Consider the following 72,089-nt stretch of genomic DNA (forward strand, 5'->3'; position numbering starts at 1 on the left):
GAAATGGGGATCAAAAACAATGTCGAATGATTAAAAATGATTGATTGCTCTCAAGTATTTTTATTTTATTTCTATCATAGGTTTTGGGTATCTGATCTCATAATAGATACCTGATAATGAATCAAATACTCGATTTAAGGGTTGGCCTAACCTTTTTGCCTTGGTATCAAGATGGGTAGAAAAAAGTCAGAATGGATTTTGAAATGCTTTTAGATGTTTTAAAATTCCACTTTTTTCACATCACTACTTTTTGGCACACCATGATCTTGCACATACCTTTATTGTACACAAAAGGAATATATAAATATTTTGACAATGCTAATATTTGCAATATCTAATATTTCCTTTTTAGCTCTCTATACAAAACTTCAGATATACTTATCTTTCTCTACTCTAGCACCAAGTTAAGATCATAATACAATCTCTTTTCAATCATAAAAGATTACACAGAATTGCACAACTTCACATATACAACTCTATCCTTTATACTAAGTATTTATGTCCCATCAACCTTCATGTCTTCATACATGTCCCAAAAATAAAAAATAGCTCTTTCCCACTTAGGATTAACATCTAGGTTATCCTCCCTAAATAGTAAAAACAATTATTTTGATAAACAAAATAATTCCTTACCAAAAATTACCACTTTCCTTAACTCAATCATGTTCTTCCTATAGAAGATTGTTACTCGCAAAACATTAATATTTGTGTTTGTACTACTCTAGAATATCTTGTAGTATCCTTATACCTTGTTATAACGTCCCTCAAGTACACACATGCTAAATCATTGTCTATAAACTTCAAAAATAAAAAATATGTATGTGTTGACACATAAATTCTGAAATGTCCCTTTACTGATTTTGTATGATATTTCCAACCTTTAATCAGATATTTAAGATCAAACAACTAATATCACAAAGATCCTCCAAATTTCTCAAGAAACCCCAAATTGGGTATGCCAGAAATGGTGCCAAAAGCTTCACAGCTTCACCTATTATTAATAAATCTGAAAATGGACATTTTTACAAAAATTTCAGCAGCATAATGGCCTAAAAAATGACATTTCCATATCTGTATAGCCTTTACATAACAGGTCACAAATGTAGGACAAAAACTATGCTCATCGGGCTCCCAAAATTAACACAAAAATGCCCAGAAACACCACAAAACACTAATAAACTATCTCAAAAGTTTAATCACATCCAAATAAATATATTCAGCTCTATTTTAACATCTTAAAGTCTGAAATACAGCAGCAAACCAAACTGATATGAAATACTCTACTGAAAACACCAAACTCATACCAAAAAACAACCCCGAAAACTCACAAATCGGCACTATTTAGCACAAAGGAAAACTCTGTATGAGCATGCACATGGAATGGATTCAAAATCCCATCCTTAGCCTTCCTAGAAACCTACAAACTCCCATTTTTGGGTCTCCTTGGAAACCTGCAAACTCCCGTTCTTGGGTCTCCTTCTCCATAGGTTTGGCAGCCTCTGAAGAATAACAAAGAAATGAGCAAAATCAAGTTTTGGAATGAGCCGAAAATGCCTCCAAAACCCCTTAAAAGAGGGCATAACCATAACTCACATCCAAGAGAGGTTAATGAAACATATTTTAATAATAATTTTCATTTATTAGTCCAACAGTTTCCAAAGATTAACCCCCTTTTTTCGAAACTTCACTTTCTTGGGCCTGCCTTCCTTAGCAAAGATTTTTTTTTAAAATTATTTGAAAAGGGGACATGACAAGTCCTCCCCTCCCAAAAATTTCTTGTCCTCAAGCAATGGCTGAAAAATAAACCAATCAATCCACCTAGATCCCAAATGTAGTCATGAACTATACTACTACCAATTAATACAGGCTCCTGCAATATCCTCTGCAATATGACCAAGAGGAATCCATAATCAAACTAACAATTATAGCTCAACCAAACTCCAAAATCACCACTACCATAGTCAAAAACCCATGAGACACAAACTCTTAGAACATCCGAACCCAAGTAAAGTGGACAAATCAAACTACCAACACAGTAAATACCATCAACGCATCCCACTGGCCTATACGGAATGTACAATCCAACTCTGCAACAATGGTGAATGCTCTTGAATGAAACTGTACCTAGTATGGAGAATCCACACACTGTACAACTCCTGCAGTCAACACAACTCTGCAAATCATTGACCACTATCTCATAACCATAACTCCCATGCACTGCTAATGGTGAAAAGACATTACAAGATAAAGAGTAAGAAATGGAATCCAAACCAAATTTGTCTGCCATCAACTCCTTAGCACAAGGATCAAATGCTAACTGATGTACATACCCTGCAATATAATGTTGATAAAAAAAATGAACCTTAGTCAATAGCTCACCATGAAGAAGTGATACAACCCACTGTGACTGATCACCAGCTAAGTCAGGAGATGTCATAGCCAAAGGAGTAGAATCAATAACAACACCTACTGAAGCATCACTCCAAAAATCCTACTCTAAGTCATGTATTATCAACCTGTCAACTGCAGGACCTATCGCCATTTCATGCCCATCACAACTCTCATCCCGAGGCATCAAACTATCCCATAACTGATGATAAGCACTAGGAACCAAAGTACATCTCTGTATCATCATCTCATCAACATGGCCATCAAAGGTAGATTGATGAGCATACCTCACAGTGTAATGCCGATAGAATGCACCAATCTCAGTCAGTGGCTCAGATTGCAATCCAGATGTAACTAACTACAATCGATCATTAACCAAGTTGGAACTGACTACTACCTCTGAAGACATTGCCAAGGGAGTAGTATTACTAGCAGGAACCATGCCAACTATCAGCTCACCAACATCACACATGGTCTTTGATACAACATCTCTAGTCTTTGTGCCATTAGTACTAGAGGTCACCACCATGTCAGGCACACCAAAAAAATCTACTACAACACCCAACTCAATTGAATCTGACTCTAGTGGGAATGAACCTAATATGCCAATGTTAGTATCAAGGATGGATGCATCCCCATCTCCACTGTCTATAACAATCTCGGCCATGGACATCCTCGGACCACCAAACACCATAGCTTGTGACTATATAGAATCAGGTAAAGACTGTAGTCACTCTAACTCCATGGTCACCTTAGCCAAATGAAACTATGACTCCTTGAAAGCCAATTGTGTACTCTCAAGAATCTCAGAAGTCACCTCAAGCTACTCAGTAAGCTCACTCACCTCATCTTCCTTGGCCAACAATGCATCATATGCTGTACTGCCCCACTCCATAAGATAATCTCTGTCGGCTACCAACTACATATAATTCTGTCTCAAAATCTGAATAGCCTCCCATAAAGAGTGGAACTCCATCAAGGAAAGATAACTACCTCCCTGCTCATCACTAGTAGGAGAACCCCATCCATAAATTGCTAACAACTGATGAGCAGTATCGAAATGCTAGCAAGTGATAGCAATTTCTCGATCACTAACTCTCAACTGATTAGACACATGATGGCACTAGCTTGACTATCTCCTACAAACCTCCTCTGATGCACTATCTAAAGGAGCATCCTCAAAGTTACTAGTCTCTAGAGTATTACCATCCATATCCTGTGAATCAAATCTAAAGCTCATATCAACATATGGAGTATCAAAAATATTAGCATTGCTGTCCAACTCCTCTATACCCAAGGAAACTAGGTCTTCAAAACTGCCCACTGCGTCCTCCTGGATGTCATCAATGCTAATATGATCCTGGGACTCATCTATACACACTGCCAAATATGAAATATCATCAACACATTCCAGCAAGTATGGTCGACTGGATATATGAATAAAGCCCAAAATTGGTGTATAAAAACTAATACCAACATCAGACAAGATACTGGCACAAGAAAAGACAACATTGTGTAATCTATTAATCAAATCCATGATAGCACCCAAACAAACACTGCTACCAAAAAGTGTTAAAGATCTCCAGTCAACTAAATCCCAAATGCTAATATAGCAATCTCAAGTCCATATCCGTAAATTAGAATCAACTGGTAACTCAAGCAAACTCCTCACTTGAGTAATATGACCAATACCAACTAACTCCACATACCTGTCATGATGAGATAATGAAGTCACAATACTATCTTTTTTCACCTTCAGTTGGCTGGAAAAATCATGTGAAGTACTACCAGCCTCAACCTCATGTGATGAAGCATCTAACTGTGCATGGTACTCTTTCTTAGCAAAGTCATGAATGCTCAATGTCTGCTCATCTCTACCACATATCTCACCATCCTACACAACAACATCCTCATAATCAACATCTGAACCCACTACACTATAGTCACTGCCTGTTGTAACTATACCATCCTGAATACCTGTGGCATCACCCTTTGATGACCTGTAAATAATTGTCTCAATTTGAGTATCAAGTTGACTGTTACTATCAATCTACGTAATATCCTTTCCCACCACCTCCTGTGAAAGAGTAGAATCTGAGACCTCTACCTGGCTATCAGCTAGTTTCTCAAACTCCTCATGCAAGTTCTTGGTAATTGTGTCATCTGCCCTATGAGAAAACCTGCCAAATAGAAATCTAGTCAACTTATCCACCTTAGCTGGGTTAGACAACATGTCATTCATTATATGATGGTGCTCAACCAACTATTCAGACATGTCATGGCTTATTTTTATAAGTTTATCTCGAATGTCTAAATAACCATCCTTTCTACTGTTTTGACTCTGGATATCAATTGTCCAAGATCGTGTCCTCTGAGACTCTATACTATACCTATCCATTTTGGATAAAGTAGAGTGTAACCCCAATAGGATATAACTTCTTCAAACACCAAGAACTAACATGCAAATGATTAGAAGTAGCATGCAACCTTATATTTTGACATGCAACTGATTAGAAGCAACATGTAACCACCAAATTCACCAAGAACTGATATGAAAATGATTAGAAGTAGCATGAAACCATAAATTTTGACATGCAACTGATTAGAAACAACATGCAATCATAAATTATGACATGCAAGATCTGGGTAGTTGTCAAAACTGACATGCAAGATCTGGGTAGTTGTCAAAACTTACATGCAAAATTCTACAACCACCAAATTCACCGAGAACTAACATGAAAATGATTAGAAGTAGCATGAAACCATAAATTTTGACATGTAGCTGATTAGAAGCAACATGCAACCATAAATTATGACATGCAAGATTTGGGTAGTTCTCAAAACTGAAATGCAAGATCTGGGTAGTTGTCAAAACTGACATGCAAACATCTACAAACCCTCAGGCTGGCAAGATCATGGCTCTGATACTACTGAAATGTCCCTTTTCTGATTTTTTATGATATTTACAACCTTTAATCAGATCTTTAAGATCAAACAACTAATATCACAAAGATCCTCCAAATTTCTCAAGAAACCCCAAATCGGGTATGCCAGAAATGGTGCCAAAAGCTTCACAGCTTCACCTATTATTAATAAATCTGAAAATGGAAATTTTTACAAAAAATTCAAAAGAATAAAGGCCTAAAAAATGAAATTTCTAGATCTGTATAGCCTTTACACAACAAATCACAAATGTAGGACAAAAACTATGCTCATCGGGCTCCCGAAATTAACACAAAAATGCCCGAAAACACCACAAAACACTAATAAACTATCTCAGAAGTTTAATTATTTCCCAATACATATATTCAGCTCTATTTTAACATCTTAAAGTCTGAAATATAGCAGCAACCCAAACTGATATGAAATACTCTACTGTAAACACCAAACTCATACCAAAAAACAACCCCGAAAACTCACAAATCTGCACTTTTCAGCACAAAGGCAAACTCTGTATGAGCATGCACATGGAATGGCTTCAAAATACCATCCTTATCCTTCTTGAAAACTTTCAAACTCCCATTCTTGGGTCTCCCTGGAAACCTGCAAACTCCCGTTCTTGGGTCTCCTTCTCCACAGGTTTGGCAGCCTCTGAAGAATAACAAAGAAATGAGCAAAATCAAGTTCTGGAATGAGCCCAAAATGCCTCCAAAACCCCATAAAAGAGGGCATAAACGTAACTCACATCCAAGATAGGTTAATGAAACATATTTTAATAATAATTTTCATTTATTAGTCCAACGATTTCCAAAGATTAACCCCCTTTTTCCAAAACTTCACTTTCTTGGGCCTGCCTGCCTTAGCAAAGATTTTTTTTTAAAATTATTTGAAAAGGGGACATGAAAAATTCTATAATACTTGGACAATTTTCTAAGTCTTAAAGGAAAAAAATTTGTCCTCATAACATGCTCACTTAATAGGGATTATATGTTTCCACAAATGATAACCTTGATGTAGTTCTATACTCACCTCTTGGCCAAATTGCCAACAATATCCCATTTTGGCATTGATGGCAACATATGGGAATATTGGCTAAGTTTGAAAATTGCAAAAATTCAAAATTGTGAAGTTCTTCACATGGCCATACAAAATTTTCATGAGGATCATTTCCATTATATACAATTATTACATATTGTACTCTCCCCTAGTCTATACTCTACCTTATATGTCCTCATTCTTTCATATACAATTATCCATACATTACACTCCCCCTTTGATATCAATGAAAAAAGTGAGTCAAAAGCTATTTATAAATCAAAAAATTTATTTTGTCTTCATTTTTAATGCTAGTGAACTATTTTGCAATGTAATCCAATCAGAAAAAGCTCTCTTTAGATTGATCATACCTTTTGTCTATACATAGTTGACTAAATCTGACATAGTGATGAGTGCACAAAATCCATAAGATGAAAATTCTATGGCTTGAAAGTTTGGATAGGAAAATTTCTCATAATATGTCTTTTCCTTCAAGTAATCATCAAGTTATTTTTGCACTAGGTCAATATTCAAAGATAAACGATCTTAACAAAGAGAACCTCTACAATGTCTACTACTTGCTGACCTCTAGTGTTCTTCTCTCATCATGGATCTTTCTTATCCTTTTCTCCAAGTCAATAACTTGAGCATCTATCCTTTTCAACTCATTGATCACACTCTTCAATTCATCTTCCCTACATTTGATCTAAGAGATGAAGGTGTGCATCTATACATGTGCTAGTGTACATTTCTCATATAATTCCTCTCCTTCATGAACACACTTCCTTAATACTTTTATGAATGTGTCCAAATTTTCTAAGTCATCTTTCACATTTTTATATACTTTCCATCATGTTCAATGTATCCCTTAGCTGTAGAAGCTCCAACCAAAGTCTCAAAATGACTATCAAATTCTTCTAGTACTTTGACCACCTTCTTTTAAGGATTATTCTCACTAATACCAACATGCACATCAAAATTTGTATTTTTCCTATCATCTTCTCAAGAATTTCTTGAGTACATTTGATACCTTTTATCTTCTCAATGATTTTTTTGGTAGAAAAAGATGACAACTGACTAAAAAGTTCAATTTTAGGTTCCTCTCCTACTAAAATTGTCTATTGTTCATTATGCTAGCTAGTTCAAATATTCCAATAGTGTCTTTGATGAACTCATTGCATCATTGCTTGTTTCCTTGGTTGGAGTAACCAATTATTCTTCCACTTTCTCACTATTGTATTTTTATTGTAGTGTCAACCCATTATCAATATTGTCCTTTTTCTACTTTGACTCATCCTACTATCAAGAAATGATTTCCTTATTTGTTTCAATATGTTTTAGCTAAGGTGTAAAAAGATAATTTTCTTGCACTATAGTCTTCCAATCAGTTTGTGACTTTAAATTTATATTTTTAAGGGTCTCAACCAATGTAGCTAGATCCTCTTCCTCACTCTTTCTTTTCTTCTCCTTCCTTATTCTCTACATCCTCCTCTGCTTTAGAGCTTAGATAGTTAACTAGGCTTCTTAGTAGCCAAATTGTCAACTATTTTCTCTTGATCCCTAAATGTATCCTCAATCTTATCAACAATAATGTGAGTATTGTAAATGTTTAGTGTGTCCTCACCAATAGTTATTTGTGGCTTCTTGCTGAATTCTTCCTTAACATTCCTCTCCCACTTTTTTGATTTTTTTGATATTTACTTCAATAACTTTCTCTATGTCTACCTATTTTGCAGTAGTAGGAGCTTCTCCCCCCTAACATTATGCTTGCTTCCTCTTTTCTAGGATTAGGTACATATAACATATTTTTTTCTTCTGAATTCTTTTCTATTCCAGTCAAATTATCCTTAAATTTTGTCATAACCTTTACAATACCTTCCTCTATTTCCTTGGTTGCACATAATTTCCTCCCATGATCAAAATTTCTCTTATCTTATTTCTCAGCAATGGCTTTAGATTTTTCATTATTATGTCAAAGTGCTCTCCATTTTTAATTTTATTTTGATAATTCTTTCCCTTATTTTTTGTCTTCTTCTTTAACTCTCTTTTTTATATTCTTTAGTCTCTTATACAAATCATTAGGTATTTGACCATGAATATTTATGAATTTTTGTTTGAATAAGATCATATATCTCATTATGAAAATTTTTAGCTATAAATTCTCAAAAATATCATACAAATTGTAAAATATATTCATCTTAGCTAGATTTCCTTCGTTGATGATCATGTTGTTCATATTTTCAAATTTAGGCTTGTATTTCTTTTCGGCATCATTGGTGTCGTCGAGTTTAACCATTTTTTCTTTAGCTTTCTCCGGTTCAATCTCTTGCTCATGTGGGTTCTTCTTACCAATATAACTAAGGTTTTTGCCTCTTTCAAAGACCAATAGCTATCTCTTTTACTCTTACTCCTCTTTTTCTTGTTTTATGTCAATTTAGACTGATATTGAGGTGCTTCTAGAAAATCTTCTCATAGATACTACTGTAGACATTTGTACTTTTATTATATTGACTTAATGTTATTGTGTGATAGGTGCCACTAATCCATTAGCTTCTATGGATGCTTTAGCTAATGGTTCTATAAGTGTAACCTCCATAGAAGGCCTACTTTCAATTGCTAGTGGTTTGGCAACCATATTTTCTGACTAACCACTAGATCTCATTTCCTTTTCTATTCCCATTGCTTCTCTAAAATCCTCTATGTTCATACTAGTTTCTCTAAGCAATTAATCAATTTTTTTATCAAATTTATTCTTAATATCCTTACTGTATAACTAACCTTGAAATTGTTTCAACTTCTCCTCATAAGTGTCGCATCTAGGACACTCTTTATGCCTTCTAACTCAAGAATTATTTTTTCATATCCTTTAATTAACTTTTCACTCATATCATATCATATAGGATTGATGAACTTAATTCTTCGCTCCACTACATCCATACATGTCACATTAGTTTCAACTATAAAATGTAATTCATCTTTGTATTTTTCTACAATAGTAGGTGTAATTCTAAACCTTTATTTCATATCGCACTAGAAACATTTCATCATCCTAGAAATATCTTATGTGGTTCTATTAGTAGGTTGTTTCCTATCATAATGAGTAGTTAATTATATTGAAGTTTTGTTTGTGTCTCACTTACAACTAGGTATACCAAGAAATCTTCATAATACTTGGACTATCCTTTCTGAAAATATTTGCTATTGATCTCCCAAAGCTATTAAGCTTATCCTTCAAGGACCTAGTGCTCTGATACCAATTGTTAGAATATATATAGTCCACTAATATAATTGAGAGGGGCAGGGGAGGGTGAATCAATTATTCAACTATTATCACAATTATCAATCTTAAGGTTAAAAGTACAAAGTTGTGTCACCTTTTAGGCTGACTTATCATAATTGTTAGTGTAAATAATTAATTATTACTAAACTTTACTTAAGTTTACTTAGGTTAATGCATTATTTTATTATCATTTAGTTAGATACCTAGGAGTATGCTTACTCATATGAGTTGTCTTGCTGACCAAAAAGGAGTTAGCAACTCTAATTTAGCACATGGTGTCTACAACATAGGAGTTTGCATATTTATCTGAGTTGTCATGGAGACAACATAGTTGTTCACACTCTAATTAAGCACATGGCATCTACAATATATTTTTATGTGAAACACCTATTTAAGCTTATCCTCTCATCATTGCACTAACTTCTATGCTCAATGGAGGATAATCCACTCTTGGTGGACATGTACTTAGTTAAGAGGCTTATCACTTTGCTCACTCCTAGTCATTCTAGAGGCCTTTATATACAAGAACTTCTAGTGTGTATGTACATCAATTCATTCTCATTACTTTGTTGGTCTATATTGTGCTAGTGCTCGAGCTTCTTGATCTTGGTGTGATTTTTCCCTAAGGCAAATTCTTACATAGTATCAAAGATGAGGGAGCTTCTCTTCACATAGCCATTGGAGACCATTTTTGTTGCACCTCTTAGAGGACCTCAATTTAGATCTAGAGTATCTATAGTCATTGGGAGTGTCTAGAGCCAAAGTGGACCTCACCATTACATTTAGAGCATTTATTTGGTGAATTTTGACTATAAATTTGCCTACCCTAGGCTATAGTGAAAATTGAGGCAAATTTTTTTTGTAAACCGCAACCTGAAGGCCCAATTTACGAAATTTGGTATTATCATTTCAGATCTTCAAATTTAATTTTTGAGATCTGTACATTTTATTATTTCAGTCTGCAATTATTATTTTTGGATCTACAATTATTTTTTGTTTCCAAATTTTTTTGGCCTATTAGGCCTATAAAGAAGGATTGTTATTGTAGGAACTAGGTGATCAAATTTTGGCACCCATGGATTCCACACAAATTGGTGAATCTCAACAGTTGACTGACTACGCAAATCAGTGAATCTCAACAACTGACCAACTACACATTTTGATGACATCACAAACTAGATTTCATAACTATCAGTAGCTTCATAGCCAATTTCCTTTCCATGGCTCTTTGCTTTTATACAAAAAAGTATCTTCAGATGTGGTGAATGTGGGATTAATATCCAATACCACCACACTAGTGTCTTTATTTTTTGATAGCTCCTATGCATTGTCGGTGCTTAATTCTCCCATCGCCAGCTATTGTAACCTCCTACTGGTGGCTGGCTCAACTCCCAATGACTACTGTTGTGGCCACCTCAGTTTTCATGTGGCCAATTTAGTCTTCATCAGCCACATTGCCTTTGATTGCCAACTTTTACTTTCTCACCATTGGCTCTCCATCTTCTAGTGACTTTAAACTCTCACTACCAAATAGAAATTCTAGTGCAGGTGACCTCTCTATTGGCCTTTCTCTTACCATGTGGTACATCTGCAGAATTCCCATTGACCTCTTTGATTATTGAATCCACATCAGTGCCATGTGGAGACACATCAGCTCCTTTATGATCCCAATCACTATGCCATGTTAGCTATATGACCTGAATAGTTAGCTACCATGCATACAATTTTTTACAATTCCATACTATATGAACTGCCATGTCAACCAAGTGGGCCCTTTTTTGTTGATGTTAGCATTTTGTGACCCTAAATTTGACTATTGTCCAACTATCACTAGTAGGCCATATTGCACCACTGTGATGGCCATTTGGACATCAAATTTAACCCAATGTTTTCCTATGCAAACCCTCCCCATATGTTGTTTTGATTTGATAGTCCAACTTTAGGAGGCCATATCTCAATCATCCAAACTCTAAATTAGGTACATTTTAAAATTATTTTGGCTAGAATTTCCTAAACATTTCAATGGTGCTATTTTTTTAAGTTTTGGTTCACAAATTTGTCAAAAATTTCAGTTTTTGGTGATTGTACCTATCTAATCCTACATTTTACAATTTCAAATGCTTTGTATGAGCTCATTTAGACACATATTTAGGTTCTATTTTTTTTTGAAAATGCATACCTTTTGGTCTACTTTCTAGATCTACAATTAGATTATAGGCTTGCGTGGATAGAAATACCACTTTTAGAAATAGGTCCTTTTTTACATTGTATTTCTTTAATTGAACTTCAAAATTGTTGAATATCTGATCTACATTGCTTAATACTAGATTTGAACTCCAAAAGGAGGTTGTAAATAGAAAAATCAAAAGCCCACTTTTGTGCATTTTGACAAGTGGCCTATTGTAAATGCACTACATATAAAGTGCCAAAAGTATCATTTTTGGGGGGTTCTTTGATTGAGTGAATAGGGGGGGTGTGTCTTGTGTTCTTGTGTCTCTCTTTCTCTCGCGTGCTCTTTTAATTTTTTGCATCATGGGTTCATCGAAAAGTCCACTTTTAACTTCACACAATTATACTACATGGAAAGATATTGTATAGAGTAGACTAATGGAAAAAGGTTTAAATCTATATATTGATGGTACAAGTGTAAAACCCACTGATGCTAATGCATAAGTTGATTGGTAAGTTAAAGACAACCAGGCTTTAGGAATTATTAGGAGTTGTGTCCTTAGAGATCTCTTCTTCCAAATTTCTATCTTTAAGGATGCCAAGGGTGCTTGGGAGAAACTTGAAGGTTTGTATGGTAAGGTTGATGAGGAAAAGGGGTTACAAATTGAGGATGGTCTACTTCTATTAGATCCTAAGAATTTTGACACAATTCAAGACTATGTCAACAAAGCCACTAAATTGAGAGCACTACTTAAGGATTGTGGTACTCCCATGAAGGATGATAGATTGATTTATCACATCTTGAAGAGGCTACCTTTAGAGTATGCATCTTTTGTTTTGAGTTACAACACTCATAGGTTGACCATGAGAAGTGCCTTCATTTAGCCTTCATTTGATGCATTTGCAAAAATGTTGATGTTGGAATAATCCAAGTTGATAGATATGGGAATTCTAAAGTCATCCAAGTCTATGACATTGGTGGCTAGTAATGAGAACCACAAGAGTCAAGGTGGAAAATGTTTACCAAAAACAAGAAAAAGCAGTGGAAGCCAAAATCACAATCAAAGACACAACAATCTTCCTCCTCACAACAAGGCAATTCTTCTTCTAACAAGAAGGGAAACAACAAAAAGAAGGATAAACTATTTTGTTCATATTGCAAGAAACCAAATCATGATGAGCATCATTGAAAGGCTAGGAGAATAGATGAGTTGGAAAACTTGGGAAGAAAAAAATTGATGTGCCAAATGCTTCCAAGGATTCAAATCCATCCACTTCAAAGGGAAAAGGACAAGCATTTATGGCAAGTTCAAGTTCTTTAGGGGAATTGATTCTTGACTCGGGTGCCTCACATCATATGAGTTCTTCAAAAGGACACTTTTCTTCATTTAAGCAATCTAAGGTACCTCACATCTTTGTGGGGAATGATAAACAAGTGGAAGTTGAAGGGAAATGACAAGTTGAGATGGAAAATGGAGAGTTCAAAGACGTTCTCTATGTTCCTAACCTTAGCACTAATCCTCTTTCAATTTACCAAATCACTCACTATGGAGGTGGCAATAAAGTTGAGTTCCTTCCGGACTTAGTAATGGTGCAAAATATTAAGGATGATTCATTGGTTACAGTGGGTAAAGTTAATCATGACACAAGGCTTTATTCTTTCTCCTACTTTGTGCCTAAGTCTCCTTCACATGCCTTTCTGACACATGCACAAGTACAAAGTAAATTATGGCATGAGTAGTATGGACATCTTACCTTCCGCTATCTTCATCAACTTAGCTCAAAATATATGGTCAAAGGTCTACCTACAATCAACTTTTCTATGGGTGAATGTTCAACTTGTTCAATAGATATGCATTTAGAAGAGAAGTATGATAAATGGAAGTCTCAGAGAGCATCAATTCTTCTTGAGTTGGTTCACACGGTTATAGTAGGTCCTTTTTCAGTGACATTAGTTAGCAAGGGTCATTATGTCCTCACTTTTATTGATGAATTTTCATGCTACACATGGGTCTACATTCTTAATCACAAGAATGAAGTGTTTGATAAGTTTCTAGCCTTCAAGAGTCATGTTGAGAAGCAATCAAGTAAAGCCATCAAGGTTCTTCATATGGACAATGAAAGTTGGCAATCCTTCTGATAGATGAAGAACAAGGTCATAGCATTAGCAAATTCCACATGTATACATTGCTATGATGATAGGTCTATGTAATTCAGTATAGTTGGGTACACCTTGTCTTCCAGTTCCATAATTAGGGGATGACTACATAAAAAATATTTCAAGGTTGTTTGTGGAGTCCTACATAGAAGATTTGGGAGACATTATTGATGAAATACATCTTCTCTTTGATGAAGAAGGTCCTTCTTTAGTTTTTGGAAGATAACACTTTGACCCTCTTGTCCATTCTCTACATGACCAGTCTTACAAGGTTGATATGATTGTGGATCCTTATGTACAATAGTTACAGGAGGTCTCTTTACCATTTAAGGAGACCATTTGTTCTTTAGGATATGTTCTACATCCATCCTTACTAGATCTGAACTTGTTCTTTTTAGCAGTGTTGAAAGGGGCAACTATCAGTATCAACATAGGGACAATTGAGTAGGTTTTAGAGATACCATTCATCTTCAGGATTCTTTCTACACATTGGGGAAGCATCTCATATCTACCTATGACATTGTTTCTTCCTAAAGGGAGGAATATTATTCAATAGTCATGGATCAACTTCTACATTCATCTTGGATCAGCTATCATTGATTGACATTCTACATTTGGGGGGGGACTACCTTGTCTCCTTTCTTCTTCTTCTTCCTCTCTCTTCTGGTGGGGACTCTTTTTTCTTACAAGGTTTTGTCGTTCTCATACTTCTCTATTGTATATACATGATGTATGTTGTAATGGGGAAGTCTTAATTACTCCATCCATCCATGCACCTTGTTTTTTAATCTCTCTTTTTGGGGGAGTGTTTTTCCCATGAGGTTTTCCCTCTTTCTCCATTTTTAGAGAGATTGCATTGCATTTGTACATGAGTACTAACATGGCCTAGTAGTTGGGACCCATCATGCATTTTCATTATAGATTTAATAAGATTAAGTGCATTACCCTAAGTTTCACTTAAGGGGGGGTGTTAGTGTAAATAGTTAATTATTATTACACTTTACTTAAGTTTACTTAGGTTAATGCATTATTTTATTATTTATTAGTTAGACACCTAGGAGTATGTGTACTTATATGAGTTGTCATATTGACAACATAGGAGTTAGCAACTCTAATTTAGCATATGATGTCTACAACATAGGAGTTTGCATATTAATATGAGTTATCATGTAAAAAACATAGTCATTCATACACTAATTAAGTACATGTTGTCTACAACATCTTTTTACATGAAACACCTATGTAAGCTTATCCTCTCATCATCACACTAACTTTTGTGCTCAATGGAGGATAATCAACTCTTGGTGGTCATGTGCTTAGTTATGAGGCTTATCACTTTGATGACTCCTAGTCATTCTAGAGGCCTTTATATACAGGCACTTCTAGTGTGTATGTACATCAATTCATTCTCATATTGTTATTCTAATCATACTTTATTGGTCCATATTGTGTTAGTGCTTGAGCTTCTTGATCTTGGTGTGATTTTTTCCTAAGAAAAATTCTTACAAGAATGACTGAATATAAGTATTTCTATCTAAAATTAAATTTTTTAAAACCATATGGTCTAAATAAATTTATTCTAGCTAATTTATATGCGGTCTCACACTTTTCCAATTGGAAATGTCTATTAAATGCATTTTTGATACTAGTCTATATCCAATTACTAAAGAAATAAAATTATTTCAGAAAAGTGGCATTTCAATGACTCTTACTAATTTTTAAGATTTTTTTTAATAACACATAAACTCCATTTTATAGAGCTCAAAGTCAAGAATATTCTCATGTAGAGTTTATAGTATTTTAATTAGATATAGTATAATAAAATTGAAAAATTTCACAACCACGTCTTTTAACACTCGAAAAGATATCGGTTTTGAGAAAGAAAAAAATATTAAACCATATCAAAAAAATATAAAAATTATATGACATTCTAGAGGAGAGAGTCCTCTTCTAGAATCTATAAATTTTCTCCTAGTTAGAATAGATTTGTTCTAAAAAATGTGGTGGGAGATGAAAACTATCAATTTTAGGTGAGTTTAAATTTCAATCATTATAAAATAGTAAATATAGTTCTAAAGCCATTTTTATTTCTGATTGTTCTAGATATATATGTTATCTATAGCATAGTTTGAGATCAAAGGGAAATAAGTTTATTTGCATATAGTTTTGTGGTGGGAACCAGACCTCTAATTTTCAACATTTTTCAGCACCTAAAAAATTATCTATAGAAATTAGGAAAACATATCAATTCTTATTCAAAATCACAATTAAAAAATATAATCCTAAAATTCATCCATTTCTACATATTTCATTAGTTTACTTCATTTCCAAATTCAAAATAACAATACCAATTTTATGCCATTGAAGGTGAATAGTTATACTTTTGTTAGCCTTTTTCTTTAAAAAAGGGTGACATAGGTTGGTGCTTTTACCCTTAAAAAAAATTAACCATATGAGTAATATAAGTTGAAACCACAACAAGATACTCATACACAATAACACCACATATGTTAACTAGGGAAACCCTTGATTAGGAGAAAAACCCTAGCGGGGATGCTACAAACAAGATGATGTACTAATATAAATATTTCTTGTTAGAGGATGGACCCTATTAGAATTTTATGAATACATTTAGTACATATGAGTCCCTATTAGGAGCTATGGAAGATAGCTAGACCCACTTCCCAAACAGCTTCAAGGGCAAGACCAATGAACCTATTATCCAAATGATCTCTGTATTATCCTTGCAGAATAATATAATTGTATTGTACTCTACCTTCCTCTTTATATGTTCTATCAACTATACTTCTAATTGTTTTGATCTTGTAACAATATCACAAATCTCACATCCAATAATCCCTTGGATCTCTTACACTCATCCAATAAGAACTCTTCTTCTTTTCATACTTCACACTTCTTGCAATAATCACCATACTTTACAAACAAGGAAAACATCTTTCCTTTATACCATATCTTCATAATAGTTCCTTGAGCTTACCTTGATGCTTTCTCAATTAATTATAAAAAGATAATTAATTAATTACAATTATAATAGAACTGTTGGCTCATAGTCTATACAAAACTTCACACATGTGATACTAAAGCTTGGGAACTTACTGATTGTTGGAAATACAAATGGGAAATGTATACTTCTGAGGGTGGGGGGAGGAGGGTGAATTAGAAATACTAATATTTAACCAATAAAAATTTTAACTTTTAAACTAATACATGCATAAACATATTGAAATAACATGTAAAGTAAATGCATTCACATAAAAACTTGACACCAGATATGATTACCCAAAAACCCTCGAATGAGAAGGTAAAACTTGGGTGGGGATGACACCCATAATTTTTCACTACTATAGCAATAAAGTTCACCTATTAAGGTTACATATTTTGACCATTCTCATGATCTACCCTATGAAAGACCTACCCTAGTAAAGGCTTATAATGGATTGTTAGATCCCACCCTGTTAAAGGATTTTAACACCTAGCTAAAAGTGTTCTTGGCTAAAGGACTTTAGAACACTCGCTTGGAATGTCACCTTGTTAAAAGATTTTACAATGACTGTTAAATCAACCTTAGCTCAAAGGATTTCACCCTTTTGATACAATTGTTAGAAAGTAATAGTAGAATGTTTGATCTGATATACCTCCAACTTTGCCTTGCTAATTTTAGATCACAAATTTGTCCATCTTGATCCTCTTGATATGTTGTAGAAATTTTGTATAGTTGTTGTCACTTAGGTTTGCACCATTGTCCAAAGCCTATGCATGAGGACAACCTAGTGAAACATGGAAACAACCTCCAAGATGTGGGACTTGAACTATTAGGTTGAGTCTCCAGAGAAGGCCGACTTCCTCTTACTATCAAGATGCACCTAACTACTCTTTGAGAGGAAAAGGGAGAAGGAGAGCATGAAAGAAAATCTACCTAATCTAATCTAAAGAGGTGATGCACCAAAATAGAGTGTTTAGACCAATCTCTACTCATATATTCACTTTTGAACTAGAATGAAACTAAGGATATACACATTCAGACTTACTTTAATCTAAAATCCACATGTAGATCAGAAGACTAAGATGAATGACACAAGGAAAGAGAGATTCACTTATATATCATTCATAGGCTGAAAGAGATATAGTCATGCAGGTCATAGATCTCTACAAAACACAAGTAAGAGGTAAAGAGTTCTTGCACTTTCATACCAATGGTTGAAGGAGATAAAGTAGAAAATCATGAAGTTTAGAGGCATAGGCGAATTTACACTAAAATTATAGAGCAATAGTAGGGAAAAATAGAGAAGGGTCTGACCCTAACAAAATCTACAAAATTTTCCTTTATAGTTCAGGCATAACTGAGATTTTCCCTCCAAAACTATCCTGCAACAACCGCCATCAAGTCCTACAGAGGACAATCATGGGGATATAAAGAAATTTGATTTTTTTGTGTCAAATAATACCTTGACAAGACATAAACAGTGCCATAACTGTGCTTTGACCAAGTAGATGGATCAATTGGGGGCGGAAGGGTGTTCTTCCTTGTCTCGCATTCACTTCTAGTGGTTGGAATCGATCATGAAGATTAGATTCACAAAAAAAATCTTGACTTTCTTCATTCTTAAGCACCTGAATTAGCAGAGTAAGCAAGTCAACCAAACTCTGCAAGCAAGATGAGCCATGTGGACCAATGAGCTTATTTCTTTATGCCACCTTGCGGGTCTTCACGAGTTGACCACCCCCTTTCATTATTAACTGCACCATCCTTGCAAATTCTAACTACAATAGTTACATTAACTATTAGCACCCCCTAACTGTCAATCTTGGTCGGGCCTGCAAAGACACGTGTCACCTAGGTGCTATGTCACTATGTGTAATGTTCTTGTAGCTTTCCGTAGTAGCACCCAACATTGATTTCTTTAGATCTGACGATCGTGAAGACTCGTCCTATACTGCACTATCTCCTTAGGACTTTTGGTCCCATGAAACACTGTTAGCACACCTAGCATCTAACTCGGCCTGAATTGGTACCATCCCTACAGCTTCATAACACTCGATCCCACCCTGCTATGTATCGCTAAGGCGCTATGTTGCTATGGTTAAAATTCTTGCAACTTTCCATAGCGAGATAGCACCTGCCGTGGATCTTCTTTAGATCTACGGTCGTGAAATATTTGTGCTTTTTCTTTCCCTAGGCTCATCACACCTAGCACCACCTCAGCAATCCATAATGCACTTGGCAACACATGGCGTCCAACTAGTGATCCACAAAGAAACTGGTCCCATAGAAATATGTGGCGACTACTCGCTTTCTCGCATCTTGATAATGTGGGAAGGCGCTAGCCCTTGATCTTCCTACATTAGACAGTGAACATAACTTGTACTTTCTAAACCTTTGAGAAAATATACTATGACATCACCTAGGACACGTGTTGCCAAACCGCTTCCCTTTAATATTTAATTTCTGCACATCTTGATAATGCAGGAAAGTGCCAGGCCTTAATCTTCTTAGATTTGATGATGATCAACAAAATGGTACAACTACACACTGAGTTGGCTAAATGGACCAATGGAAAATCACCATGTACTATGACCCACCTAATAACTGCCATCGAGAACGAGCCATACTATCACTTTCTATGTGGGTGCTATGTCGCTATCGGCAAGAAGCTGAGATTTTTTGATAGCACCATGGTGCCCACCATGGATGGAACAAAACCTGGTGCCAAAGAATAATGAGGATAGGGGAGGACACACCAAACACGAGGCAAAAGGGTACTATGTCACTAATGCAAAATAATGTACATCTTTGCATAGCAACAAAGCGCCAACTGTTGATCTGGGAAAGATTTGACGATCATGAACTTGTGCTCCTTGAACCTATATGACTACACTTCATGACACCACCTAGATGTGTGTTAACAACTTGCTTTCTCTCCTTATCAGAAGGTCTAATAGGGCTTAGAATGTGGGGAAGTGGCCACCAATAGAATTGCCAGCTTAGCCAGCCACCTTGTCTAACCTGTGGTCCATAGAAGGAACACAGACCCACCTACCATGTGTCGCAAAAAGGATTTCTTGCATTATTTAAAGATCATGCATTTGGAAAATGTGGGGAAGTAGGGAACCATAGATCATGGAAGATCTCATGGCACAAAAAGTTACAGGCTGATGGAAATAAAGCATAAGGTTTCATCATTCAAATTCTTCGATATTTCTTGGGCATTTAAAATAATATTAACTCTGGGAACTAGCCATTGGATAGGCTGGGAATACAAATTTGAATTTTTTGGTAGGAGGCAAAAAATGGCAACATTTCTGGGGACTCACAAGGGATGCTAGCCTACTATGCATAAGACCAGTGGCCTAAAGCATCCATTGGGCTACAGAGTCAAAAAGATGTGGATCCTGTGTATACTGTGAGACTCTAACCCTACCTCTCTGACAAAAAAAAAATATTGAAGAGACTCTATTTCTACAACTGAAACTAGAAATCAAACATCTCTGTAACCTTCAAAAAAATTCAAGACTTGTCTCATAGAGAGACAACCTGTGCTCATGCACTTCTTGGAAAGTAGGAAACCAACAGAAAGAAAAACTACTCTAATATGTACAAATATTTACAAAGAGAGGGGTCAAACAAACCCATTGACTAGTTTGCTAAAATAGCTTCCCTTACTTATCAACTGGTTTCTTGTTCCATACAAAAGGACAACCAAATGGATCAGCAGGTATGACAAGCACACTATTGCATGAAATATCTCTTTACCAATGTTGAAAATAGTGAAGCTTTCTAGCATTGGGGTGTTACGTTGTGGAGAAAAACATACCTACTCCTCCTCATGATAATCTTCCTCATGCTCTAGAGTGAACATGACTAGGGGAAACTTGCTGATTTGTTGTAGAGCTAGATACCTTATAGGGAAACCTCTTGATGGTGTAGGGCCAGAGGAATCATCCTTGACCATTTGATTATGCTCTACAATGATAGTCTTCAATTGGTTTGGAAGTGGCTCCTCCTTTTTATTTTTTTCCACATCTTGTTCATGCTGCCCATGAACCACTTCCTTTGGATCTACTGGTATAGTGTGATCTTCCACTTGTTGCTACTATGGAACATGATCCTCATATATAGGAGATAATTATTTGATATTCATGGAAGAGTAGAGAGCATCCAACTCATCCAAAAGATCATCCTCGTCATTGATCTTCTCCATTGCAGTTTCGAAGATATGCATAGGTTGGGGAAAAACCTCATGTAGGTTAGCATATTCCTCCTCAAGGACAAAGCTATCCTTGAGGCCTTCTTGTCCATCCTCCACATCATAGAGGGCTATCTACTACAGAAAATGATTCTGTTCCTTCCCTAGCAGCAGATCCTCATTCACTGGCAGGGGCTCAAAAGCCATGACTTGCTCCTCAAGAGGAGGAACAAACTTATTGTCTTCTTCTTCTTCCTTAACAAAAGAAGGAAGCTCTTCAGATAAGAGGGTTGAGTTCTCTCCCTTTGGCTCAATAGCCTCCTCTTCATTCTCCTCAGTAGATTGCAACTCCTCACATGGAATCCTTGTGGGTTTGGATTCACTCTTCCAAAACTCTGTATTTGAACCATCAAAAGTCCATACAACCAGCCCACCTGGAAATAATCTAATAGTAATAGGCTCGGGGGGTTCACGACTAGTCCAATTCTCTCTTATAGGGGATGGAGGGGCTACAATAGCAGGATCTTGTGAGGGAGGGGGCTTCCTAAAGCATGGGATGACATATTTTGGAGGGGAGGGGGTATCTACCTCCTTGGCTTGAAAATGAGATGATTGGAGCCTCATTTCCTACCCTCTTGCTACAACAACTTGCTTTACAAGGTTCTCCTCAAAATGTCTTTTTTTCTCCCTCTCTTCTTCTTCTTGTTGGAGATAGGCCATCTCCTCCTAGTGTCTCTCAAGTTCTTGTTGCCTTGCAACCTCATCAAGCCGCCTATCAAGGTCTAGCAATAGCTCACCTTGCTCAAGTTGTCTATCCTAGGCCAATAACTACTCATCTTGTTCATCTATCTTCCTATCCCATGAATCCATCCGTCTTTGAAATTCCAACAATATATCTTTAAGTTCTTCAACTAAGGATGTTGGGGCTAATGGAGTAGAGGCAGGTGGAAGGTCAAAGTTTTGAGTAGCTCGGCTATAAACAACTTGGGGTGGAGATTGAAATTGGAAATATGAGGGTTGAGGAATAAAAATTTCATGATATGGGGGGGAATAATGACTATTTCTATGAAATGAATCCATAAAAAAGTTTTCATAAAAGCTGCAATTTCATAGAAAACTTGAAAATCACAAAAAGATCAAAGGTGATCTTTGCATACTAGCACTATTTTTGCTTGAAACAAGTAGATTTGCACTAGAGTTGCCATGGTGTTTTATTGGATTCCTCCAAAGGCTAATGGAACTAAGAATAACACCGAAATTCTTAGTTTATCAGGATCAACTGGCTAACCAATAGACTTTAAATATTCTGACTAGCGTCCCACCAGGCATGTCAAAAACTATTGGTATGACCAGTGGAGTTTTTGGAAACTGATTTGAATCTGACTATTAGTGCAAATCTAGTGAAACATGGAAACAAGTAGTTTGGAGAGCATAAAAGAAAATCTACCTAATCTAATCTAAAGAGGTGATGCACCAAAATAGAGTGTTCAGACCAATCTCTGCCCATATATGCACTTTTGAACCAGAATGAAACTAAGGATATACACATTTAGACTTGCTTTAATCTAAAAACCATATGCAGATTAGAAGACTAAGATGAATGACACGAGGAAAGAGAGATTCACTTATATATCATTCATAGGCTGAAAGAGATAAAGTCATGCAGGTCATAGATCTCTACAAAACACTAGTAAGAGGTAAAGAGTTCTTGCACTTTCATACCAATGGCTAAAGGAGATAAAGTAGAAAATCATGAAGTTTAGAGGCATAGGGGAATTTACACTAAAATTATAGAGCAATAGTAGAGAAAAATAGAGAAGGGTTCGACCCTAACAAAATCTACAAAATTTGCCTTTATAGTTTAGGCATAACTGAGATTTTCCCTCCAAAACTATCCTACAACCACCGCCATCAAGTCCTGTAGAGAAAAATCATGGGGATCTAAAGAAATTTGATTTTTTTGTGTCAAATAATGCCTTGAGAAGATAGAAATAGTGCCATAACTATGCTTTGACCAAGTAGATGGATCAACTGGGGGTGGTGGAGTGTTGTGCCATAAATAAATGCATCAACCTAAATAAACTTAAGTAATAGAATAAATAATTAATAAATAATTATTTACTCTAACAACCCCCCTTAAGTGCAACTCAAGGGAATGCCTTAAGTTCACAAAAACTAAGATGAAATGCAGAATGGGTCCCGACAACAAGGCCATGTTAGGTACCCATGTACAATGCAAAGAAATGTAACCTCTAAAAATGAGGAAAGAGGGAAAACCTCATGGAAAAAACCCTTCCCGAAAAAGAGGTAAGTACAAACATGTTGAAAAAATGAAGGAAGGAAGGAAGGAAGGCTTCAATGAGATCCCCTAAGGACAACTTCCACCTGTAATGTTTCAAGAGACTATCTCAAAACCATAAGTACAACTGGCCCCCCCATGAGAGATAGAAAAGACACCAAAGCCTGCCTAGAATAATGGAGCCCCTGGAGAAAGAATTGAACCAATGAAACTCCAATGCAAAGGAAACAAGGAAGAAAAATAAGGGAAACCCTAAATGAGAGGGAAAACTAGAAGGCCTAGCTAATGCTCAAAGGAGAAAATATGAGGATCTTGAAAGGGAATCCCCAAGGCAAGTGTGATGATACTATCATAAATGTCCACTACAGAATCCACAATAGGTGCACCTAGAGGCTCAATGAATGGAGCTGGAGGATCAAATAGAGAAAAATAAGAATCATATTGAAGAGAAAAGACCTCAACTAGATGTGGTGTGGAAGTCAAAACAGGGATCTCAGCAACAATACAAAGGTTCACGTATCCTGACTGCACCACATGATGCTCTTGCGAAAGAGAAGAAGTGTGCTCCAAAAATGGAGATAGTGGACCAAAGTGCAAGAAGGTGTAGAGATGGGTGGAAGAATCAACTACCTCTATAGAAATAAGACCTCCTATTGCATTATCCGGAATGAAGACTGAATTTGTAGTGAACTCAACTATCTTCCCTTATCCACTACGTATAATCTAAGAAATCAAGAGAAGGTTTGTAGATAGAGATGGAACATATAATACATCATTGAATATACCATGCTAAATGCTAATTGAACCTTTCCCATAGACTAGTAGGGCAATTTTATTCCCCATCCAAATATGATGAATGGGAGAAGCCTCAAGAGTAGAGAAGACACCATGAGAAGATGCCATATGGCGAGAAGCACCTAAATCTAGTATCCAAGGGACTTGGGAAGAAGATGAAATGGAAGCCTATAATGCATGATCCTTTCCAAGATCTAATGTAGATGTTGAAGAGGTGGAAGAAGCCTAAAAAAATACCCTTGTGAGGTAGAAGAGGATGGAGAGGAAACAATGCTCTTTTAAAGGAGAGCTTGCATATTGGCAATTTGTTTCTCTTAGCCATCAAATTTTTTCTCGCTTCTAACAATAGGAATAGGAGAGAATCTCAGTCTTCTTTTTCTCCTTGTTCTTAGAAGAAGATGATGAACCAATAGAGTGCTGAGAGGAGGAATTAGATATCTACTTTGGCTTCTACTCCTATGTATCCTTGGCAAGTAATGTCTATGAATGTGAACTTGTAAGTGAATCGATTTGAGTGATCTTGGACTATTCCTGTATCAACTGACCACAAAATGTCTCAAAAGAAGGCATATAATTTATAGTACCTAAGGCATCCATAGTGGAGTAGAAAGTGGAAGAAAAGATCTGATATTGTCCTCAGAACTTTGAGAGTATCAAAAAGATACACTCATCATCTATTTATTTTTTCCCACATCCCTACAAAATTGTACACAGAGATTTGAACTTCATCAAGAAGTCCTCAATGGTGGGGAAGTTGGTAAGTGTCAAAAAAGTCAACTCTGCATCAAGCTGTACTACCCAAAACTCATTCACTATGCCAAACAAGTTGTGAAACTTGGTCCAAATAGCTTAAGGAGGGGTGAAACCATCCAAATGAAATAAGAGACTATCTAAGATGTTCAATGCAAGAAATCCCATGGCTTCATCCATTTTGTTTCTATGCTAAGGAACCTCAAAAGGTTTTTGTAGAATAGGTTGGTTCTCATCCAAACATGACCATAGACCTCATGACATGAGAAGCCTAATCATTTGTTCTTTCTAGGTGTGATAGTTGTGCTGCATTAGCTAGATCATAGAAGGATCTTACATTGAGAGAAGAAGATAGATGTAGAAGGGTCTATTTTGAAGTAAATTATAGAAAAGAAAATGCTCCCCCCCACAATGTATAAAGATATCCCTCAAATACCAAAGAAAAAACTATGGAAAGCACAAAAATTGAGAAAAGAACCTAGATTTTGAATGAACAGAGGGAGAAAATTGAAGCCTCTACTTCAACACCAAAAATAGGAGCTCAATATTACTCCAAACTAATTCTAGATCTGGAAAGTAGATAATAAATCATGCACTTTTAAAAAAAATAGCATTGAAATATGTCTCCATATGAGCCCGAATGAAGCCTTTGACGGTGCAAAAAATGAGATTTTTGAATTGTAGAAAAATTGAAAAATAGAGATGTCAAACTTCCTACACCAATGTGTAGATCATGAAATTCTACCCCAAAACAAAAAAAATTGCTCAAAAAAAAAAGTCCATATGAGGGAGATATCGTTGTTTGAAAATCACCTCAGTAGTTATTTTTTCTGAATCGCCACCGTCACACCTCCAAAAAATAAAGAAAAATGCCCAAAAAATGTCAAATCTATTATATCAAACCCTCTTTCTCTTATTTCTCCAAATACTGAAAAAAATCTCTTCCTCCCGATTGAAGAAAAAATCACAAACAAACTAGGCTTTATGTCTTCAAATCATGGCTTCAAAAATTCTTCAAACTAGGAAGCAGTAGGGAGGTTCTGAGACCATGTAGAAGTTGATGAAAGCCAACTTTACAATGTGCCAAGATCACCTGCATGCAAATAACCTGTCAAAGAGAAATTGAAGAGGAAGGAACAAGATCTTGGAGTAATTCAACAAAGGAAAAAAAGATATTTCACAATAAGAAAATGAAATTGCTATGTGAATGATATGAATTTACAATAAGAGAGCCCGAATATAAATGCCTCAAGGAAGTTTGTAGAACAAGTTGGAAAGTGCTAGAAGATAAGGTTGACAACTAAGCATATGTCCACAAAAGGTGGAATATCCTTGATTAAGGTGAGGAGATAAGTATGACTTAGATAGGAACAAGCTCCCATGTTGTCAACAACTCCTGGACTACAACTAATAAATAAATGCATTAACCTAAGTAAACCTAAGTAATAGAATAAATAATTATTTACTCTAACACATATCCCTTTAAAAATACTTTGGTGGGTTAGGGTTAGGTATGAATCTACGATTGAGATTCATTCATTTTTCCCATTCAATTCCTTCCATTTTTTTGATTGGTTGCATGTTGATTGCATAGGAAATCCAAATAGATTTGATATTATCTTTAGAGATTTGAGATCTATCCATTAGTTAGCTCAAAAAATGGCTTACATAGTTGTTTGCGCCATTACAAACAACTAGGTCTATTCTGTGTTACTCAACACTTGGTAATGCTAATGCTTGGTACTTACTATAATTCTATCTTGCTCAACAATTGAACTTTCTTGGCATCAACTATTCACTCGGCACTTGAACTTACTTGACACTGTCTATTTTCTTAGCACTTGATTGACTCGACACATGAGTGACTCAACACTCATTGTAACTCGACATCTATACATATTAACTTGGCATATATTACTTCTCGGCATGAACTTAGTAAATGTATTAAGTGTGTTGACACTCAATTGTCAAAACCAATCTGAGATCAACAATCTCCCCCTTTCATATGAGTGGAAAAAACACTTAAATACACATAAAAAATCTAATGTCCTTGAGTATAATATACATACAGTTTGGCATATGTACAAAACTTCAAAATTTTTAAAACTTCTATAACAGATTCATATACCTCAAATTTTTTAACTCCCTTTGACTTAATGTGCCTATTCAGTATCCAAAATTTCTTCTATTCTCTCTGAGTAGATTTTCTTTATGCTAATACTCTTTGTCTTCAAAATTTTTGAAACTCTATTTCTGTCTGATATACTTTGTGTTTTCTCTCCCCCTTTATTCTTTATTATATCCCCCTTTTAGGTTTGTCTCCCCCTTTGATGTTTCTCCCCCTTATTAATATTTCTCCCCCTTTTTGAAACTGATGTCAAAGAGTCTATACACTAATTGTGTATTTGTTCAAGAAGTTCTTGTGGATTTCCATTATGATCTTCAAAGCAGCATCCTAGTTATCTAATGCAACATCTAAAGATTTGATCTGGATGGTTGTCTCTGCTACAAGATGAACTAAACCATCCAATGTTGAAAGATTGGGATCTTTCTTTCACATTGATTCTACATAAGGTAGTACTTTCTGAAGTATTTCCATATAGGGGGTAAGGGAGGTTTGTATGTTAATCAACTTGGCTCTAATGTTAGCCTCTTCTACCGTTAACACAACTAGTTGATTTTGTGTGTGAAGCACTGAATGAAAGTGCTTCTCACCTTGAGTTGGATTTTGAGGTAGTTGCATACTTGAAATCTTCAAATTCCTTTCTAGACTCAAAATCCTATGGTTCATCTCTTGTGTGAAGAGTGTGGGGTCACACAATTTTGTGTACAATGAGAATATGTTCTCAAGTATTTTCTTCACTTTTTCAATCTTGTTAGCCAACTCAACTTGTGATAGTTCTGTTCCACTAGATATCTTCATATCAAACTTTCCTTGAAATTTCTTTTTAGACCATTCCATGAGTTTTACATTAGTTTCCTGGTCTTCATTTGTCACCTGTTCAACAATTTATGATAATTGTTCTAATATAAGGTTTGATTCATCAAGTGTTTGCAAGCTGAAAGCATCTAAAAATATATCTTTGATCTCCTAAAGTGTTTGCCTCTATTTATACTATTTCTTGAGTATCTCTTGATTCTTCTTTCTTTCCAATGCCTCTTGCATGATATAAATCTACTCTAAGTTCATGGTTGCAAAATCATATTTTGGTATCACTATTTCTTCACCTAATAGTGCATCAAAATAGTGCAATACCTTTGCAAATTTTTTTGATCTTGAGCTTGGTGCTAAAATTTGTAATGGTATTGCATCAGTGCTCTGATTTTGAAGGACTTTGATAGGAGTGCCAGTTGTTGGCAAATTAACCAATGTTTGTATGGATTCCTACTTCTTTTCCTTGGGTATGTCCTTCTCTTCATCATACTCGCCTTTATAAATTATGATCAATTGGGGTGCACCTTGTGTTTGTGTAGTAGGAACATAAACATCTGTTTGTCTTGGTTGTTCCTTTGTAGGCTCTTTTGCAGTCTGAGTCTATTGTTCAATCATAACAAGTTTTACTATGGTGTCAACCTTTGCTGATGTATCCTCTAATGTTTGGACTAGAGGTTGGCCACAAGTAGCTATAAGGATGATAGAAGGTGGTTCTTGTGTATTCACCTTATCCCTGGTTATGTTAGCTATGGCTTTCAGTAGTTCATCCACATTGAGAAATACTGGATTATCACACAATTTAGCTTGTAGTGTGGATTGGTCAAGGATCTTCTTCAAATCCTCTATAGTCAATGGATTAATTTTTTGAGGTGATTTATCAGGAACATATTTCACTTTTATTGCATTTGTAGGTGTGTTTGTGTCATGTGGGGGGCTTAATACTGGCAATTGTGTGTCTTGCACACTTTGTTCTATTTGCTGCTCCTCAACTGTTGCCATTTCATTCTTTTTCTATTGTGCCTCCTCCACTATGTTATCTCCCTTTTATTTTTCAATTTCTCCTTCTTTATCATCATCCTTATCTTCTCCATTATTCCTTCCCTCAAAGGGATCCTCTTCTCCTTCCTTGAAAGTAGTCAAGCTATATATCAACTTTCACATTTGAATGAATTTCTTTACAACATCTTCAATCTTATTTTGCAGAATGCTGAAGGCCCTATATTTGGGTGCAAATTTTCTATCATGTTTCTTAGTTGCCTTTGAAATTTTCCCTTTTGATAATTTTGGCATCACTTGTGCCAATGTAGATTCTCTTATTTCCTTTTCCATATTTAGGAAATAGTGCCATTTATTCTCAAAAATTGAATACAAATCTTTGGGCATTGTGTTATCAAATTCAAGAGGTGTGTTCTTGAATTTTACCATCATGGCATACACAGATTCTTCTAACATATTTTGGTCTTCTCTACCAAGTTTATTAAATTCAATATTTTTCAATCCTATTAAGTCTACATTATCCCTAACATTGTCACAAATGTTTTTAATATTAGACTTGGGAGCATGACTTAGCACTTTGAATTGGCTTGTGTCTTCTGACTCGGTCCTTCCATCGTCAGTCTCTGGTTGAACAATATATTTTATTCTTAGTTTCTTTTGCATAGGACCTTGTTGTTTGATAGCCTTTTTCTTTTCCTTTACTTTCTCCTTAGCCTTTTGAGTGGTGGCCCTTATGTTAGCTCTTGTAGCTAGAGTAGTAGGTTGTGTAGGGCTTGGTTTAGCTACTTTCTTTCCCTTTGGCTATGTTTTAGGCTATGTTTTAGCCTTCCTCTTCTTTGGTTCTTGTTTGGCTAGTTCTTCCTTGGCTTGTTCCTCCTTGGCACCTTCTTCTTCTACATCTTCACCCATGCATTGGGTCAATGCAAGAGGTTCTTGACCTTGTTCCTCTTCTTCCTCTTTTTCTTCTTCATCATCTTTTTCATCTTCAACACCTTCTCCAAATTTGGATTTCAGCTTCCTCACCATTTTGTCTTTCTTTTTCAAGGTTGAGGTAGTTTTCAACTCCATTTCAACCTTTGATTTGGCAATATCATAATTACAAAATTTTTTAGTAGTTTTATCAACTTCTTTAGCAAGTAGTACAATGATAGAGGCTGAAGCTTCATCAATGTTTATTTCATAACCTATAGGCCTTAACCATCTCACTCTTGGTACTGTAGCCTAGATGAAGATGTAGTCAATATCCACAGGAAAGAAAATATCATTGTAGTATTTCTCCACCAGGGAAAAAGGAATTCTCAACCTCTGTTTCATGGATTGCTTGAGTTCTTCAAAGTAACTAGTCATTATTGACTCAAAATTATCTCCCATTTGTTCAATGTACTAATTTATTTGCACAAAAACTAACCTATTGGTCTTCCATCCTACCTACCAAAAGATGGGAATTCATTTTGAACATAAAAAAATGCATATCAGTATGGAACCAAACTTACATTAAGCACTTTTAGATTTCCTTATTGCTCGTAGGTTCTCCATTATTTTCTCCAACCGTAGTTCTACAAGATCATAAGTTTGATCTTTCTTGACTATCTTGTAGCCTACATCAATTTATATACATGGAACCCTATTTAGTTGGCTTGACTAATAGAATTTGTGTGATATGACTCTCACTACAAAATCAAGAAGTGGATCTTTGATAGTGTCAATAGTTATTTCTCTCTTGTTCCACTTCCTATATTTCACTCTATCATCTATTTTGAATCGCTCATCAAAGTCTTAGGCCAATCTAGGGTTGGGTATCTAGTAACCATATGTACAATCCTCTTTAAAAGTTTGATGGGTCCACTTTCCAGCCATAGGCAACCATCATGTATTTTTCTTAGAACAATCTTGATCCACTTAGTTTTGAAGACAATTAGAAAATCTAGAGCATGGGTTAAGCCCTTCCTGTCTACAATCTTGAATTCCTCCTTCAACTCTCCATCTTCACATAACCTATCATATGGTTGTCTAATCTCCATATCTCTAATCCCTCCTACTTTGCACTTATAACACTTCCTCACATCTTGGACCATAACAACCTTTGGTGGAATAATTGATAATGCACTTGCTGGATCATTCTTGTATGAAACTTTTGGTATGGCTCTAAAATCTAGTTATTTTACCTCATTACTGACTAGTCAAACAAACTCAAGGCCATTATGAAAGCTAGGGTTTTACATATATAAAATTGCATAGCTCGGCAAATGAAGAATACCTTAAAAATTGATGAACAATGATTGATCTTCACTATGATTCGTGAAAATGCTTTTTTGTTTCTTTTCAATCACTTCTTCACTCTGCTCACTCTTGCTCTATGTTTGAAATGATGAAAAATATGTAGAATTTTCCCTTAACCCTTTCAAAATATAGCATTTATTGCATGGTACATGTACAACTATAAACTTGGCTCTAATGCAATTTTTTTTTCACTAGGCATCCATTGGTTTTCCCATCACTCAATAGCTATAAGAATTACCCTTACTTGACTTCTATAGAAATTTCCTTCACTTAGCAGCTACTATTGAATTGGCTTCAATTGGCTTTACTTGGAAATTGAAGAGGACTTTTCACACTCGATAGTAAGATGAAAACTTAAAGATTTAACCATGAAATTTATTTATTATCTTGCATCTCTCTTCATGCTAATATATCTATTTTAGTACTTACTTCTTTTTGAACTGATGCATGATAAATAATTTTAAATATCAATCCCACATACCTCCTTTTACTTAGTTTGATGAGATGTGGTCACTTGACCTATCAGGTGAAGTGATCCCTTCATTTGATGTGCAACATCCATCTTTCTTCCTCCATGTTTTGTTCATCTCTCCTTTGATGTGTTCAACATCTACCTTGCCTTTTCATTTGTTGAACTTTGAGTTGGGTGCCTTTGTCCTTGTTGGGAAATGCTTACTGATATGACTAGTCTTCAAATAGCTAAAGCATGTGGTTTGACCCAACCATCTATTGCAGCTACCTCTAAAGTGTGTTCTTATGCAATTCCCAGGGATGTGTCCATACTCTTGACAATAATGATAACTATGTCTTGTATTATAATCCTAGTTATAGGAATTTTCATAGCTTCTTCCATTTGTTGACTTGTTTGATGACCATGTGGACTTGGATCTACATTCAAAGGCTTTGTGTCTAAACTTATGACAATTGTAGCACTGTCCTTCAAATTTTGGTGCATGCATGGTTTTGGTTCTGCATTCATATGCCTGATGACCTTGTTTGTTGCACTTATGACAATGAGTCATGTTCTTTGTCTTAGCATTCTGACTAGCATTCTTGTTCCTTCAAACATTAGTTGTATGTCCTTTCTTTCCACACTAATGACAAGTAGGTTTAGAATTCTTACCTTTATTGTTTATTTCCTTAGCAGCTTTGGATGATTCTCCTTATCCAATGCTTATGTAGCCCAATATTAATGTGTCTTGACTCGATCTAGGGGATTTTAGTAGTTGCTCAAAGTACTTGATGGCTTCATTTGGCTTTTTGAAACTTTCAAAAAATTCCTTTTCTCTTTTCAGGTCATTTTGTAGTTGTTCATTCTACAACTTCAATGTAATTATCTCAATGTCCTTGACATTCTATTCATGATGGTAATTCATCATTTGGCTTAGGGTGTCCAATTGCACGTTTGAAATCCTAGATAGCTTTGCTGATTTTTCTTCCAGTCTGTTTGCCAAAATTCTTTTGTCTTCTTTAATCATGGCCTTGTCTTCTATACCTTTCTTCTTTTTCTTAGTCACCTCACATACCAATATAGCTTGTGATTCTTGTTCCAATTTGAGATTTTTGATCTCCTTAGCTTGTGCTCTATCCTTTTCCATGAGATCTATAATTGTTGCATCAAATTCATAGGAGTTACCATCTACACATAACTTTCTGGTGTCAATCTCTTTGTATTGAGTGTCATTTTCTGCCATAGCAATCTCTTTCCTTCTCTTCAACAAACTTCTCAAGACATCTTTGCCTTCATTTAGTTGTTGTAGTAAGAGATGTATCTCAATATCCTAATTCTCAATGGTCTTTCCCAACTTGTAAACCTCCATTTCAAGATCTTTTCTCCAAGCTTTAATGTTTCTCCTAATGAGAACTTGGCTCTGATACCAATTGTTAGAAATACAAATGGGAAATGTATATATTTGAGAGGGGGGTGAATCAAAAATACTAATCCTTAACCAATAAAACTTTTAAATTTTAAAACAAGACATGCATAAACATATTGAAATAACATGTAAAGTAAATGTATTCACATAAACACTTGACACCAGATATTATTACCCATAAACCCTCCAATGAGAAGGTAAAACTTGGGTGGGGATGACATCCACAATTCTTTACTACTGCAGCAATAAAGTTCACCTATTAAGGTTACATAGTTTGACCATTCTCATGATCTACCCTGTGAAAGGCTTACAAAGGATTGTTAGATCCCACCCTATTAAAGGATTTTAACACCCTGCTAAAAGTGTGCCTGGCTAAAGGACTTTAGAACACTCACTTGGAATGTCACCCTGTTAAAGGATTTTACAATGGCTGTTAAATAAACCTTAGTTCAAAGGATTTCACCCTGCTGATATAGTTGTTAGAAAGTAATAGTAGAATGTTTGATCTGATACACTTACAACTTTTCCTTACTAATTTTAGATTGCAATTTTGTCCATCTTGATCCTCTTGATCTATTGTAGCAATGTTTTATATTTTCTCCTCTATTCTACAAACTAATTCTACAATTCTTTCACACTTCTAACTCAGCTTGAATGTATACTGATAAATTCACCCCTTTCATTTCCTTCAAATCTTTGCTAGCATAAACTCCTTGCATAAACATTCACTCCTATTCTCTCTTGATTATGGGGCTTCATCTCCCTTTAAAAAGACTTTGGTGGATTAGGGTTAGGTATAAATCTACAATTGAGATTCATTCATTTTTCCCACATAATTCCTTCCATTTTTCTGATTGGTTGCATATTGATCGCATAGGGAATCCAAATAGATTCAATCTTATCTTCAAAACTTTGAGATCTATCCATAAGTTGGCTCAAAAATGGTTTACATAGTTGTTTGTGTCATTACAAATAACTAGGTCTATTCTATTTTACTCGACACTTGGTAATGCTGATGCTCGGCACTTACTATAATTTTTTCTTGCTTCGCATCAACTATTGACTCAACACTTGAACTTTCTTGGCATTGTCTATTTTCTCGACACTTGATTGACTTGACACTAGTACATTTGAGACCATTTTTTGACCATTATTGGTCAAAATTTTGACCCAAATTTTGACCAAATTCGACCAACCCATTGGTCAAAAATTTTCTAGTCAAAATTTCAACCAATACATTGGTCGAAAAACTCTGCTAGGAATTGGTCAAAATTTTGACCAATGAAGGTAGAAAATTTTGACCAATGAAGTTAAAAATTTTGACCAATGAAGGTAAAAAATTTTGACCAATAAAGGTAGAAATTTTGACCAATGAAGGTCAAAAATATTGACCAATAAAGGTAGAAATTTTGACCAATGAAGGTCAAAAATTTTGACCAATGAAGGTAGAAATTTTGACCTATGAAGGTCAAAAATTTTGACCAATGAAGGTAGAAATTTCAACCAATGAAGGTAGAAATTTCTACCAACGCCTAGGTGTAAATTTTTTTTTAGGAATTCTATAAAACAGTTCACATCTCTGCATATGATATGACATTTTGCATGCATCCTGCACTCTCTCATCCAGCTGATGATGGATTACAAAGAGTGATCTAAAATGATGATGCTAAAAAACACACACAATCAAATCCAAAATGAACTTGCATTACAAATGGATTGTGGAAATCTGATATTGTTAATTTTCCATGCATGTCTACTAGGGCAATCACAACTTAAACATATAAATATATATGTTTAAGTTTATATGTTTAAGTTGTGATTGCCCTGGTAGACATGCATGCAAAATTAACAATATTAGATTTCCACAATCCATTTGTAATGCAAGTTCATTTTGGATTTGATTGTGTGTGTTTTTTAGCATCATCATTTCAGATCACTCTTCGTAATCCATCATCAGCTGGATGAGAGAGTGCAGGATGTGTGCAAAATGTCATATCATACGCAGAGATGTGAACTATTTGATAGAATGCCTGAAAAACATCGACAGTAACTAATCAAACTATTGTAAACACCAACAGTAACTAATATGCTTCTTCATTAATATGCCTAATACAATAAGAAAACTTGGTAGCTATGCACAACAAGTTATACGGTAAAAGGAAATCATATAGGAGATATAGAATTTGAACAACCTTTTTTTAAGATTCTACAATTTGTATCACTTTCTTGACTCTGATAGTTGAGAATAAGTTCATCATCCTCCCTACAATATGTTTCAATGGGTTGCACATCCACAAAAGTTATAGCATCTTAAAGTTGTAGAATATGAATTGTTTGGTAGAAAATGGACATGATTGATAATAAATCATCATATAAAAAGACTCCCATGTGAAGCATGAATAGAAAAGGAAATGAATATGGGTGATAGGGAAGAGAATTCAATAATAGAGGCTCTTAACTTTAGTTATAGTCATGATATGGGTGATGCACAACTGCCTCCTAGACTCATGTTCCATCCCACTGATGAAGAGCTCATAACACATTATTTCATTAGACAGGTTTTTGATAGCAATTTCACAAGAAGGGCCATTGCTAAAGTGGACCTCAACAAGTGTGAGCTTAGGGAGGGTTCAATTCCCTCCTTTATTATTCACTATGCATATAATACACACTAATACATTATAGTTTATGCTCTCAACATTTTCTTGATCAGAAGGCCCAGAGCTAGGACCCCAACACCTATGATCCATTAAAAATATTGGATTTAGTTATTGTGCCAAAAAAGTATCTTTCAAGGGATATTCCAAATATATATACAAAATGACAACACTCCAAAAGTGTAGAACCATATCCTTTATAAATCCATAATACTTTTGTTGTATAAGAAAAGTTATAGCTTGACATGTAAAACCTACTCATAATGACCTATACTACCATTGGAGGGTCCCATATTTCTATCCCTTTACAATACCTTAGGCTAGTAAATAGGAGTTATTCTCAAGTGTATAACCAATAGAGCCCAATAGCTTTAGCACGTATTTAGTTCAGAGTTCATCACGAGACCTATTGTACCTATAGATTTATCTATATAACATATATATATCTAGTGATAAGTAGATTAAATCTTGGATTTATATATCACTAAATAAAAATGGTATCATAGAAGATGATGTCCAACAAGGATAACTATAGCATTCCAAGGTGATCTACAGAGGTTTGGTCATCAAACAGTAATAAGCCATCACAGTTGTAGATTGCACCAGCTTGACCAACTTCTTGCACTAATATCAAGATAAATGAAGAAAACCCAATATGAGGAAGAAATGTTTGCTTCTAAGAAATCCAAGATTAACTAGCTGATTGTTATGTAGATAAAAAAAAAGCATATCGATGTTCTAAACACGATAAAGACAACAATGCCCAGGAAAAAGGACTAGAATGATGACAAATTTGAAATTTTCCTATTCCAAAGAAAAATTGCATCTCCTCTTTCAATCTTAAAGTTTAGTTAGATAGCTCAAAAGTTAGGAATGATTAGTAGTGCAAGTGTAGCAAGTTGCCCCATGTGGGAGTACATGTTTGAACTTCAATGAACCTTTATTAGTTGTAAGAGCCTATTGTTTTCTGAGAAATGCATGCCAAGCATTAGCAATAATCCAGTATCTGTGCAAATAACTGCTTCCTTTCTTTGAACTAGAAGCCCCATCTTTGGATAACACGCCTATTATTATGAAATAAATAGAAAAACCCCATTTTAAAAAAGATGGAAATAGACCCATTGGGCAACAAAAGACCTGAGTACATATTCACACAAACCTTCAGTTCTAGGCTTTGATTGATCATCAGGATTGATAGTTCCTCCTCATACAAATGGTTTTCCACTAGCTACATAATTTGCCTTAAAATATTCCACAAACTCTTCATGCAAGCGAGTTGCTTCTTCATTTGCTCTCTACACCACAAGAACAAATCATACAAGATAGCTTAACAAGGAGATCATAAAAAAAAAATTGTTCATGACTAAATCTCAAAGTCAATGATATGTACCTTTTTCTTAGCCTCCTCTTCTTCTCTATGCTTTTGAGATAGGGTCTTCTTCTGAATCAAAGAGAATGAAGTCATCTTCTCATCAAATGGTATCTGTTGAAAACATGGCTATTTAAGAACAAGCAGATTTCCACAATCCATGAGATATTTGCAACTTGTCGGTTGTGTAAATATTTTTGCATCAACCTTTGAGATAGCAATGACTGAAGTCTCTTCACCTCATTTTTGAGCTCCAAATATGGCAATGAAAACATAATGGAAGGTTTTGTCACATAAGTAAATCTCTGCCTTACGTACAACAATTAGATGCATCTGCAATATATCATAATACCAAGACTAAGCTTAACAGTTACAAATTTTTTTTAAAAGACCAAAAAAATACTCTCTATATGTTGTGCAAGCAGATTATTTTGCCACTCTATCTTTTCCAGTTCTAATGACCTCAACCTACACAAACATGAAAATCACAAGTACATGATATTCATTTTCTAGCATCAAGAAAAAATGCAGTATTAAAAATATTTTTAAAAGTAGTGTATACCGAGCCAACACCAATTCAAATTATTCAAATGAACAAACCAGGCATTAGTAAGGAATATACCTATTAAAAAATATATGATTTTTTCATCATCAACATTTAACTTCAACCAATTGTTTGCCCTTTTTGTTTGTTCAAGAAACTCCTGCTGAGCTGTAGAAAAATAGTGACAAAAGAATGAGAAGTATTCATGTAATTTTTAGTTTTTAGTTTTATATTCATGCTAAGCTTTCAACAAAAAGAGACTTGCAACCTTTTCTTAAACACTAGTTGCTTCTGCTAATAAATGAATGCTCATTGAAGATAAAACAAATGTGGCTTTAATAGCTGAAGTAAATCATTATCTAATAATCAATGGTATGTGGTAGGATCCATGCATTCTACAAGTTTTGACTTTCAAAAATGTCTTACCAACAATTTAGTGACTATAAATGGAAAAGAACACAGTTTTAAAACAGAGTCTTGGGATATAATATTCTTTTAATGTAATAGGATGAAGCTAACTTACAAGAAGCTATATAATCATCATAATACCATGGTAAAGCATCTGAGGCTACAATTACAACAGTTGAGAGTATTTATAATGCCATATTCCAGTCATCATAATACTCGCAGTAATAAATGAATACTCATTGAAGATGGAAAATGTGGCTTTAATAGCTGAAATAAATCATTAGAAAATAATCAATGGAACAAGCTATGATCCATGCATTCTACAAGTTTTTCCTTCCAAAATTGGCTTTACCAAAATTTTAGTGACTTTAAACTGAAAAGAACATGGTTCTAAAATAGAATATTGAGATATAATATTCTTTTAATGTAACTTACAAGAAGCTATATAATCATCACAATACCATGGTAAAGCATTTGAGGCAACAATAACAACAGTAGAGGGTATATACAATGCCATCTTGCGGTCAACATCACACCTTGTTTGTAATTTGTTATACCTTGGGATTTAGCTTGTTTGGCTACAAGTTTTGTCTCCTCTTAGCTTCTCTGTGCATAATATCTTGAGTTGTAATAGGCCTATTTCCTGATTTCTATGGGGTATATTCCTTGTTATGATTTTTTTCTTCTACATAGAGAGTGATCATCATTCATTACATTATTTTTAGGTACTAATGTTAAAGGACTGCTATTAAAGCCAATTTTATTTAATGGTTGTAGGATGTTTCTCTATAAAAATGCATTATACAAAATTATTGGTTGGCTCAAAAGTCATTATATATATAGTAGAGATTAACTTGCACCAGTGATTAATAGCGGTGGATGAAAGAAAAGAAGGAACAACAATTTATTATTCTCCTTAGCATTGGAGAGACGTAAAACAATGAGAAAAAGACTAGACTTCTTATTACATCCAAGAGAGTGAATATTCTCATGGACAATAGCAATAGAATCCAAATTTTGGTGACCTGAAACAAAACAAGATTGTTGGGCCAACATGATCTCTTGGGGGACCTCTTGCATTATTAGAGCTTTCAAAAAGATTTTATAAACTAAATTACAAAGACTTATAAGACAACTTGTTAAAGGAATTAAGACCCAAGGTTTTTGGAATAAGTATAGTAAATATGGAATTATGCTCTTTTAGGACATATTGACTACCAAAGAATTCTTTAATCATGTCTGAAACATTCCTGAGCATGATAACAACAAGAGAAAATGATCGAGGCTAGAAGATTTGTCACCTTCAAAGGAGAAAAAAACTCTCTTAATCTCATTTTCCATAGGGATAGAAACCAATATTCTATTGCAGTCATCATCAACAAGATTAGGAATAAAATTAAGAAAGTTCTTCTCACAACAGCATCTTGAAAACCTTCCTCCAAAAAAAGATTAGAGAAGTCACAAGCCACCACAATAATTTATCCCTCTTTATCCAATAACTAACCATTCTTAAAGTTTTTTGATATCTTGTTAGAAGCTCTATGAAGGTAGAGAGATGAAAAAACATGGTATTTTAATCCACACACTACAACCAGATAGCTCATGACCTCTGCTTCCAGAATTCCTCCTCCTTTGAATAATGTTAAGTAAATGAGCAAGGAGACTATCCTCCTAGTCTTTGATCTAATCATTATAACCATTGGATTGGATGGAGCTTTGAACATTTTTCAGCACCTTCAGAAGAGAATCCTTATTCCCAAAAAAATGTGATCAAAGGATGACTTATTCCATTTCTTCATGTCAGGTTTCACAAAGCTAAGTTTCTTGACTAATCTATACATTGCAGTATCATCAATATTGATGCTCCAGCTACCTTTAACCTATTTTTGTGATCAGAGAGCTTCAGCCACATCTTTTCAAAGTGGAAAGGGATGACCTTCCCAAGATCTCCAACTAGAAAATAATGGGGTAGTGGTCAGAGTCAATAAGAAAGATAAAAGAGAGCACACATTAGATGTTAACCATTTAGGAGAAACAAAGCATGATCCAATATAACTTAGATATGATCAGTTTTAACCCTTCTATTTGATAATGTCTAAGAGCCACTCTAAATGTCCAAATCCAAAAGAGCATGATCTTGAATGAAATCCATTAAATCAAAATAGCTATCAGTTGGATCTGTGAACCTCTCATCTGTCCCATATCTTCCAATGGAGTATTCAACTCTACAATAACCATCCAACACACATTAGGTTTAGAAGATCTGATACATATATCAAACAACCCATCCCCAAGCTCAATCTCTGCCTGTCATTTAATAATTACGACACAAGAAAAATCAAATATACTAGTTTCTTATGGAAGTACTATGCTTGAACTCTATATGATTTTTTCATAATTTAATACACAGACAAACTTCATTTGGGTGGGTCCAAACCTTAATCTTTTGGTGTTCTTCATTCTTTGGATCAAAAGAGTTAGTCATACACCACTCATATGCTGCAAATAGTTGACTAGGCTTAAGTACTCTTCTTATCTCTTTATAGCAGTCAACCTTACTCACTGGTTACATAAAGTTTGTGAGTATTGAGAATAAGGCATACAAGTGTAGGACACTATAACAACTAAATGAGACACTTATGTTAGCTTCTCAGTCAGTTACAAAAAAACATTTCATGATGAAGCATAAATTGCAGAAATGCAAATTTGTGTATCTTAATCAATGGATAAATTTTGCATACTTACCAAATCTGGAGCATGACAAGTAGCCTTAATTGCATATATTGCATCAAAAGAATCATTTGCAAAAGGCATCTTCATGAAATCTCCCTACAAATCATATATCATAAATCAATTCTCAAAGAAATATACTTTCATGACAAATGTTTAGAGAAAGCAGTTAACTGGTAATGAGAAATCTTCAAGCACTTCAATGTTGATGTGTGTATATATCATTTTTTCACCAACAAGAATTAAGTTGACTTGAACCTCTAATCTATGATGAAACTAATACATTAATAGTCTCTACATTTAACCATAGGAGAAATTGTTTACCTTTACAAAGTCACAGGTTCTATCGACTCCACAAAGCCTGTTCAATTCTTGAAAATGAAAAATTTGAGCAAATTGGCAGGGTGCACCAAATATTGAATGGATAGACAATAGAACCTCTTTATTTTCCAGCACATTCTAGTCAATATAATGTTCTACATGCATAGATATCACATTATTAATATTACATGGTAGATATACATTTAAGGATGAGTAACGAGCACACTCTTCCACATTGTAATCTCCAAACAATAATCCTAATTAAAGGAAACAAAATTCTCCCATTTAGAAGAAAATAAAATAGTTTTTCATGCATGTTTGACCCTATGTTTTGAGTGTTCCTTGGTGGGGTAGTATAGAGGATCTGTGGTGTCTTCCTAGGCAAGTCTACAAGAGGTTGGAACTTTTGGTAACAAATGTATAATGTATAGTAATATTAAAACCTGGAACAATTGCTACCAAAGAGGCAAAAATGATGCTAAAGACAAGGGACACGATGCGTCATAGTTCCTGCCATATGCTACAAAGGAGCTTGGAGTAGATTAGAACACACAAAGAAATGTGAATTGTGTGCTAGTTATCTAGTGATTAGAATACTTGGAGAAGCAAGATTAGATAGCTTGAAGCTTTTTATAAAAGATATCAGAACAACAACAATATAAAGAGCTATAGACAATCCTAGTTAATAAGTTATCATTGGGTAATCAGAAAGAATTTACAACATCTCATTAGAGAGCATTCCCTTTCCACTATGTTAGTATGGCATCGTAAGTTGCATTTGTGCCTGTGGCATGTCTTTCGATATTGTACATCAGCAGCGAGGTTTGACTGCTATCAAGGAAGTGGAAATGATCTTTCCTTGGCATAACAAACCTCACTTTTCTTTTTAGCGCACTATTCTTTTCCATAGAGAGGTATCCAAGGCAGGAGTGCAAGGCATACCGGAGAGACTTGTGGCAGAGAGACTACATGACAGAAAATCTGTCAAAGACCAGGCCACATGTCTTAGCTTAGTCTTGTATCAACCAAATGTGAGTCCAAATTCTATCATAAATTCCAGATCTGAGATTTGTAATCAGATTTCCAGTTCCAAATTGTTGATCACAGCTAAAAAAAACATAATCAGTAGCTAAATATGTTGACAAATTCATCCGATTAAATAAGAATTTTTTGTATTAAAAAAGACCTTAAATTTGAATGAAAATTTAGTATTCAAGTAAGGAAAATAATATTTACAACTAATAACAAGGTCTATGGAATCCCCTGACTAATAGCATCTATGCTACTGAATTTGTGTTAGGCCACCATCATCTCTACTCAAAAGCTAATGCCTCTATCCACAAACAAACCTAAAAGACAACTGCCCAAATCTTCTAGAATCCCTACAAGAAGCATTTATGTTCTACCTAAAATAGGTAAATGTGTGTCCATAAAACTAGAAAAGACAACCTGAAAAACATCTACCCAAATCCTCCAACCGCTGGCAAACCACTATCATGTACACAAAAATACTCTCACTTCAGACATGAATACAGTTTTCCAGATTTCCATCATTTCCAATTGGCCATGCATGTTTTAATAGTCGCTTTGTTATTTCTATAATATTGCATACATTAGAACTTTCATAAGATCAAATTAATGATGAACAATTAATTGTATAACTAAAATAATGATATATAATAGATGATGGTAGCCAGTGGGTTCCAAAGACTTTTGGTGGGTGTCTTGGAAAGTTTCTTTTGGTAGGTAATTGGTCATTACTCTAATTTTCATTAGACAACCATCATTAATGGAGGAGGGCCGGTGTGATACCAATAGAGGTTCGAGTTCTCTTTCAATAGACAGAAATTTGGAACTTAGTATACAACCATTTGAAGACAAGGGTACCATTTGTTGTAATGATGAGTTTGAATTCAGAATTTCCGTGTTGAGGACTCAGGGAGTTTTAAGCCCTGTTGATCTATTCCCAGCTGATGATTTGTTTTACAAAGGTCAGCTTCTCCCTTTGCATCTGCCTCGTCGTCTGCAAAAGAACATAAATAATTTACATCATTGCATACCATTTGCTAACAATTTTAAAACTATAAATGAAAATCCTTAGTTAAGTACTAAGAAGCCAAATAAAGTTATTTGACGTGAAAATGACTTTTATCCAAAATTCTCCCACCCACCAAGCCGATCTTTTGGATCATAATTTGTGAAAATCACAAACTCATTGCCTAACTTGTTATGATGTGTAGGCCGGAACCCACATGGTTGAAGATTCAAAATTTGTAGTGCAAGTTGTTCTTGAACTTTACCTGAAATAAAAATCAATCAGTTTTAATGAAAAGAAAATTTACCTTGATTAAAACTAAACATCGAGTTCATTCTTGGAATAAAGATAATGCTACTTCTAGCACCAAATTCCAACATTGATCTCTAAATAAAAAATAAAATGACAACTCAAAAATGGATTCAATGAGAATATTATATGTAAATAAAAGTATCACCATTAATTATGATTAATTGCATGGTAAATGAAAAGAAAAATTTATTATAGAATCAAGAATAACCAATATGGCTTTGATTCTTATTGAAATTTGCTGTTACGCAATATTATCAAAAAATTATTATAGAATCAAGAATAACCAATATGGCTTTGATTCTAAATTACAACTGATCACTTTCATTGACAAAAAGAGTTATTTTATTAAAGTGCAAGATTTTTAACTTTTATAAATCAGAGCAAGCAGATCTCCACAATCCATGAGATCATCTGAAGTTGCTTCTCACTTTGATTGTGTAGATGTTTTTGCATCAACATTTCGGATCACACTCTGATGATCTCTCTCTCTCTCTCTCTCTCTCTCTCTCTCTCTCTCTCTCTCTCTCTCTCTCTCTCTCTCTCTCTCTCTCTCTCTCTCTCTCTCTCTCTCTCTCTCTCTCTCTCTCTCTCTCTCATGGTCATTCTAACTTTTAGTAATCATCGAGACTATTTTTCCTAAAGGGAAAATGTTGAATTAAATGATTAAAAAATGTTAAGCACACAAAACATCTTAAATTCTTAGTTCCAAATTTAACATCTATTTTCAAGCTACTTGTTGCCCAAGCCACGAGAGATCTAGTAACTACATTACTGTGCTATTATCGAATCATTTTATCTAGAGTTTGAATGTGTGTGTTTCTCATTGACTGTGCTAGCTATTGGTGGAGTTATAGTAGTTGGTGACTCGTAAGCATCAGCACTAAGGAAATCCATTGTTTGCTAAATTTTCTAGCGATGAGTATCAATATTTAAAATATTTTAAGTACATGGTTGATACTGGTGGTGAATGTGTGTATTTCTCATTGATTGTGCTAGCTGTTGGTGGAGTTACAATAGTTGGTGACTCGTAAGCATCAACACTGAGGAAATCCATTGTCTGCTTAGTTTGCTGGCCCTGAGTATCAATATTTTAAAGTCTTGGTGGTGGAGGTATCAATGGGAGTCGACCTGTTCACTGATTCTTTTCAGTGTTATCAACTCTCTGATGAGCTTGTGCACTGGATCTTGACCTACAATGCATAAAATATTGTTATTTCTCTTTTGATTTTTCTCTATAGAAGCTTGTCAAATCATAGTACATGGATTTAATAGATGAAAGGAACTAGTTGAAAGAATTTGATGAGTAACTACATTGTTTAAAAATTACACAAACCCATGGCATGTGTAAGAAACATCTTGACAAAGCTTTTGCAGACACTTTCAAAAATACTAAATTACCACTTGTTTAAATCAGCAATCACATTTCTATAAGAACTAGCCATCCACAGATAAGCTACCTATGAGCTAGTTGTGTTAAATTATTCTCAATATCATCTTCCTCATGGTTGACACTAACAAGAGGAGCCACATGAGTTGATGTTCTTTTTCACGTAATAGGAGACCCTGTAGTAATGGAGTTGTTTTTCCTTAGCACATGATCTAATTCATCATTCAATGCAAGACCCTGACCAAGAAGATCCTTGTCCCTGCATTAAATTTGAAATAAAGGTGAACCAACTAGATAATGGGCTAATAAAACATACTTTATTGCTAGTGAGAAGCATTAAAAACTAGTTCAATTTGCATTTTTAACCTTGGGTAGGGTCTTAGCAACATGCTCGCATTGAACCTTTGATGTAAAGGAGAAGTACACAAGATCACAACCATCAGGAAGGCTTTCTTAGATAAGAAGTTTAGCAACATGCTCGCGTCGAACCTTAATATCTCGTGCCATCTCCAAAGCCTCACAGCTGAAGTTTGGCATCTCCCACCAGAAAACTTAGTTTTCCAAAATACCTTAAAAGGTAACAAAAAATAAGAGACAAATAAATAAAATAAGTCTGCATAATGTTTCATGCTAATAATTTGGATGATACAAAAATTCATGTGAAGTTATAGTGATTGGATCAACTGATAGGGTAAACTTCTTAAGGGACATAAACAATTGTACAACAGATTTCCCATCATTATAATGATCTAAAGAGAAATTGCCTTTACTAGGTTGTAATTTACTATTCTTGTGTAATAGATTTATTGTTCTTTCAAAGTTCCATGTCATGGTATTTTCTAAAAATTATTAAATAACATTGAAAAATGCATCTCCGTGTACTAATGATCTAAAGAGAAATTGCCTTTATTAGATAGTAATTTACTGTTCTTGTGTGACTAATTTACTATCTTACTTTCAAAGTTTCATGTTATGGTATTTTCTAAAATTATAAAAATACATTAAAAAAAGCATCTCCATGTACCCATATCCTATTTTTGAGAATTAATTGTACCTGTATCATATCAATCTTTGGCATCTACTTGTCTCCCAGTCACTATATTTAATGGTTTAGCCCGAAGTTTGACATTTACACTATCATATGTACACAATAATACCCCCAGATGTATTAGAGATCTGCAAATAAAACCATTTATGCTCCCTCCTCTCATTGCCTGTTGGCATTGACATGTTCTTTCAGAATTTATATGTGCAACTATCCTCAAATTATATTCTTTGTATTAGGTGCCCAATCAAAATAAAGTTCAAGCACATAGATTTCTACTTTTTTTTTACATGGAATTGATTATGGGTTTGAAGGACTACAAAAAAATAGGGTAGTTGCTGAGTGCAACAAAGACATTAAGGGCATTCGAAGGCACATTTAACATTGCTTTGCATCATTATATCAAAAAATCGAGGGAATTCAGAATCTTTGATCTTCTAGGTGTAGAAAAAATTGCAATACTAGAGCACTTTAGATTCCAAAGAATTTTGGAAAACAAGAACATTTCAATAAAATGCAAATTTGGAACCTAGACAACATTTTCATCATTCATGTTGATCAATATGACATTGAACAACACATGATTCTTAGATTTCCTTAGTAGTAAGTACTTTCCAGTTTTTGGTTCAAATGACTTCATACAATCTAGAAACTATGGGGTAGTTGAAAATGCTTATATGCCAACCTAATACTAAAAAACTAGCATTCTCTATCCTTCCCATGATTTTTAAGAAGTCTCAAAACCTTTGAGTGTTTTCCACTCTGTTCATTATCTTCATGAGTACATGATGTCTTCCTCTCATCAATTGCAGTCTATCCCTGCCATTTCATATATAAGAGCTCCACTTATCTTCATTATCTTTAGACCTACATGGTGTCTTCAACTCGCTACTACAAAATGTGAGTACCTAAGCCAAGTTATGCAAATCTAGTAACCTCTACTTAAGGAAACAGTTATGGTTTATCCTCATAGGATGATTTCAATATCAAAAGAAGTAGGTATGTGGTTAACAAGTTTCTAATCACTTCTTGGCTATCCAATGAGAAAGCAACAGGCTTTAAAATATACAAGCTCATAGCTATGATTTTAATAACCCATTCATGAGGCTTCCATAGACCTATACACTTAGCAGAGGCGCGCCAAAAAACAAAGAGGTAGCATGCAACAAAAAATAGATTGTGCACAAACATAATGAAATGTCTGTTGCCTTAGGAATTACAATTCAATTGTTGAATGACACTAAGAACTTTGTGCACATGTTATAGAAAAACTTGAATGGTGCAAAGGCTTGTGTAGCAGACATAGGTCTACACAGAGAATTGAACAATGATAAAAAACCATTCACCCTATGTAATAGTGCTAACAAATTGTACATATTATGTAGAAGCTTTATCAGTAAAACACAAACTGAATTGTTTTCTTGAGCTAACACAAGGCACACAGAAAATTCTAATTGAAAGTAGAACATAAGGGCAATAGATACAAGCCTTGAATTTTTTTGATGCGTATCTATTGAAAAATGTTCTACAAATTTGCTAAAAGATAGATCAAGCCATACACAAAGGAGAAGCCTTGCCTTGCTCCATTTCTTCACAAGAAAGGCAATAGATACATAAAGCCTTGCCTTGCTCTATTTCTCCATTTCTAATTGAAAATAGAATAGAAGGGCAATAGATACAAGTCTTGAATTTGTTTGATGTGTATCTATTGAAAAATGCTCTAGAAATTTGCTGAAAGATCAATCAAGCCATACACAAAGGAGAAGCCTTGCTTTACTCTATTTCTTCACAAGATGCCCTTGGAACTAGATAAATCTAATTTGGTCTCATGAAAGTAGAGCCTTATTCCAAGCTACATCATGTAACATGCACATGGACATAATACTTGATATGTTAAAAAATGCAAAGGATAAACTTTGTTGAGGTAAAATATATCAAATTGGAGATTAAATTCGAAGATAAAAAAGAATTCTAGAACTTTTTATTTTGGGTTCATGAAGCTTAGAGCTCAAATGCAACCATGTGGCTTTTATAGTAATCTAGCTTAATACAAAGATTAAATGGATATTCACATAGGTCTCCCACCCTAGCTCATAATATCTTGCAAGAGGAAACATGTCCATTAATAGCAAGCAAAATGGAGCACACCAAATTTCATGACTATTCCAATCTCCAAAAATATATATGCCTACCAATTTACATTGGTTTTATGGTCACAATTTGCAACTTATAGCCGATGAACCCTCTAAGAATGTGAAAAAATGATCCCTTGAACCTACCTAACACAAAGAGCTTCTATATGTGGAGGGAATACCTTAGCTAGAAGGGGGGTTTTCTACAAGCACAAAGGTTGCATCTAACCTTCAACGCAAGTAATAACTATCCAATTGCCTATATAAGCTCTGATGGCCTCCTTGCCAATTATGCAACTAAGGAAAACCATTTCATGAAGATCCACTTCACTGATGAACAACAATCCAAATACCCAACATGTCAGGAAAAATATGGAATTGAAATGAGAAATGGATATCCTGGTGGGCAACTAAAAGTAAGGTGAGTGAGAAATCATATACATCAGGTTAAAGTTTTGGTTGTCTCTTGAAATGTTGAAATATGGTCAACTTCTAATCCATAAACATTGAAACTTGTTTTTGCTGTTTACATTTGAATTTGCTAGTTATAGTTGAAACTCATTTTATCATCCTCATCAATATACTATGCTATTGTAGAAGCAAATTGAGATGTATCTAGGAATAATGATATTAAAATACAAGTTGGTTTATGGAGATGCCAACATGTAGCACACGTCCCTTATGTTGGTTTTATTGGTCATGTGTGAGCTTGTACCTAACTATTTAGGTGTATGCCAGCTTTGAAATTTTAATAGTCTAAAATTAAAAGCACTTTTCTCACACATAGTAGTTGGATGTTTACATCTTGTGGAGCTCAGGTAAGAAAAAAATATAGGAACTGATTGTACGCATTTGAGATCTCATGTTGCAAATATAAGTGGAATTCTCTCTTCCAATAAGGAGAGCATTATGTGGTGTTGCCATATCTCTAGGGCTTATCCTATTAATGAATACATTTCCATTACAATTTGGAGTATTTCTATCATCCTTAGCTAGTTCTGATTTGAGCAAATTGGAACATTTTTTTTTCGTTGATTTTTTCCCAAATAGCTCATATTGTTGAAGAAGGCTACACACCCAGATAGGCCTTTAGTCAAAGAGATCTTAGATTCATTTGGAAGATAATTCACAAACTTCTTAAAAGGTGGTTATGGTAAATATTTGCAGCAGCACAAAGGAAGTAATGGTCATCTAAAGTTGGCCTTGTGATCCTATTCTTCATGTACTATTTGTACACAAAATTAGTGAAAATTATATATATGTTTCCTCTCACATCCGCATCCAAAAAAAAATCCCTGCTTCTGGAATCCGCATCTGAATCGGTAACTTAGCAATAAAGGATGAAGTTGAGTTTGTTTCCCAAAATGCAATGGTGGAATGGATACCCCTCCTATCCTTCACTCACAAAATCCCTCCAACAATCCATGCTTGCAAAGTGTGAAGGTCTAAAATACAATAAGGGATGAAGTTGAGTTGTGCTCCACATCACAATCGTGGAATGGACACAATAAGAGATTCTATTGAGTTTGTGTCCCACGTCACAATGGTAGAATGGACAACCTTCCTGAGTAGATTGTGTTACATCCCATTTTTCCATTATTTCTCATACTAATATTTTATTATGCTCTTTTTTGGGGATTCAAGAACATGAATGTTGAATGATTAAGACGTTGGTTAATCATTATATTAGGAGGATAGATTATGTCAAATGATAAAATTATACCTTTGATGATCTTGTTAATAACAAGCATTATATTTTACAAAAAATGTGTTGATATATGTATACATGTTATGTTATCTGACCACCATATAATGGGTTAATGCAGTGGATGCAAGAGAAGTGCTTTCCCTGAGAGAGAGAGAGAGAGAGAGAGAGAGAGAGAGAGAGAGAGAGAGAGAGAGAGAGAGAGAGAGAGAGAGTATCTCCGAGGAAAGGGAAGTAAATCCTACAAAAAATCCATGATCATCAAGAATATGAAATCACACATACTCACACACTGGCAATTGTTTTCTATTGAATTAATATGGTTAGCTATTAATTTGCAAACTGTAAGTGCTTTTTTGACTCCTTATCAACATTTGAACTACTCTCCAAACTCTTGCAATAGCATAGAATAAAATTTTGACTATGTGATTTTCTTTGGTGCTAAGCGATCCTCCCTGTACTACATCTATATCTTCTTAAGAAAAATTAATGTGTGGTTATAAAAAAATTTAATTCTAAAAGGATACTTTTATGTTTATAAATCCAAGAAATGAAATCATGCATACTTATTTACGCATATATATTTGTCTTCAAGATTCAAGTAATATATAAATAATGAAAAATCAAATACAATGAACAATCCATTATCTAACATAAACAAAATCAGCCCTTTCAGAGTGAAACAAAGATATCTATAAAAGAATAGAAAGTGACCGATTTTAGATTGCCTTTACGTGCTCCAATATGAAGAGGAGTCCAAACCCTATCATCTATTTCATGGGGGTTGGGCATAGACCGCCTATGGGTCAACCTTCAAAATGAAAACTGCCTTTCTTGAGGCATAATACACCCAACCCAAATTCAATTCAGCAAAGTGTTCAATTAGATCTTTCATCTTATCATCTGGAAATGGAAGAGATCTACTAAAACCCCTGAAACTCTTATTTGTGACTTTTCATTTTTGCCTAATTTAAAAGATGAAGGAACGTTTCTAGTGATGCGCACACCATTGCCTCAAAAGCAAGTAAAAGGGAGAAGTTGGGGAGCACAAGTGACAAATGTAGAAGAAAACAATATGAATCAAATTCCAAATTAAGAAAACCCTCACACCATGCTCTGCTCTGATTGCACCTCCTTCACATGCACTCTGTGAAACAATCAAATTGAAAATGATTTTTCATTTCAAAGTTAAGCCCATGTTGGTCGAACTTTTGACCAACACAAGCTTAGATTTTTTAAAAATAAAAATTCTCCTTTACAATTTGACCAATCTAAACCTTTTTGATTGATGGTCAAAATGTTTGGTCGAAAAATAAGGTCAAATGTAGTAGTGCAACACATGAGTGACTCAACACTCATTGCAACTTGACATATGTTACTAGCTCGACATGAACTTAGTAAATGTCTTAAGTGTGTTGACACTCAATTGTCAAAACCAATATGATATCAACACTGATGTCATTAGTTGATTTCCCTCTATCACTCCCTAATTGTGCATCTTCTTAGTGCATCTCAGATGTAATCTAGCAAACAAATATCAAAAACAACATTTCCAATACTCTATCTTTGAATTGCTCTCTGTAAATCAGGTATATCTTCTGTACATCTACAACTCAAACTCTATGCACTTAACCATGTAATTAAGATATTTTGATGAACATGTCCATAACTATGCATTACCATAAAATCAAACCATTGTCAATACCATCAATATCTTTGTCTTCTACACAACTATTTTTTACAGAAATAATGCTATATTGACATCAATAACAAACACAGTCATGAATGCAACATGTCAATACTCTCCAATTCTTAGGATACTCCTCCAATGTAGTATCATCAACATTCATGCTAACAATATCCCCCTTTTTTATTGATAGCAACATAGATGAAAAACATCTAAGTTCTAAGAATACCAAGTAATACTCTACTGATGGTGTTGTTCTCATCTTCTCAAATCCTCTTCATCAAGAAAGTTTGAAATCCTCTTTACTTTAGGACTAGAATCAGCTATTCACATGCTAAAAATAATCTCAACACAATAGGTACACAATAAGTGCATACTCCTTCTTAGACATCAAATATTTACTTCACACTAAACAATTCATAATACATTAGGTGCATATTCCTGCTTCCTTTCATGAATCTTTCTAAGTCTCTCTAAAGATATATTTCTCTCCATTGCCTTAGAATTTCTTCTCATGCATACTCTCCACCATACCTTGGGAGATCTTTTTCATGCATATTCTCCCCTATTAACATCAATGCCAAAGGTCTTAGTCTCAATGTTACAACATACTAATTGTTAAATACTAATTGCTAATATGTTTCACCAAATCTTCAACCAGCTTGAGTGTCCAAAGACACTATTCAATACCAAATACCAAGATTCCACAATGACTCAGTTCATCACAGATGTTCCCAATATAGGAAGCATTAGCATTCAATCCAGGATAACAATAGTGATCTGTACCACTGGACTGATGCACTCTCTACATCACATACTCAAAAGTAGGCATGGGCATAATCCCAAGCATACCTCTCAAGTACTCAGAAGTATCTTTAGGAAAAGGCTTCACAAAGATATCTACAATCTAATCTTTAGTATCACATACTCCAATCTGGTCCCCTTTTCTATTTCTTTATCTCTTAGCACATGATACTTAATAGAGATATGCTTAGTCTTAGAATGCAATACATGATTGTTAGACATACTCCTTATACTTGTGTTATCACAGTAAATGATAATAGGTTATTCAAACTCAACTCTAATATCCTTTAGCATTTTCTTTATCTACATAACTTGATTATAGTTATTAGCTATTACAACATACTTTTCTTCAATAGTATTCTGTAGGATACAATCTTGCTTCTTGCTTTACTAAGAAATCAATCTTCCTCCAAGAAAGAATTCTCCACCACTAGTTCTCTTTTTTTCATCCATACTACTAGCCCAATCTACATCAGTGTATGCACATAGAGTGAAATCACTCAATCTATCATACCAAATTCCATAGTTAGATGTCCCTTTCAAATATTTGAATATTCTCTTCACTATAGAAAAATGATACTTTTTAGGACTAGTTTGAAATCTAGCTATAATTCAACTACATTTTCTATATCTGGTTTGGTGTGAGTGAGATATTACAAACTTCTAATCATGGATTTGTACTTCTTCTACTCTACTATAGGTGTCTCATCTTTTTTGGATAACTTGTGACCAATTATCATAGGTGTACTAATAGGTTTATAGCTTTCCAAATCAAACCTTTTCAAAATATATTTCAAGTACTTATCTTATGAACTAAAAATACCATCACTATTCTATACAATCTGCAATCTTGGGAAAAAAAACATTTCTCCTATCATGCTCATTTCAAATTCATTCTTCATCTCTTTAGCAAACTCATCACTTGGTTCATCATTTCCTCAAAAAATGATATCATCAACAAATATTACAATAATCAGCAAAGCATTTTCAACTTCTTTCAAATTCAAGTTATTGTTAGCCATACTTTTAAAAAATACAAGTTTTTCCAACTATCTATCCAACCTTTTGTACGAGGTTCTAGGTGCTTCCTTCAAACCATATAAATCCTTCTTTATTTATTTTGCATGCCATGTCTTTTTCTTCTAATAAAGGAAAACCTTTAGGCCATTCAATATACCTCTTCTTCAAGTTCTCCATTTAGAAAGGATGATTTAACATCCATCTAATAAACCTTGAACTTTGTATTCATTGAATAAGCTAGGAACATCTGTACTACTTCCATTCTTTCTATAGGTGCATTTTTCTCCTCATAGTCAATGCCTTCTTGCTGTGAAAATCCCTTGTATACAAGTCTAGCCTTGTTCCTAACAATTTCTCCTTGCTCCTCATTCATCTTATTTTTGAATATCCATTTGGTTCTTATCACATTCTTACCTTTAGGTCTAGGAACTAACTCCCATGTATCATTCTTCATAATTTGATCTATTTCTTCCTTCATTTCTTGAATCCAATGATTGTCTTTACATGCTTCATCTATGCTCTTAGGTTCAACTTAAGATATCAAACATATCTCCTCATTTAATCTATTCCTTGTTATCACACCTTTGTCTTTGCTTCCAATTATTTGTTTAGGAGGGTGATCTTTGTTAGATTCCTATTAGAGGTAGGATTTGAAATCTCAACTCTTATATCATCTCTAGATTCAAAACTCTACTCTCCTCTTCAATCAATAGTTAGAAGATCATTCTACAAATCATTGTTAGTCTCAAAGAAAATTTCAACATTCTATCTAACAATCCTAGAATTATCTTCTTCTTCATCTAGATTATTTTCTACCATCTTTTCCTGAGTTTGAAACTTTTCATCAATCCTTACATTTGCGCATTCAATTATTTTCTTCGTTCTATGGTTAAAATATTTGTAAGCCTTCCTTTTCAATGAGTAACCAAGAAACATACCTTCATCACTTCTTGGATCAAACTTACCAATGTTATCATCTCTCTTAATGTAAAATTTTCTCCCAGATATTCTAAATTACTTATCTGATGGTGAATGACCAAACCATAATTCATAAGGTATCTTATCCATACCTTTTCTGATTTGTACTCTATTAAGAGTGTACACTTGTGTATTTACTGCTTCTCTCCAAAATATCTTAGAAACATCATTCTCAAACAACATCACTCTTGTTGCTTCTTCTATAGACTGATTACTTCTTTTAGAAATCCCATTTTTTTCAAGTGTTATAGGTGAAGATAGATGACTTTTGATTCCATTCTCTTCACAATATATGTTAAAAACTTGCTAGAGGTGAATTCTCTTCCTCTATCTAATCTCAAACACTTTATCTTAACACCAGATTCATTCTCAACTCTATTCTTAAATATCTTAAACTTCTCAAAGCTTTAAATTTCTCTCTAAGAAATGCTACCCACATCATTGTAGTGAAATTATTGACAAAAATCATAAAATAATTTTCACCATAGAATCCTCTTGTTGTAGAGGGACCACTTAGATCTATGTGAATGATCTCCAACTTCTCTATGGTAGTGAACTTCTTGCTACGAAAAATTACTTTCTTCTTCTTAGCCAAAATACATTCTTTACACATAATATTAGTAGGATTTTTAATCTTAGGCAAGTCTTTGACTATAAAAGTGCTATTAACATTCACAATATTATCAAAGTTTATGTGATAGAATCTTCTATGCCACAACCAACTATTATCCACTTTAACTACCAAACATGTCATCTTAGTAGGATTCAAATGAAATATATTACCTTTGGATCTAGTGCTAGTTCCAATTAGCTTACCATCTTTGTCTTTGATAATGAAGGTATTCTCACTGAACTATAACTAATAACCCTTGTCCACCAATTTTTCAACACTTAACAAGTTATGCTTTAATCCATCAACAAATTAAACATGATCACTGTGAGTTTAACCATCAAGAGTAATGGATCCAATTCCTATTATATGATAGGCCACATTGTTACTAACTCTAACAATGCCTCCATCATGATTAATAACCTTAACAAACTTATTAATATCACTAGTCATGTGATGTGAACAACCACTATCCATTATCCAATCAAATTTATTTTCCAAGTTTGGGAAATTAGATCCATTTCTTCTCTAATCTCTCTATCAAGATCATGTTCCTTGATAGCCACAAATACCAATTTATCATCAGTTTCACTTTGACCTTTCTCATTAGATTCTTCATCTTCATTTGTATACAAACAACTTCTATCTCTATCTCTTCTAGGCTTAAAATTTGCCTTATAATTTTTCTCTCTTTTAGGACATTTAGATGTATAATGACCAAATTCATCACAAGTCCAACATTTAAATATTTTCTTACCATCATTTTCTCTTTTCACAAGAAGGGCTATTCCTTCCTCAATCTTCTTGTCTTCATTAGATCTTTTGTTACCAACAAAACCTCCTCGTGTGCTTCTACTCCTTGTGAGATTAGGTCAAATGTTTATGGCACTGAAAGCTATTTTGAATATTTCTAGATCTCCATACTGTCTTAGATCTACTTTGGCTGATTCTAATTTTCCAAGTAACATTTCCTTTATAAAATCCTTAGTGCAGGGCATTACTAGCTAAATCATCCAAGCTACTTTCTTGAATGGTGGTATCAAATTCTTCAAGATCTTTCATATACCTTCATCATCTTCCCTAGTTCTACCATGAGATCAAATTCCTACAATAATTTCTGATACTCTTCCAATATAACCTCTTATAGATTCATCTTCCATCATTTTAGCCTCTTAAAATGCACATATCCAATTTTGTAATCTCATCCTCTTTGCATGATCATCACCTTAAAAAGTAGATTCTAATGCTTTCCAAATTCATAAGAAGTTTCAAGTGACTTTACCTAACTATATTCATTCTTTGGAAGAGTTGTTAGTAAAGTTTCTCTTTCTCTCATGTTACACATGAATAGATCCTTTTCTTCTTTGTTGCATCCTTCTAGCTTTACTTCTTCAATGATTTTCTTCTTACTCTTTGTCAAGATCCAATATCCTAGACCCATGCACATCGTACAATTCTTCATATTCTCCTTTCAACTATCATAGTTGGCCCCATCAAATCTATCACTATCCTTTCTAAAAACATTTTCCATTGATCTCCCAAAGTTGTTAAGCTTATCTTTCAAGGATCAATTCTTTGGTACCAATTGTTAGATTATATAGTCCACTAATATAACTAAGAAGGGGATGGGGGGTGAATTAGTTATCCAATTTTTATAAAAATTATCAACCTTAAACAAACTTAACCATATGAGTAATTTATAAATTGAAACCACAACAAGATACTCATACAAAATAACATCAGATATGTTAACTAGGGAAACCCTTGATTAGAGGAAAAACTCTACTGGGGATGGTACCCACAAGATGATGTACTAATATAAATATTCCTTGTTAGAGGATGGACCCTGTTAGGAGTCTATGAATACATTCACTATATATGAGTCCTTGCTAGGAGATTCCAACCCTATTAGGAGTTGTAGAAGATAGCTAAACCCACTTCCCAAACAATTTTAAGGGCAAGACTAATGAACCCATTGTCCAAATGATCTTTGTATTATTCCTTGCAAAATAATAGAATTATATTGTACTGTACCTTCCTCTTTCTCTATCTTGTCAACCAAACTTCTACTTCTTCTGATCTTGTAACTAGATCAAAAATCTCACATCCAATAATCCCTTGGATTGCTTAAACACATTCATTAAGCACTCTAATCCTTTTCACACTTCACACTTGTTGCAATGAATACCATACTTCAAAAACTAGGAAAACATGTTTCCTTTATACCATATCTTCATAATAATTCCTTGGGTTAGCCTTGAGGCTTTCTCAATTAATTATGATAAGATAATTAATTAATTATCATTATAATAGAAATATCAGCTCACAATCTATACAAAACTTCACACGTACGATACTAGGGCTTTTGCAATCACTGACATCATCACCTAACTATCCTCTATTACTTCTTGACTATACATCTTCTTACTGCATCTCAGATGTAATCTAGCAAACAAACATCAAAAACTACTTTTCCAATACTTCGTCTCTAAAATACTTTCTATAAATTAGGTACATCTTCTATAAATATTTGGTTTAGACTCTCTACACTTAACCATGTGATTATAATTCTATGCCAAAAATTTCCATAACTGTAGATTGCGAGACAATCAAACCATTATTTGTACCATCAAGATTTTTTTCTAGTACTCAACTAGTCTTTACAGAAACAATGCTATGTCGACATCAATGTAGACAAACACAGTCATGAATGCAACATGTCAATACTCTCCAATCCTTAGGATACTCCTCCAATGTGGTTAGTATACTTACCTTTACAATCCTTCTTCATGTGAAAAATTTCATTGCATGAATTTTTTTTCCAGTTAATTTCCTTCTTACTTCTTTAGGTGGTTATTCACATTGTTTAGGTACTTCTTCACTTTTCTTAGGCTCTTCCTTTTTCATATCTCCTTGTGGTTGTTCTTGGTATTGAATCAAAAGATATAGTTCCTTGATAGCTTCAAATCTCTTACATGATTCTCCTTCATAGTAACCAATACCAATCTTGTCATAACTAGGTCTTTGTGCCATGATTTGCTTGTCAATATTTTCAGTACTAGAATGCAATTTCTCAATATGTTTCTTTGGTTTTCTAATCTCTCCTTTCAAAATAGTATTGTACTTCTCAAGTTCTATATATAATAATTTTGTAGTTTCAATTTGAGATGTCAGCATAGTGATTTTGGATTTCAAATCTCAAATTCAATTGACATTTCTTTCCATCTTCCATCAAACTCATCTTAAGATTGGTGATCTCAAGTTCATGCTTTAGGATTTTATTCTCCTTCTTAAGCTTAGAAACCATATCATTGTTTTTGATCTAATCATTTGACTCATTTTTCTCTGAGATAGTAGATGCAATATACTATTTCAACTTCTAAATGGTAGCTTTTGCCCCTTTGTATTTATTGTTCAAACTATCTCTTTCTTTAGTGATTACATCAAGTTCCTCAATAACTTCTTCTAGATTCTTCAACAACTAATTTATATTCATAGTGATATTATTCAAGCTATTAGGACTCCTTAAATTAACTCCACTCTAACACCAATTGTTTGTTGAAAATAGATTGATACAAGTGTGAAAAATTTGTTTCAATCATTATTTTGTCATTGATCTCAAACTTTCTTTTTGCTAGTAAGAAAACTTCTTATATGATTTAAGTACTATCACTTGTTTGATTGATGAAGAGGATTTGATCAAAAAGATGCAACGAAAGCACCTAGAGGAAAGGTTGAGTTATGATATGAAAAGGAATACAAAAATCAGCTAGGGCAATGATATCATAGTGCATTGATAATCTATTTAAGGCTACAAAGGTTGGTTACACTAAGGATGTTCAAAAGAACAAGTTAAACAAAGTTTTTGCCAAGCTTGATTGAATGGATAGTACGTGCCGAGAAAAGTTAGTGCAAGCTAAGCCAAAAATTAGTTGGAGCTAAGTAAAAGTTCATTTTAGTGTATGCCAAGTAAATATTATTTGATGTCGAGCACTATTAAACTTTAGTTCATGTTGAGTGATTTTTCAAAGGATGTCAAGCAACACAGTGTGTGCCAAGCATCAAAAACAAGTTAATGTCGAGTGACAACATTATGAGAAAGATTGTGAATTCAATGGATTTGTGCCAAAAAGTTGGTTTTTTTTGGATTGTGTGAACCAGGTGGAAGACAAGATTGATGAGCTGGTAGTACAAAATTCATGGTAAACCATTTTCAGGAAAATTCAAAGAGGATTGAACGAGAAGTTTCTAGAAGTGATATGGAATGAGGGGTAGATTCATTGAATCCTACCTAATTTGTCCTAACCCTAAATTGGATGATGGAGAATGAATGAAAAAAGATCCTAATTCTTTAATTATAATGATGGCTAGTTAGAAGCAAAGGTTGTCATGTGTGAGAATCTAAGAAAGACAAGGAGTCTACAAGGGCATTGCTTCATCAAGTGACCTAAGTGAAAATTTTTCATTAGCATGTTAAGCAAGAAGGTTTAAGGGTATGAATGCTTGAAGGGTGAACAAGCTATCAAAGCTGAAATGTGTGAAAGCCAAGTAGAATGGAGGACTAAAATAGAGATATGTAATCTACAAATAGAGTTGTAAGTTGTTATCAGATCAAAGCCTTATCGTTACTGTCTAATAATAGTATCAGTCTAAGGTAAATTCTTTGGATTAAGGTTGACCTAACAGTCATTTGTAAATCCTTTAACCAAGTGACATTCCAAGTGGATGGTCTAAAATATTCTAACAAGAGTCACTTCTAATAATATGATTGAAATCTTTTAACAAGGTCACATTTAACAATGTGTATTGTAACCTTTAACAAGGTTCACCTTTCACAGGGTACCACTTCAAAAGAGTGAAAATGAGTAGCATGTTACTGGTAGTTTTTCCCAAATTGAGTTTCCATGTAAATCATTGTTTCAAATGTGTTGTTGAATCTATTATGTTTCATGTTTATATTTTTGCAAATTGATTTGACAATAACCTACAAGTTTTAAGTGAATGCATAACCTTATGGATGCATGCATGATGATAAATGTTTTATGGGTTCACTAAGCTGGGAAAAGTTTTATTTATACATCTAGACCTTGGATAATTGATTCAATCCCCCCCCCCCCCCCCCCTCTCTTAGTTATTGTAAAGAATTTCAATAATTGGTATAAGAGCCATCTTCTTAAAAGGATTACTTTGAAGGTACTAGAAGCACAAAGATCAAGATGTCAAAAAGAGATGTACCCAAGCTTAATAGACATAACTTCCCTGCATGGTAAAGTTTGATGAAGCTACACCTTATAGGACTTAAAGATTATGCACAATCTACCATTACTACTAAGCATGTTGATCTTGTTGGAGCCCTAACTATCGAGGATATGAAAAAGAAGAAAGAACACAACTAGGCAATGTTGGAAATCACCTCTACCATAAGCTATGCTAAATTTGATGATATCAAAGGTCTTGATAGTGCAAAGAAAATTTGGGATGCTTTAACCACCATCTATGGAGGAGACAAGAATGTTATAAGAGCCAAAGTTGAAATTTTCAAAGGTAAGTTTGATGATATGAGAATGCAAGAAGGTGAAAATATTGCTCAAGGAAAAAAGATGTTGTTAATGCAATAAGAGGAGCTACTAGTACAATAGATGATGATACTGTATTGAAAAAAGTTTTAAGAACACTACCCATATATGCTATTAGAGTTTTTGCAATACAAAAACTGAGATGTATACTAGGGAATACTCTATCTCTTGAAGATCTAGTAGGTAGACTCGCTACTTTTGAGAATCTAACTTTGACAATTACAAACTTGAAAATATTGAATCTACTTTCAAAGTGAAGTTGTCATTGAAGGAGCCTAATGAGAAGAAGAAGAATAAAAAGACAAAGTATGTGTCTAGCAAAAATGGCACAAATGAGGAGGATGTAGAACAAATTGAAGCACTATTGGCAAGGAGATTCCAAGAGGTAAAGGAAAGTTTAAAGGTAAATTACCTATCATTTGTTTCAATTACAATGAAGTTGGTCATATTACTACTAGATGTCTAGAGAAGAAGAACTAAAAAGGTGGTGGCAAATACAAAAGTAGACGAGATGAAGAAAATAAAGATTACAAAGACAAAGGCAAGAAGTCTTGCTACATTGCTAAAGAGGAAACAAAAGATGAATCTAATGAACATGATAATGAAGTGGTGTATGTTGTAATGAAGGATGAATCTGATGAAGATGAGGCAATTGCACTTGTGACCTATGTCAACAAGAATGGCAAATAGACCATTGATAGTGGATGCTCACATCATATGATTGGAGATAAAAGTTAAGTTCATTTCCTTGAATTGTTATGATGGAAATAGTGTAAGATTTGGTAATGATGCACCATGTTTGATAAAAGGAAAAGATTTTATCAAATTCATAGAAAAGATGCTATGTGAAAATGCTTACTATGTGGAAGAACTTAACTATAGTCTATTACGTGTATCACAATTGAATAATTTAGGATGTAAGGATGAGTTTAAAAACAAGATTTCTAAGATATATGATATTGATGGAAAACTGATTGGAAAGGGTGATCAAACTAGGAGTACTCTATTCTATCTTGGCATAGAGGATGCTACTTGTTTAATTGTAAAATTTTATGATGTGTGGCTATGGAGAAAATAGTTTGTTGGAATTACAATAGGAAAAGTAAATTTATGAGGGGTGGGAAGGGGTGGGTAAATCAATAGTTTAAACTTGGACCCATAAAAATTCCACCATACATCCATCTCATGCATTCAATGTACAAAATGAAATAACATGTAAAGAATATACATCTAAAACATGTAATCAAGTAAACATTCACACACATATGACATCAAATATAATTACCTTGAAACCCTCCAAGTGAGAATGTAAAATTGGGGTGGGGATGAGACCCACAAATCTTCACTAGTGCAGTAATAAAGTGTATCTAGTGAAGGTTACAATGTTTTGACCATGAAACATGATCTACCCAATGAAAGTTCTACCTTGTTAAAGGCTTACATAGACTATTAGGTCTCAGCTTGTTGGAGGATTTCAACACCTTGTTAGAAGTGTGCCTTGCTAAAGGACTTCAACTCACAACTAAGCACCCTATTAAAGGATTTCAATATAGCCTATTAGGACTACTCTGTTAAGAGATTTTGACTGAAATCACCTGTTAAAATGTCTTAGCCTTGATCCTATAGTTGGCACTTGATTGCTTTCTAACAGATCACCTCTAAATAATTTTTTTCTTGATCCTTCTTGATCAAATGTCTCTTTTCTATACAAACATCCCTTTCCTCTATTTTTCTCTAACTGATTCTGCAATGTAGTGCCACTTCATAACTCCTTAGCCACCATGAATGCTCTCTTTATGCATGTAAACTTCTCACTTCACTCCTTCAACATTTATAGAAATTTTAAGGTTTTTCCTCTTTAAGAAGACTTTGGTGACTTAGGGTTAGGTATGAATCTACGACTGAGATTCATCCATTTTTCTACTTAATCCTTCCCATTTTTTGATTGTATGCATGCAATTACATTGGGAATCCAACTTAAGATTCATCCTTATCTCCAAAATATCACAATTCATCCTTAAGTCAACTCAAAAAATGGTTTGCATAGTTGTTTGTGCCATTATAAACAAATATGTCAAAACTATCTTACTTGGCATCTAAGGTCTCTGATGCTTGACATACACTAATCTTTCTGCTATGAATCAACATTTGTATCACTTGGCATCCACTGTTTACTTGAGTCTTGAATCACTTGGCATACAATGTATGCTCGACACTTGAGTAACTCGACACATAAGTGGCTTGGCACTCACTATGAACTTGGCATGGTCTAATACATACATGTTGTGCTCCACATGTACTACTTGCTCAACATGAACTAAGTAAATAACTTAAGTGTGTTGACACTTAGTTGTCAAAACCAATCTAAGATCAACAATCTCCCCCTTTGACATGAGTGTCAAAAACACTTGAGGATGCAATAATATCCTTAATATCATGAGCATAACATATTTATAACTTGCCTTATATACAAAACTTCAAATTTTCAAAATTTTTGCAATAACTTGGATACCTCAAAATTTGATAACTCCCCCTAAGTTGATATGTTTTTTTAGTATCCAAAATGATGAGCTCTTGTTGAGTAAATATGCCTCAATTAACACTCTTTGACTTCATGCTCTATTTTGTGCTTGCTCCCCCTTAGCATAATTTTCCTTTACTCTCTCCTTTTCTTATTCTCCATCTTTATTTCTCACTCTCCCCAAAATTCTTATTCTCCCCTAGAATATTTCTCCTACTTTATCTAATTCTCCCCCTTTTTGACACTTATGTCAATGGGCTATACACTTATAGTGTCCTTGCCCAAAAAATACTTATGCACATCCAATATTATCTTCAAAGTTGCATCGTAGTTCTCACATGCTACATCCAAAGACTTTATTTGGATAGCTAGCTCACTAGCAAGGTGGACTAGACCATCTAGTGTAGAAAGATTTGGGTCTTTCTTCATTAGGTTTTTAGCATAGCCTAGTTCCTTGTGCAAAATTTCTATATGGGGGGTGAGAGTGGTTTGGATGTTAATCAATTTGGCCCTCATGTTGACCTCATCTACTAAGAATGTAGCTAACTAACTCTCAGTTTGAAGCAATGCCTTGAAATGCTTCTCACTCTGAGCTAGTGTCAATGGTAGTTTTTCACTTGATGTACTAATTCAACTTTCCAAGCTCAAGATGTGACTTTTGGTCTCTTGGGTGAAGAGTGATGGATCGCACAATTTAGTGTACAATGAGAATATGTTCTCAAGTTGTCAATGCAAGTTGTGTCAGTGCTATAGCACCTGATATCTTTTCATTCACTTTGTTTTGGAACTTCTTTTCTAACCATTATAGCAATTTAGCATTAGTATCTAGGTCTTCATTACTAACCTTCTCCATTATGTCTATTAGCTATTCCATTAGTGGCTTGGTCTCATCAAGATTTGGCAGACTAAATGCATCTAAAAAGATGTCTCTAATATCTTATAGTGTTTGTTTTTGCCTATGCTCCCTTCTAAGCATGTCTTGATTCTTCTCCCTTGCTAGGGCTTGTTGAAGTATGCCCATCTATTCTATGGTAATTATATCATAGTCATACTTGGGTAGAATTATTTCTTCATCAAGGCTCTCATCTCCATATTGAATTACTTCTTTGGACTTTGATGAACTTGGGCTAGCTACTAAGATTTTCAATGGAGTTACTTCTGTGCTCGGCTTCTGAATAGTTTGAGTAGAAGGAGTGCCAGATGCTAGTAAGGTTACTAGGGCTTGGAAGGAAACTTGCTCCTTCTCCTTAGGTGTTAGTTATGCCTCTTCAAGCTTTCCCTGTTCTACCACAATGACTTTAATTGCACCTTGATCTTGTGTTATAGGTGTAGAATAGTCTATTTGCCCTATTTCTTGTTGTTCTATAGTATTAATTTGTGTTTCCACTATGCTATTCTCTACTGTATCAACCTTGAAAATTGTATCTCCTAGTATTTGGACCAAAATTTGTACATTAGTGACTAGAGGGATGATAGAAGGTGGTTCTTGTGGACTCACCTTTTCCCTTGTAGTATTAGTCACTATCTTCTATAACTCATCCATACTAACTAGTATAGGATTATCACAAAGTTTTTCCTATAGTGTGGATTGATCTAGTATCTTTTTAAGATATTCAGTAAGGGGATTGATGTTCTATGCTATGACATCAAAAAAATCCTTAGTAGTTATGATTTTAGTATCCATACTTGTTACATGTTGAGGACTGACACTCGACAATTGTGTGTCTTGCGCACTCTATTCTTCATGCTAGTTTGGCTTAGCTGTTGCCTTCTCATCTATTTGCATTTCTATTTTTCCCTCAACTATATAATTATGATCATCTTCTTCATCATCCTTCACTTCAATGGGTTCTTCCTCACCTTCCTTTTTTGTAGTTAACCGATAAGTTACATTTCACATTTGTGTGGACTTAACTACATCTTCAATATTATTTTGTAAAATGCTAAAGGCTTTGTATTTATGTACAAACCTAACTGCACATTTATTTATGGCCTTAGAAACTATGCCTTAGTTGAGACATCACTTGTGCAAGTGAGGTTTCTCTTATTTATCTCTCCAAATTCAAAAAATAGTGCCATTTTTTCTCAACTCTATCATATAAAATCTTTGGAATTGAGTTGGCAATATCTAGTGGAGCAGTCTTGAATTTTTCCATCATAGCATATATGGCTTCTTCCACTTGAATTTTCTCCACTTTACCCCAGTTATCAAAATCAACATGTGTAAATCCTAATAAGTCTGCACTATTTTTAAGATTTTCAAATAAATTTTCTAAGTATGAAAGGGGATTGTGACTCACCACCTTAAATTAGTTGTTTTCATCTGACTCTATTTTCTCCTCATCAAATTCTACTTGTGCCACATATTTTCTTTTTGGCTTTTTCTACACTTGACCTCCTTGTTCTACTAGTTTGGTCTTTTCCTTGGCCTTTTGAGCTATTACACATGTACTAGCCCTTGTAGTAGGCGCAATTGGCTTGGGCTGACTTAACTTAGCTACCTTTTTTGGATTTTGTCACTAGTTGGGCTTTAGCCTTCCTCTTCTTTGGCACAATAGGAGTAGCTGCTTCCTTGGTGCCTTCTCCCTCAACACCTTCAATCTCTTCCTCTTCTGGTTGATCTTCACCCATACCTTGAGTTAGTGTAAGAGGTGCTTGTGCTTGAGAATCTTCTTCCTCTTCATCCTTTTCTTCTTCTTTTTCTTCTTCCTACTCAACACCCTCTCCAAATTTTGCCTTTATTTTATTCACTAACCTATCCTTCTTCTTGATAACTAGGGCATTCTTCAATTCCATTATGATTTTGGACTTTCCCAATTCATAGTCTCCAAATGACTTAGCATTTTTATCCACCTCTTCTATAAGTGATGTAGTTATAGTTGCAGAGGCTTCATTCACATTTATTTCATAAGCTAAGGGTCTCAACCATCTCACCCTTGGTGTAGCAACTTGTACAAAGGTATAGTCAACATCCACTAAGGAACAAATGTTATCATAGTGTTTCTCTACTAGTGACACTGGTATTCTCAAGATCTTCTTCATTGAATGCTTAAAGTCCTCAAAATAAATTGTCATTAAAGACTCAAAATTCTCACCTAATTGATCAATATCTTCACTAATTTGTACTACCACTGATCTAATTGTTTTCCATCCCATAGTGCCAAATGAAGGAAGTGTATTTTGAACATAAAATAATATATGTATATCAATATAGAAAAAAATTTACTTTGTACACTTTTTGTCTTTCAAATTGCTCCAAGTTTCTCCATCAATTATTGCAATTGTAGCTCTATTGATCATATGTGTGATCTTTCTTGACAATCTTGTATCCAACATCCATTGCTATACAGGGTAAACTATTTAATCTTCTAGAATGGTAAAAAAAATTTGATATAACCCTTATAGAAAAGTTTATCAAAGGATCAATGATTGTGTCAATTGTCATGCCTCTCTTATTCTATAGAGCTCCAATGTTTTTCTTAATCACCTCTTTGAAATCACTTCTTAGTGTCTTAGGCTGATATAGGGTTGGTTACCCAATAACCCTATGAATTATCCTTTTAGTAATTTTGATAGGTCCATTGTCCAGCCATAATGAACCATCATGTATTTGGCTAAGCACTATCCTAATCCATTCTATTTTAAACACATTTCAAAAATCTAGGGCTTGTGTCAACCCTTTCTTCTCTACAATTTTGAATTCTTCCTTTAGTACACCATTATCACATATTCTACCATATGCTTCCCTAATCTCCATATCCCTAATGCTACCAATTTTATAGTTATAGCATTTTCTCACATCTTGCACCATTAAGACATTTGGTGGTATCATAGATAGCACACTAGAGGGGTCTTTCTTATAAGAAATATCAAGAATAGCTTTAAAAATGGGTTGCTTGACCTCATTACTCACTAATTTGACATTCAAAACTTCCTTTCCCTCTACATTCTTTGAACTTGATGCCATAATGCAAAACTAGGGTTTGCAAAAAAAATTTAAACTGCATAGCTCAGCTCTTGATAAATACCTTGTGACATCTGACAAATTGGTGTAGAATCACTACTAAAATCTTCTACAACTAATTTTAGTGGATTTCCAAATCATATTATGCTCTCCTCATTCTTTCTCAAATTTGAAATGAAGTGAAATTTTCTTAAAATTGATAAGATGCCCTTTGAAACTTTGTAATTAATGCTAAGTGCTTACATAGTTGTAAGCATGACATCAACCAATTTCAGGCTCACCCAACATCCATTAGCATTTCACTTACTTGGTGATCACTATGAGCTCATCATCAACTAGCCAATCTATTAGTTTGGCATCTTTTAGCATTTACTCGACACACATAGAAAATATTTCATGCTCTGTAGTAACATGAAAAATATAAAGATTTATCTTGGATTTCTAATAACATCTTGCATCTTTATTCATGTTGATGTAATATTTTCACTACTAAATCCTTTGGAACTGATGTATGATATAACCTTATGAATATCAGTCCCACATAGCTCTTGATTTCTTGTTTTGATAAGGTGTGATCACTTGACCCATTGGGTGAAGTGATCCCTTCTCCATTTGATGTGATGTAATCATATTTCTTCTTCAATGTCTTATTCATCTTATCTCTGATGTTTTCAAAATTTGCCTTGCCTTTGCCTTTGTCAAATTCACAACTTGGTGCCTTTGACCTAGTTGGATAGTATCTACTAATGTGACCAATCTTCAAATAGCTAAAACATATGGTTTGACTCAACCACCTCTTGTAGTAATCTCTAAAGTATATCCTAATATAGTTCTCAGGAACATGTCCATATTCTTGACAATAATGATAGCTATACCTTATATTCTAATCCCAGTTATAAGAGTTATCATTATTTCTTACCTTTGTTTTCCTGTTTGATGACCACATGGGTTTGGAACTACATTCAAAAGCTCTATGTCCATACTTCTGATAGTTGTAGCAATATCCTTAAAATCTTTGTGTGTGCATGGTCTTGGTTTTGCATTCATGTGCCTGATGACCTTGTTTGTTGCACTTATGGTAGTGAACCATGCTCTTATGATTGACCTTTTTCTTTGCAGTCTTTCTCCTGCATACATCAGTAGTATGTCCTTTTTTAACCACAATTGTGACAAGTAGGTTTGGAGTTCTTATCTTTTTTCTTCCTTTCTTCAGCACTTTTGGATGATTCTCCTTCTTTGCTACTTGTGGATCCCAATCCTGATGTGTCATTATTAGATCTAGGGGATCTCAATAATTGCTCAATATATTTGATGGCTTCACTTGGTTGATTGAAAGTTTTAGCAAATTCCTTTTCCCTTTTTAGGTCACTTTGCAATTGCTCATTCTAAAACATCAATGTTGTCATCTCAATGTTCTTGACATTCAGCTCATAGTTGAAATTCATCATTTGACTTATAGTATCCAATTACATGTTGAAAATCTTGGTTAGCCCTAATGATTTTTCTTCCAGTCTATTGGCCAAAATTATTTTATCTTCAATCATGGCTTTTTCTTCCATATCTTTCTTGTTCTATTTAGTCACCTCACATAGCAATATAGCTTGTGATTCTTGCTCTAACTTGAGATTTCTATTATTTTCCATTAGATTTGCAACTACTACATCAAATTTATTGGAATCTCCATCTGCAACTATCTCTTTGTATTGTGTGTCATTCTCCACAATAGAAATTTCATTCCTTCTCTTCAAGGATTTCTTTAGTTCTTCTCTTGCTTCATTTAGTTGATGTAGAATGAGATGTATTTCAATCTCTTGATTCTCAATAGTCTTTCCCAACTTGTAGACTTCCATTTCAAGATCTTTCCTCAAAGCTACCAAGCTTCTCTTTTAGAGAACAATGCTCTGATACCAATTGTTGGAATTACAATAGGAAAGATAAATTTTTTTTATTTTTTTTTTTTGGGGGAGGGGGGGTTGAATCAATAGTTTAAACTTGGACCCATAAGACTTTCACCATACATCCATCTCATGCATTCAATGCACAAACTAAAATAACATGTAAAGCATATACATCTAAAACATGTAATCAAGAAACATTCACATACATATGACACCAGATATGATTACCTAGAAACCCTCCAAGTGAGAAAGTAAAATTGGGGTGGGCATGACACCCAAAAATCTTTAGTACCATAGTAATAAAGTGTATCCAACGAAGTTTACAATTTTTTGACCATGAAACATGATCTACGCTATGAAAGGTCTACCTTTTTAAAGGCTTACAAAGACTGTTAGGTCTCACCTTGTTAAAGGATTTCAACACCCTATTAGAAGTGTGTCTTGCTAAAGGAATTTAACTCACAATTAAGTAAGCACTCTATTAAAGGATTTCAATACAGCCTATTAGGACTACTCTATTAAGAGATTTTGACTAAAATCACCTTTTAGAATGTCTCAGCTTTGATCTTGTGGTCATTACTTGATTGTTTGATAATAGATCACCTCTAAACAATTGTCTTCTTAATCCTTCTTGATCAAATGTCTCTTTGTTGTATACACTTCTCTTTGCTTTGTTCTACTCTAACTGATTGGGTAATGTAGTCTCACTTCATAACTCCTTAGCCACCATGACTTCTCTATTTGTACATGCAAACTCTTCACTTCACTCCTTCAACATTGATAGAAAGTTTAGGATTTTTCCTCTTTAAGAAGGCTTTGGCGACTTAGGGTTAGGTATGAATCTACAGTTGAGATTCATCCATTTTGCCACATAATCTTTCCCATTTTTTGATTTCCTATATATAATTGCATTAGGAATCCAACTTAAGATTCATCCTTATCTCTGAAATATTGTACAATTCATCCTTAAGTTGGCTCAAAAATGGTTTACATAGTTATTTTTGCCATTACAAATAAATATGTCAAAACTATCTTACTCGACATCTAAAGTCTCTAATGCTTGGCATACACTAATCTTTCTACTATGACTTAGCATATGTATCACTTAGCATCCACTATTTATTCAACTCCTAAATCACTCAGCATAAACTGTTTGCTCGACACTTGAGTGACTCAGCACATGAGTGGCTCATCTCTCACTATGAACTCAACATGGTCTAATATATACATGTTGTGCTTGGAATGTACTACTTGTTCAACATGAACTAAGCAAGTAACTTAAGTGTGTTGAAACTCACTTGTCAAAATCAATCTAAGATGAACATGGTTATGTCATGCTAATTTTGATAAGTTGGTTAGTAATAGTAACATGAGAAAAGTTATAGGTTTTCCTAAGTTGAAGAAGCCTAATAATATAATGTGCAAAAAATGTTTTTTAGGAAAAATGAAAAAGTCAAATTTTAAGCACAAAACTCATAGCTCTAAAGGAATGCTAGAAATTGTTCATACTAACTTGTGTGGACTAATTGAAGTGCAAAGTTACAAGGGAGATAAGTATATTATGTTGCTTGTTGATGATTATTCTAGAATGATGGCATATATGTTTCTAAAATAGAAATCTAATTCTTTCAAAATGTTTAAGTGGTACTTAGCAAGAGTTGAGAAGGAAATAGGTAAAATTCTAAAATGTTTGAGATCTGACAGAGCAGGAGAATTTATATCAAATGAGTTTGAGATGTTCTATAATGACAAGGGAATCAAAAGATAGACGTATGATCCTAGAACCCCTCCACAAAATGGAATTATTGAAAGGAGGAACAGGTCTATAATAGACTATGCTAGGACAATCATGATAGAGAAAAATGTTCGTTTGAAATGCTAGAGAGAATTTGTAAGTATAGTTGTCTATACCTTAAACCGTGTACAAGTCAAGAAAGGTACTCATTTAATGCCTTTTGAACTATGGTATGGATACTCACCTAATGTAAAATATTTTAAGGTATTTGGAAGCAAATGTTTTATTCTCAAAGATTTCAAGAATGGTAAACTAGATGCAAAAAGTGAAGAAGGTATATTCTTAGGTTATTCCACAAGAAGTAAATCTTACAAGTGTTTAAATACTAACACTAACAAAGTTGTGGAAAGTGCAAATATAGAACTTGATGAATATAAAAAAGTACATGAGAATGAATCTATGAAAGAACAAGAAGAATACAAATCATTTGTATACCTCTATGAAGGTATGCATGTTGAAGAAGATGTTGCAAATCAAGCTACAAACCAACAACAAGTCTTAGTGATTGTTAAGTCACATCATATGAATGCTGAATTACATTTAGGAACTGAGCTACATTCAAATGTTGAGTTATAGAATAAAGTTGAGGCACATTTTGATTCTAAAATTAGTGTGCATGAGAGAGATTTTGGAATAGCTAAAAGAGATGTACATAGTGACTCTGAAGTAGATAGACTAAATGAAGAAACTAGAGCTAAACTAAGATTGTCCAAACATGTCAAGAGACTTCATCTTGCTACATAAATCATTGGAGATAAAGATTCTAGACCAATGACAAGAAATAAGTTGAGAAATGATACATGCTTGCTGAGCATAAAGAGCCTAAATTAGTAAAAGATGCCTTAGAAGATGTGGATTGGAGTAAAGCCATGGAAGAAAAGATTGAATAAATTAAGAAAAATAAGACATGGACTCTAGTTCCTAACTAGAAGACAAAAATGTGATTGGCACCAAGTGGGTATTTAGAAATAAACTAGATGAAAATGGTGAAGTCACAAGGAACAAGGCAAGATTAGTCTGCAAAGGGTATGCATAAGAAGAAGGAATTGATTTTGGACAAACATTTTCTTCTGTTGCTAGATTGGAAAGAGTGAGAACTTTTTTTGCTTATTTTGCATATAAACATTTCAAAGTTTATCAAATGGATGTTAAATCTACATTTTTGAAAGGTATTGTAGAGGAAGAAGTCTATATAGAATAGCTAGAAGGATTTGTTGATGTTAACAATAAGAACATGGTATGTAGACTACATAAGGCTCTATATGGTTTAAAACTAGCACCACAAGCATGGTATGAGAGATTTCATAATTATCTTGTGAAGATTGGATTTGAAATGACTAATGATAACAACAATCTATACATGAAGACAAAGAAATGAAAAGGTATTTTATTATCCAAACCTTTTATTGATGATATCATATTTGGAGGTCAAGATGTTTTATGTAAGGCTTTTGCAAATGAAATGAAGAAAGAATTTGAAATGT

This window comes from Cupressus sempervirens, chromosome 4, assembly GCF_028749045.1.
Source record: "Cupressus sempervirens isolate cs-2001-9-10 chromosome 4, ASM2874904v1, whole genome shotgun sequence".
Classification (NCBI taxonomy): Eukaryota; Viridiplantae; Streptophyta; class Pinopsida; order Cupressales; family Cupressaceae; genus Cupressus; species Cupressus sempervirens.